The sequence below is a fragment of the Vitis vinifera genome, chromosome 18 (genome assembly GCF_030704535.1).
Source record: "Vitis vinifera cultivar Pinot Noir 40024 chromosome 18, ASM3070453v1".
Lineage (NCBI taxonomy): Eukaryota > Viridiplantae > Streptophyta > Magnoliopsida > Vitales > Vitaceae > Vitis > Vitis vinifera.
In genome coordinates this window covers 31,250,531-31,322,619 of record NC_081822.1, presented here as the reverse complement: position 1 = coordinate 31,322,619, position 72,089 = coordinate 31,250,531, and the positions used below count along the sequence as shown (strand labels likewise).

The following is a 72,089-nucleotide window of genomic DNA, read 5'->3' as shown; positions in this document are numbered from 1 at the left end:
ACAGGTGGTCATGCACATTGATGGTATTAAAGAAGTTTGGCAAGCAAAGAATGGATCGTTTCAACATCAATCCTTTGTTCCTTTCACACTAATTCTTGTATAGATTAATTCATTGGCAATTCCAAAGATGTCACTGACAGTTTGTATGCCAGTTCCCAAAACTTTGCTCTCTTAGGAACCAACCTTTTGGCATAGCCATTTGTAACGTGTCTTCAATCTAAAGCCAAGCACAAGCAGTTGGGTAGATAGATCTCTAAAAGAGTGGCTATTCTAAAGTATGTTTCACATCATCTAGAATCATTCATGGGGCTCTCATAAATCTTTATTTGTATGCTTTTGATAGCAATTTTCTATAGGTCGGTGTGGGGTTGAATTTGGATTTGAGGATTTGTATGTCATCCCCAAATGTCAACCCTAAAATTCAAATTCCTTGACAATTATTTTTATGGTTGATATAGTTTGAGAAAAAAAAAATGTGGGAGAGGAAATGAGAAGGAATTCTTTAACAACTATTTTTGTGGCCGATGTAGTTTGGAGAAAAAAAAAAATGAGAGGAAATGTGAAGAGAACGAGAAAGGAAAGAAATTCAGACAGAATAAGATAGGTAAAAGTAAGATATTAACGATCAATGTTTATCCTAAAATTATGTTTATCATAACTCTATTTACTTGAATTAAGAAACATTTATCCCATGGTGTCAATAAATCGGAGATGATTTGAATGAGTGACGAGCATTTCTTAATACTTAAAAACATTTTTTTCCAAAGTATTTTCCTTATAATAATTATTCATTGAAACATGTAGAAAATTCTAACTTCATTATTACTTTGTCAAAGCATTCAAATGAAATGTAGATGTCATTATATATTTAAAGAAATTGTAATATTAAAAAATAAGAATATTTAAAGTAATGTAATGTTGTAAGATGTGAATATTCTATTTGGGTTTTATTTGAAAACCATTTCCATATAATTGAGAAAACAACCAAAAAGTCAAAGTCTTGTCTAGGAGATTGCTCCATTTTCAATTGGTTGTTCATGGAAAAAGACAAAAAAAACTAGTTGAAGCTTTCATAATCACTAAATTAAACAACTTTCCCATGCAAAAGATCAAAATTCAAATACTCACGCTTTCTCACCTGTCTTATATGTTTCCATTGAGAATGCCAAGGTGCCATGAATTTTGGCAATCTAAAAACTTAAATACATAGTTGGGTAGGTAGCAAGAAGAACATTCTAAAGTCGTGGTTGATTGATATCCCTTGGGAGTAAGCAAATTGGTATGTGGTTCCTAATGAATTTGAGGTTGAATTAGGGTTGGGAAAGTTGGGAGAATTGAAATTGCATACAAGGTTCTTAACAAATCATATCATAAATGTACATGGTCTATAAAGCAAATCGAAGATTCCTACCCTAATGAAATCATTTAATTTGGAAAAGGATTTAGAATGATAAGTCTTAATTGCTCACCACAATGGAAAAGGTACTTTAAAAGACCTTGTATAAGAAATTTTGAGCTTTATTAACTCAAAAACTCAAGAAGTCTTGTCCAAAATTTTAAATTCTTGGTGCCAAATATTAGGTTTTTTTTAACTAATATTTTAATAATACTTTTGAAAGGAAAATAATAGCATAAAAAAATAGGCATTGATCGTGTTTGTCATACAATTAGGTGAATCATACCCTAACTAATTTAAATTAATGAATCACGATTCCTATCACAAATAGGGATGATAAAAGGACAGGTTACCGTCATCCTAACTCGTCTCGTTTATTCAAAATAACTTTCATCTTTATCTCACTTAAAAAATTAAATGAGATAGGGTGGATGAGATAGATATGCAAATTTCTCATACCCCCTTTCAAGGGTATCAATACCATCACATGAATTGCAAATACATGAATGTGATGTACCAAAAAATTTGTTGTTCCTAATCGAATAGGCAATAAAACTACTTTGCCTAATCAATTTATTTAAATTTCAAACTTATCACATTAAAAATAGGGTAGAATGGATACCCAAAAAAACTCATCAAATTACCATCTCTAATCACAAAGTCAAATTAAGAAATTAATCCCTATATTATAACATACTTTGAAATTGGATGCAAATCATATCTACCTATTACTAAATTACATCATGCATGGTGTTATTGTTTTTTTAATCTTAATTGGCCTATCAATGAATATATGTTGATGACCCAATGTTATGCCAAACAATCATTAAGGAAAAAAATTACTAGAACTACCAAATCTAAATTTTATTTTTCATAATTATGTGTTTGGGGAAGTGATTAGCATATGTTGTTGTTAAAGAAAAAAAATTAAATATATATTTTTTTAATTTTCTTATAAACTTTATTAATGGAGGCATTAGAATGAAGATATAAAGCCATGGCATTTATAAAATAATAAAATACTATTTTGTATAGATTGGACTTTGGCATGCGCAAAGCCAAAAGTGGGCAGACCAATTTTCCCATAAAAGAAAGAATCACTAAGTCAAATATTGTGCCTTGGTCTTTCTTGGTAATGAGTAATTAATCAACCTTAATAGAGAAATTTCCCTGTCAAAAGAACAAAGCTTCACGTGGATCAATTCAACAATCATGCTTTCTCACTTTTTTTGGTACGTCTCCTTTGACAATTTTGCCCTACGGGGTTCCATTGATTCTACACCAACTTCTGCAAATTAAGTCATTTTCCACACATATTTTGAATCAAAGCCAACCACATGCCTCACATTATTTAGAATCCTTCATCTATAGATGTTTGGTAGAAAAAAGAAGAAAATAAATTCAAATTCAGTATTTTTTTTCTTTTATTATTATTATTTTTTTCCTCTTTTATTTTATATAAACTTAAAAAATAATTTAAAATATTTTTATGATAAATCAAATAAAAAATGGTAACTATCAATTGAACAAACTTTGGAAGAGACTGATTTTGGAAATCAACAAAAAAGCAATGGTAACTATCAATTGGCAAGAAACTAAGTTAAAAGAATTATCAGACAACCAAACAAGTAAGGATATGTTGATATTACAACATTTGCCTTGATAGCAAACGATGTATCATGAACATTATTAATATTTAATTACTCTTGATTTATGGAAATATTGACTAGAGCATATCCTAATTTATGTATCTCCTATGATTCTTTGTCCTATCATTGTGTATCTTATCATTTTGTGTGTCATGTGTCTTCATTTTTATTTATTTTTCTCCTTAATAGATTTTGCCCATTAAGTAACAATATTTTATTTATTTATGGATAACTTCATAGGTTAACATGATATTTTAATGTCACCCTATGATAGGTTTTAGATTTTCATTACATGCTTAATATATATTTTTAATGAATATCTAATAATCAGTTAAGTCTAAATTATTTTCATTTATAACAATTTGTTATCAAGAAATTCAATAATTAGCTCATAAAATTATATATCATTACAAGGTATGTATATATATCTATATATATATATATATCATATATATAGATAAATACTTTTGGGCTACATTTGGTTGACGGGATAAGATAAGATAAAATATGTATATTTTAGGATATCATATCCCATTGGATAAGATATGCATATCCTACGATATAATTTCCAATGAGATATGATATCTTTGGATATATATATCTTATGAACATAATATTTTAAGGTATCATATCCAATGAGATATGTTATATCATATTTATATTTAATTTGTGAAATGAATAAGAAAATAATATGAAATGCATACAATTTTCAATGTTTAAAATAAAAATTATATCACATTCAAATATTTTCTATTTAAAAAAAATGAAAATTTTGTTATGTTTAACAATATTCATAATTAAAATATTTAAACTTTACAAATAAATTTTTTTTATATTATGTTATTTAATATATAAAAACTATATATATATATATATATATATATTATATTAATATTATTTTATAGACAATTTTTTAGTTTTTCTTTTTTAATCATAAAATTAATTTATAATAAAAAAATTATTTTGTAAAATGAGTATATTAAAAAATAAAAAATTGATAAAAAAAATGAATTATTGATACATGGGATATATATATCCCATATTTTACCATGAGATTAACATTGTTGAGATATTAAGAATGTTTTCCTTATATCATTCTTTCCTTATATCATTCAGTGTTGAGATATTATGAATGTTGAGATATTAGGACATTAGTTGTTCTTTCCTTATATCATTCTTTTCTTGTATCATTCTTTCTCATTCTTAGAATGTTGATTACCCTCTATATATACTCTGTACATGAACGAATGAAAGAATGAATGAAAAAACTATCATTTATCAATTTGAAGATGGTATCAGAGCCATGGAACTGAAATCCTAGATATTTTGTTGCTATGGTAGTCTGACAGCGATCAACCATCCTAAGACAAGCCCTAATATTGATAAGTCAACCTTCAAATGCACTCACTACAATAAGACTGATCCCACTAGTCTGGATATCCCACAATTTCAACGCAACGACTCTTGGTATGACTAGGAAAACAATGAGGAACCGATGGTTTGAACCATGGACCTTTAGATCATTTTTAGGCTATCACCACTTTGTTATTAATGATAATAATCGTGATCAACGGAAAAAGGATTCTAAGAAAACCTCGACTGCAACTGTTGCCGAAATAAAAAAATAGGCTAATGTTGCGAGAAATCCTCTGCATTGGTAGCCACTACAGATTATGGTGGTAAGTTTTTAAATACTTCTACACCTATTATTAATAGTGCATGGATAATTGATTCTGGTGCTATAGATCATATGACTTTTGATTCTAGACAGGTTTTACCCCTTAGACATTCCTCACAAAAAATTGTTTCCACAGCCAACGGTAACACAACCCCAGTCATTGGGGAAGGATCCTTAACTCTGACTGATACTTTGAATTTGGATTCTGTTTTAGTTGTTCCATCTTTAGATTACAATCTTTTTTCAGTTTCTCAAATCATTGCAGCCTTATCTTGTATTATCATTTTTTGGCCTGAATTTTGTGTGATTAAGGACATCCAAACAAGATAGACGATTGGTTGTGGTATTAAGAGGGGAAAACTCTATTACTTGGACTTGCAGTCAAAGGATTCAAATAAGTTGAAACAAGCCTTGATGGTAGATGGATCCGAGGGGGAGAAGAAAAAATCTGAAATTTGGTTATGACATCAACGTTTGAGACATACTTCCTTTGGTTATTTAAAAAAAATTGTTTCCTAGTTTGTTTGCAAAGAGTGATATTTCTGGTTTTCGTTGTGATATTTGTGAATTGGCTAAAAGCCATCGTGCTTCGTTTCCGTTAATTTTGAATAAAAGTTCGCTTCCTTTTATGGTTATACATTCTGATGTTTGGGGCCCATCCAAAGTCCCAACTTTAAGTGACTCACGTTGGTTTGTTACTTTTATCGATGATTGTACCAGAATAACCTGATTATGCTTTATGAATTCCAAAGATGAAGTGAACTTGTTGTTTCAAAATTTTCATAAAATGATTGAAACTCAATACAATGCAAAGGTTCGGGTTCTGCGTAGTGATAATGGTGGAGAATATCAGAGTTCTGATCTTCAAAAGTATTTGGAAGGACATGACATCATTCATCAGACTACTTGTTCCAATACACCCCAACAAAATGGAGTCGCTGAACGGAAAAATTAGCACTTGTTAGAGGTTGTTCGTGCTTCCTTGATAGTAGCAAAAATACCGATATCTTATTGGGGAGAAGCAATCACATCTGCCGCATACTTGATCAATCGGGTACCTTCCAACTCAATTGACTTCCAAACACCTCTCCAAGCTCTTGCTAATGTCGTAGTTGCCCCAACCATCACAAATCTACCTCGTGTTTTTGGTTGCGTGGCATTTGTGCATCTACACAAACACCAACACACCAAGTTAACTTCCCGTGCATTGCAATGTGTGTTTGTTGGATATGTATTGAACAAAAAGGGATATCGATGTTACCATCCTCCAACTCGATGAATGTTTATTACAATGGATGTGGTGTTTCATGAAGATTCGATGTATTTTTCATCTGAGTCTGAACTTCAGGGGGAGTACCATAAGGAAATTCAAACTCTCGATTATGATTATCATATCTCTAAGGAGGATGAATTTGGCCAATCTGAACTAATGAACCAGGAAGCGGGTGAATTGGATATGAATGGTACAACTCTAGAACCAAGTTGTAATGACCACCCAAAAACTGAAGAAGTGATAGAAAAGGGAAGAGACAGTACAATTGAACCATCTGAACAATTTGGGTCTGAAGATGCCTTCATTGAAATACCAAACCAATCGTCGTCTGCTAAGGGTGTTCTTAATTTAGAACCTGATCCATTCATGAAACGGTTACCACACCGTCATAATAGAGGTATTCATAAACCCACATATGAATCTGAATTGTCTACCAAAGTCAAATATCCTATGAGCAACTATGTGTCTAACCATCGTTTGTCTGAATCAAATAAGTCATTTGTAAATCAATTATCTACTGTAGCTATTCCTAACAATGTGCAGGAAGCCTTAGCTGATCCAAGGTGGAAAGCAACCATGAATGAAGAGATGAAATCATTATAGAAGAATGAAACATGGGAACTCGTAGAATGTCCACCAGGAAAGAAGCCAGTTGGGTGTCGTTGGATCTATACTGTGAAGTACAAGGCAGATGGTAGTATTGAACGATTTAAAGCAAGACTGGTAGTAAAAGGGTACACTCAAACTTATGGAATTGACTACACAGAGACATTTGCACCTATAGCTAAGATCAACACAGTTCAAGTATTACTGTCTTTAGCCGCAAACCTAGATTAGTCATTACAACAATTCGATGTGAAAAATGTCTTTTTACATGGCGAGTTATCTAAAGAAGTATATATGAATCTTCCACCAAGATGCATGGTGTTAGAAAAGCAATGTCAAAAGGTGTGTAAATTGAAGAAGTCATTATATGGGTTGAAGCAATCCCTGAGAGCATGGTTTGGAAGGTTCACAAAGTCAATGAGAGCTTTTGGCTATCGTCAAAGTAACTCAGATCGCACTTTGTTTCTGAAAAAACAACATGGTAAGATTACGACGCTCATCGTATATGTGGATGACATGGTAGTTACAGGAAATGATCCTGAAGAAAGAAAAGCTCTGCAGAATTATCTATCTAGAGAATTCGAAATGAAAAATCTAGGTCCTCTGAAATACTTTCTTGGGATTGAAGTTTCTCGATCAAGTGGGAATTTTTCTGTCTCAAAGAAAGTATGTCTTAGATCTTTTACAAGAGACTGGAATGTCAGGATGTCAACCTGTTAATACACTAGTAGAAGAAGGTCTAAAATTATGTGTTGAGCCTAATCAAGTATCAACCGATAAGGGAAGATACTAGAGACTTGTGGGAAGATTAATGTACTTAGCTCATACAAGACCAGATCTTGCTTATGCATTGAGTGTAGTGAGTCAATACATGCATAATCCTAGAGAGCAACATATGAATGCAGTCATGCGTATTTTGAGGTATTTGAAGAATGCTCCTAGGAAGAGAATTTTGTTCGCTAAAAATGTTGATCATTAGAGTATAGAAGTTTATACTGATGTTGATTGGGCCGGTGAAGTGGATGATAGGCGATCTACATCTGGTTACTTTACCTTTGTAGGTGGCAATCTTGTGACATGGAAAAGTAAGAAGCAGAACGTTGTCGCTTGTTCAAGTGCAAAAACAGAATTTAGAGGTATGACTCTAGGACTTTGTGAGGCATTATGGCTAAGACTCCTCTTATAGGATTTAGGTTACCTATCTAGACAACCAATCCGATTGTTTTGTGACAATAAAGTCGCATGTAACATTGCTCATAATCCAGTACAACATGATTGTACAAAGCATGTCGAGGTGGATAGATTCTTCATTAAGGAAAAGTTGGATGATAAGATTGTGGAATTGCCTAAGATTCGATCAGAAGATCAATTGGCCGATATTCTCACCAAAGTTGTCTCAAGTCAAGTGTTCTCAAAATTTTTAGACAAGTTGGGCATGTGTGACATCTATGCACCAACTTGAGGGGGAATGTTGAGATATTAGGAATGCTTTCCTTATATCATTATTTCTTTATATGATTCAATGTTGAGATATTAAGAATGTTTAGATATTAAGAATGTTGAGATATTAGGAAAGTTGAAATATTAGGATATTAGTTGTTCTTTCCTTATATCATTCTTTCCTTGTATCATTCTTTTCCATTCTTAGAATGGTGATTACCCTCTATATATACTCTGTACATGAACGAATGAAAGAATGAATGAAAAAACTATCATTTATCAATTTGAAAAAACATATCCCATGTGAAAATGATGAAAAAAAAAGGGTGGATGATATATCCCACCACTTATTATATCCTATGTTTGGTTGAACATAAAATAGGATAAGTGATGAAAATATCAGTTTTTAGGAATGTATCAGTTATTTGATTTTAAAAATATATCGGGATATATCGAAAAATATCGGTGAGATAAATATTGATCAAAATTTATGAAAACACTAGAAAAAAACTTGAAAAATGATATAAGAAATAATAACAGACATATTAAGGTTGTTTTGTTGAAGAAATTGATATATACATAATATAATTTATAATATTCAACAATAATATTTATAACTTGAAGATATATTTTATACATATCTATTTAATTTATATATATACAATGACATTATAAACGTTTTTTATTAAAATATTGATAATATTATTATTAATTTATATTTATTTTGTATTTAGTTATTATAGAAAATACATGATAATTAAAATTAATTTATTTATAATAATTTGATTCTAATTAATTTGTGATATTTATATACAGAAAAAACATATATTAATTTATAAAAGTATTAAGACATTAAAATTTTGAAGGTGAAAATTGAAATGCAATCCCACATCGGAATCAAATAGCACCCAAAACAGTGACAAGCGGCAAGCAGCGCTCATGCGACCAGCGCGTGCAGCGTGCTGGGCCAGACGGCGGTGGTCAAATCTGCCTGTGACCAGGGCCCACCAACCAAATTTAAGCAACACTCATGTGACCAGCGCGTGCGACGTGTAAAAGGAGACTGTGACTGGGCCCCGCAAACCAAATTTCTGAAAATCAGAAGGTAAAAATCGGTGACGTGGCGCCGACATGCCTTATAATAAATTATTTTTTTATGACTTGTTCTAAAAGGTGTTCCCACTTAGAAAGTATCAAATTATGATATTGACCATATGATTGTATAAAGTTGAAAATGACTTTTCCATATGCTTTATATTTTATATATACATTTTATGTGTGAACCAATTTAAATCAAACTAAATAAATTGACTTTTGTCTTATGAGAAACATTAATCAATATGTGTCATTAACATTTCCCAATGCATGTTTCTCTACTTTTGAGGAATCCTCTTTCCCACATCTAATTAAATGTGGGTTATTTTATTATTATTATTGAAAAAGGATTAGTAAGATGACAAAATATTTGAATTATTTTCTTTTCTATTTTTCTTTTTCTTTGTTAATATAATATTTTATGTGATCATCCAAAGCATTTTTATACATCTTTTAGGCTATGTTTGTTCTCAAAAAATTCGAAGCAAAATATGAGGAAAAAAAATAGAGAGGAAAAGTGTAAGGAAAAAAAATTAATTCAATAATTTTTTTTTTTTTTATGTTTCTTCAAAGTAATTTTACTTATTTCATTTTATTATATAAAGATTAAATAATTTTAAAATATATAAATTTTAATTATATTTGATTTTCTTTTGTATTTTTAATAGTAAAAGCAACCATGAAAAAATCATTTTTCTTAATACTTTTTTTTTTGTTTTTACTTTCCAAGGACGAAACAAAGTCTTTAGATTTATAATAAGATCTTATTTCTTTCTCTTTAATTTTGGTAGTTTACAATCTTCTAACCAAAATGCATGGCTAAAAAACAACATTTCCTCAAAGCATTTTGTATTTTTTATGTACTTTTTTTTTATTAATTTATTCTATATGAAATTTTAAACACTAGAACCTCCAACCATCTGAAAAAGTTTATTCGAGAAAAATTAAATTTGATTAATTCAACTTATAATACTTTGAAATAACTAGAAAATTATAAAAATGAAACCACTTATTTTGAACAACAAAGAGCGATTAATTAAGTTTGGCACCAAACTTTGCAACAGGCCTTATAAGGAGTTTTAGCAATTATCAATAGTTGTTTGAATAAAGAATTATATTTACGTATCATTGCTGCTAATATTGATATGCTTATGTCAATGAAAAAAATAAGAAATAATTGATTAGTCTTTATTAGTGTAGGCATTATTTTTTTTCTTTTCAAAAAATAATTAATAAATATTCATGGAAACTATTAGAGCCAATGAAATTAATATTATTATCCGTGAACGCATTAAATAATATATAATAGAAAAGTAAAGATTGTAAATATTAGTACTGTACATCAAATAGGTTATGTAATAGATACAGGTGAATGATATATATACACGTATATGTATATGTATATATGTATACATATATGTATATGTATATGTACATGTATATGGGGTTGTTGAGGTGAAAGACAGGTGGCCATGTACATTGATAGTCATTAAAGAAGTTTGGCAAGCAAAGAATGGATCATTTCAACATCAATCCTTTGTTCCTTTCACACTAATTCTTGTATATATTAAGATGTCACTGGCATTTTGCATGCCAGTTCCCAAAACTTTGCTCTCTTAGGAACCAACCTTTTGGCATAGCCATTTGTACCATGTCTTCAATCTAAAGCCAGGCACATGCAGTTGGGTAGATAGATCTATAAAAGAGTGGCAATTCTAAAGTATGTTTCACATCATCTAGAATCATTCATGGGGCTCCCATAATTCTTTATTTGTATGCTTATGATAGCAATTTTCAATAGGTCGGTGTGGGCCGGGGTTGAATTTGAGGATTTGAATTTCAACCCTTGAATTCAAATTCTTTGACAACTATTTTTATGGCTGATATAGTTCGAGAAAAAAAGTGGGAGAGGAAAGGAGAAGCAAACAAGGAAACAAATTCACGATAAAATAAGACATTAACTACCAATATTTACCCTTAAATTATGTGTATCATAATTCTATTTACTTGAATTCAAAAACATTTATCTCGTAAAATCAATAAATTGGAGATGATTTGAAAGAGTTATAAACATTTCTTAATACTTCAAAATGTTTTTTTTAGTACCGAAAACACTTTCCTTATAATAATTATTCATTGAAAAATGTAGAAAATTCTAAATCATAATTACTTTGTGAAAGCATTCAAATGAAATGTAAATGTCATTGTATATTTAAAGAAATTATAATATTGAAAAATAAGAATATTTAAAGTAACGTAATGTTCTAAGGTGTGAGTGTTCTACTTGGATTCTATTTGAAAACCATTTCCATATAATTGAAAAGACAACCAAAAAGTCAAAGTTTTGTCTAGGAGATTGTTCCATTTTCAATTGGTTGTTCATGGGAAAAGACAAAAATGCTAGTTGAAGCTTTCATCATCATTAAACAACTTTCCCATGCAAAAGATCAAATTTCAAATGAATCAAAATTTAAATACTCATGCTTTCTCACCCTTCTTATATGTTTCCATTGAGAATGCCTAAGGTGCCATGAATTTTATGGCAATCTAGAAACTTAAATGCATAGTTGGGTAGGTAGCAAGAAGAACATTCTAAAGTCATGGTCGTTTCGTATTCTTTGGGAGCAAGCAAATTAGGGTTGGGAAAGTTGGGGGAATTGAAATTGCATAGAAGGTTCTTAACAAATCATATGGTAATGGTACATGGTCTATAAACCAAATAGAAGATTCCTACCCTAATGAAATCATTTAATTTGGAAAAGGATTTAGAATAATAAGTTTTAATTGCTCATTACAATGGAAACAGTACTTTAGAAAACCTTGTTTAAGAGATTTTGAGCTTTATTATTAACTTAGAAACTTGAGAAATCTTGTCCAAATTTTTAAATTTTTGGTGCAAAATATTGGGTTTTTTTCAACTAATATTTTAACAATACTTTTAAAAGGAAAATGATAGCATTAAAAAAAAATTAGGAATTGATAATGTTTGTCATACAATTAGTTGAATCATATATTAATTAATTTAAATTAATGAATAATGATTCCTACCAGAAATAGGGATTACAACGGGGCAAGTCACCCCCATCCCAACTTATTTTATTTATTTAAAATAATTTTCATCTCTGTCTCATTTAAAAAATTAAACGAGATGAGGTAGGTGGAATAAGTATGCGAATTTTTTTACTACCAGAAATAGGGATGGCAACGGGGCGAGTCACCCCCATCCCAACTTATTTTATTTATTCAAAATAATTTTCATCTCTGTCTCATTTAAAAAATAAAACAAGATGAGGTAGGTGGGATAAGTATGCGTAATTTTTATTTTTATTATTATTAGTATTATTAATTTTATTTATTCAAAATAATTTTCATCTCTATCTCATTTAAAAAATTAAACGAGATGAGGTAGGTGGGATAAGTATGCGAATTTTTTATTATTATTATTATTATATTATTATTATTATTATTATTATTATTATTATGATCAAAAATAGGAAAATAAAAATTAAATTTAATTAATTTTATATATAATCAAGACAAACTCGAACCCACCAAGAATCTGTTCCAAACTTGTCTTATGTTTTTTAAAAAATCCAAAATCAATTTATTTAAATTTAAAATTTGTCCCATTAGAAGTCAGGTAGGACAAGTACTTGAAAAAACTTGTTCCAATAACATCCCTAATCACAAAGTCAAATTAAGAAATTAATCCCTATATTATAACATACTTTGAAATTGGATGCAAATCATATATGTTAGAAAAATTGGGCTAATCCAACCTAAAGTAATCACCTGAGAGAGGGGGGGGGGGGGGGGTGAATAGGGTGATGGTCTTTTTTTGCAAATTTAAATTATATGAATGCAATAGACAACTATATGCAAATATATAATAAACCAATATAAAAATAATTACTTATAATGTAAAAGAGTAAGAAAGGGAGAATGCAAACACAAGATTTTTATGGTGGTTCAGCGCAACCCGACCCACATCCACTCTTCTCTACCTTCAATCCCAAGCTTAAATTTCCACTATTTCAAGGCTTCCAAACCAAGCTTTCAAGTTATACAATTGGATTATGGTTCTATTCCACTTTCTTGGACTTTTAACTCCAAACACCATTTTCAAACCTCAAGAGATACGTCACTCTTGAATAACCCCTCAAGTGATACCCCACACTTAAGAATCCTTAAATGATACCTCACACTTAGATTCTTCCTCTCAAATATTTACAAATGAATATAATAAATGATCTCACAAAATTCCAGTACAAAACTTTAAGGCTCAAATGATATAAGAAAACTAGGATTGAAAGGTGCACTAATGATATGCAAGTTTTAGAACAATGGTGTACTAAAAAATACTCTCCCAAAGCTTAAATATATTTAAGAAAAGTTTAGGAAGGTTAAGCACATGAAAAAATAAAGATTAAAGCCTTTTTATAGAAGAAAACGACCAAACTAGCCGTTGGGGGTTAGACCGGTCGAGCTGGAGGTCAACCAGTTGACTAGTTGTTAGCATTTAATGTTTGGTAGGTAACCGTTGGACCTCGACTGCCCCTTGATCAGACCTCGATCGGCTGAAGCTCAACTTCGACCGGTTGAGGTTCAACTTTAACTGGTTGAGTTTCAACCTTAACTAGTTAAACAATCACTCTGGAAGATAGATAAAGTTTTTTGTAACCCCTCGATTGGTTGAGGTGGGGGTCAACCGGTTCCTCATCCAATTCAATCGGTTGAGCCATTTTTGGCCCGAATATTCTCCTATGGTTATGGTAGTAGTTAGGGCCAAAATAGGTGAACTAAAAGTTTGAATTGGCTTATTCCATACCAGTTTAGGGCTGTGTATTCAATTTCGGGTATCGTTTTCTCGATGATCGTTGATAGTTCCTTAAAAAGGATTTTAAAACCATATTTACATCGATCATATATCGCATGCCATATAAAAAACTTTTCGCATCTTTTTTTCTCGCATGTAAACTAGTTGACATGAAACTCGCTAGCGTGGATCCCACAATGGGGAACCATCCTTTTCAATTTAAAACCTTTTAAACAAAATTAGAAAGCATTTGACACAAGGTTTTAGTTGAAAACATGAAATCATTCAATTTTAAAAAATTTAAAACAAAATAACTATTGGATGATTTTGATACATAAATAAAGGATGTAATGCATAAAAAACCTAGTGTACCAATAACCTTACAAAAAGATCCTATAAAGCTTAGGTCTTGAAAATAACTTCTCTTTAAGGCCTTTTTCTTCATATTGATTTCTCTTTTGCTTGATTTTATCTTTGTGATTGCCACATTGAAAATCTTCTTGTCTAATCACACTTAAAATATAATCATTAGTTTCAAACCTTATTTTGTTATCATCAAAATCGAGATTAACCAAACCTTGGTTTCACAATATCTACCTATTACTAAATTACATCATGCATGATGCAATTGTTTTTCTAATCTTAATTGGCCTATCAATAAATTATATGTTGATGACCCAATGTTATGTTAAACAATCATAAAGGAAAAAAATTACTAGAACTACCAAATCTAAATTTTATTTTTCATAATTATGTGTTTGGGGAAGTGATTAGCATATGTTGTTGTTAAAGAAAAAAAATTCAAAATTTTTTTTTTAATTTTCTTATAAACCTTATTAATGGAGGCATTAGAATGAAGATATAAAGCCATGGCATTTATAAAATAATAAAATACTATTTTGTATAGATTGGACTTTGGCAAAGCCAAAAGTGGGCGGACCAATTTTCCTATAAAAGAAAGAAGCACTAAGTCAAATATTATGTCTTGGTCTTTCTTGGTAATGAGTAATTAATCAACCTTAATATAGAAATTTACCATGCAAAAGAACAAAGTTTCACATGGACCAATTCAACAATCATGCTTTCTTACCTTTTTGGTACGTCTCCTTTGACAATTTTGCCTGTGGGTTCCATTGATTCTACACCAACTTGTGCAAATAAAGCTCATTTGCCACACAAATTTTGAATCAAAGCCTACCACATGCCTCGTATCATTTAGAATAATTCATTTATAGATGTTTGGTAGAAAAAAAATAAGAAAAAAAATTCAAATTCAATATTTATTTTTTCTTTTATTATTTTATAGTTTTTCCTCTTTTATTTTGTATGAACTTAAAAATTAATTTTTAATATTTTTATAATAAATCAAATAACAAATGGAAAATAAAAACTAACCCAATAAAATCCTTTTATTTGGAAACAAATAAAAACTCTTAAATCCACATTAATATATAGAGAAAAGAGGAAAAAATTCCCACAAATTTCAATCTAAAATGCTTTAAAAAAAATGTATTAATTTTAAAAATGAATCTTCTAGAAGAGTGTATATTTATTTAAAAGAAAATAATCACATAAAAAAGTAAGACCTTGGTGACCTTTGTTTGCATTCCAATTAGGTGTACCATAATCTAATGACTCAAATTAAGAAAATCTCTCCCAAGTCATGAAACTACTTATATTAAAATGTTACATATTTGAAACTAGGTGCACATCCCATCTCTCTCTCTCTCTCTCTCTCTCTCTCTCTCTCTCTCTCTCTATATATATATATATATATATATATATATATATATATATATATATATATATATATATTATTGTTTTGGCTTAATATGTTGTGATTATTGAGAACATGTGAGGACAAGTAAATATGGATAGATTTTTTCAATATGAAAAAGGACCACCATGTTGGTTTTTGTCTTCTACTAAGCTTGGTTCCCTTTGGACTTGGTCTGGGAATCAATTGATTATTCATAGATGAAAGAGACAAGGGAATACAATAAGGTTTCAAAACAATTTCCAGTCCCATTTTTTTTTTCTAAGAATAAAAATGATGGGCATTGTTTAATTTGTTGGACAGTGAAATGAGTATGAGTTTTTTACTTTTAAAGATATAAAAGTGAAAATAATCCAAAAATAAAAAAGTACAAAAAAGCATTTTTAAAAATGAGTTTTCCATAAAAATTAAAACCTTATTACTACACATTTATTAAAGTAGGATCATAATTTAATTATGGCATGTTTGGGAATGATTATGGTAAAAATGTTTCTTTTAGTAGTGCTTTTATCAATAGCCGTAGGGTAGTGTTTTTTTTTTTTTTTTTTACTTAATTTCAAATAGGACTTAAAACTAAATAGTAATTAATAATGCTAAATATTAAGTTATTTTTTTCTAATATTTTATTTATATTAAGTATTAAAAAATAAAAAAAAACCAATATGTTATTTTTAACATTCAGAATAAATCAATTTAATATTTTTTATTCCGTTAAAAAATTTAAGAAATAAGTAATAAGTCAACAAAGAGTGAAAAAACAAACTATTTAAAATATGAAAATAAATTATTTTTAATAAAAAAAAATTTTTTAAAAAAAACATCAGCTAAATTTATGAAAAAAAAAAAATAACAGATATAACAAAGTGATTTTTGAAAGAGTACACATCAATAGTTAATCCAAGAATCATTTAATTTTCTACCTATTAAAAAATAATTTTTAAAACTTTTTTTAGCCTAATTTTTTTGGGAGTGTATATACTTTTAAATATTATAAACTATTTCTAACATTTTCATAATCACTAAAAAATAAGAAACTTTAAGAAATTAAAGTCCTAAGCCTCACATTAAAGCTTAAATATATTTGAAAATTTTGAAGTAAAAAATAAAATCATATTTTTAAAATATTTATAAAAAATTTATTGAATATTAAATAACTTCCCACAAAAGCCAAAATAAAGTTTTTACTATAAGTAACTTTTTTTTTTACTTTTATATTAATTGTTTTTTAAATCATAATTTTTTTAAATACCAATTAAAACCGTTTTCTATATTACTCAAAATGCAAAAATAAAAAATTTGAACAATAATGGAAAGCGAAGAAAGATTGCATTTGAGGTGGGTCATTATTGACTATGTCAAGCTAAATCTTTTGTTAATATTGGAAAAGGTTTTTTTTTTTTAAAAAAAAAAAAATCATAAAATGGATTAAAGATTTAAGTTTTTTTGGTGAAAAAGAATAAATTAAAATTTCAACGAATTAGGGATGGAAGAAATTGATGTTTGATGAAGCAACCCAGTCAAATGAGCTATGACTCTTTGTTCCACTCTAAGGTTTGACTCAAGTTACAAATACCAATTCAACACTAATATAATAGCCGAAATTTGAATTTCATTTGGGCTCATTTGGCTACAATCCCATCTATCAGCTTAGAATCAAGATTTGTAAGGTAGATGGTGATATTCAATTTTTGAAAAACACAGAAAAAAAAAAATCAAAAACATTGATTCGACCCTTAGACCGAGATAACTTATCTTATCGCACCTTAATTATATTATACTATCATATAAGTATAAATTTTTTAAAAAACACCCAAAAATTAAATAAATATAAAATAAAATAAAAATGTCAAGTGCGGGCGTGTGATTGTGATTAAGCCGATGGTTGAAGTTGGACCCGGCGTTTGTTTACCTCTCCTCTTGACCACACGTTCTAATGTTCGACCTGAGATGCTATAACCTCTTCAAATCCGACTTGGTCTTGGTCATCAAAAAATAGCTGTTTCCCCCAAACCGCGTTTCCTCTTTTGATTCTTCCTTTCCCCAAAAGCCCCACACCCCTTAAAAATCCCCCAGAACCCACATTAGATTCAATCAAACCAGCAGTACTGCCATCATCTTCTCTCTTCTTCTCTCTTCTCCCACCATGAGATTATCACTTCCACTGCTCAACAACACGGGTATCTTCTATGGCTTCTCCCTCTAAGTTCTTGCTTCTCCTCACCCTCTCTTGCCTCACTTGTCTTCCATTCATTTCTTCCCTCTCCTCTGTCTCAATATCTGAGACCTCTAACCAGACACTCATCTGTGCGTTACTGGAGTCCTCTCGTCTCAACTGTACTAGCTTTCCCACCGGAATTCAGATTCCCAGTGTTAATAGATCATTTTCCGGGATTGTGGCTGGAGACGGTTTCCAATGTGTTTTAAGTTTCCCCTCCGCTACAATCATGCTCTGCTATAGGTTCTCTGCTAATGGTACTAATATGCACTCTAAACGACTCTACTACAACGACTCAGCTCTCACTGAAGTTGCTGCAGGAAACACCCATGTTTGCGGCCTTGTCAATGGTACTAATATCCTTCACTGCTGGCAATGGCGAGGTTTCAATACCAGCGTACAGTCAGACTTTTCGGGTATTGCCGTGGGAGAGGGTTTCGTATGTGGGTTATCCAGCAGCGGAAGGATTACATGCATAGGAACTAATTCCAGTTCTAGTTCTACCATCCGCGATCGTGTGCCTAGTGGGAGCTTTCAGAAGGTTGCGGCAGGGTTCCGCCACGCTTGTGCCATCTATAGGAATCAAAGTTTGGTTTGTTGGGGAGAGACGGTTGGTGAGGAACCACAGGGTGAGTTCGTGTCACTGGCCTTGGGAGAGAATCGGAGCTGTGCTATGAGGGGGAATGGAACAGTTGTTTGTTGGGGGGAGAATGGTTTCAGTTTGCCGGAGAGTTTGCGAGAGACGGTTTTTATGACGATTGAAGCAAAGCGCAGTGTTTTCTGTGGAGTGGACCAATATAACTTTTCATTGCTGTGTTGGGGGAATGAGATCTTTGACTCAAATTCTATGGTTTTCCCGAAGGTATTGCCAGGCTCATGTACAAGCAGTGAATGTCCGAATGGTGTAGTGCCAGGTTCCGGCAGCATGTGTGGACGAGGACATATCTGCAACGCTTACCAGAACCGAACCTTGGTAGAAGGTCCATCACAACCTCCATCACCGCCTCCAGAAGTGCGGAACAGAAGTGGTTGGAATGATAAAATGGTCGCCTTTCTGGTGGTGGGGTGTGTTGGGTCGGCCTCGTTTTTGGCTGTCATTTGTTTCTTTCTATTCCGGTATTGCAAGGGTAGGGGATGCAGCAAGGTCCATGATTCGGGTCGTTTGGATGAGGCCGGGATGCCACCAGAGCACGGTCTAAGCCAACGACAGACAGTACAAGCTCAGCGGGCAGCACCTGTCTTAGAGAAGCGGCTGAGCCAGTTGGTTAGCTTAGGAAATGGGGGTCGCTTGGAGGAATTCTCTCTGCAAGAGCTACGCCAAGCTACAAATGATTTCTCACAGGAACACAGAATCGGAACAGGTAGCTTTGGCTGTGTCTACCGTGCCACCCTGGAGGATGGGAAAGAAGTTGCCATCAAGCGAGCTGAAGTATCAACTACTTCATCAAATGCAGTTGGCACCAGACGCCAGGAAGACAAGGACACTGCCTTCGTTAGTGAGCTAGATTCTCTGTCCCGACTCAATCATCGAAACCTTGTCCGACTATTAGGATATTGCGAAGACTACAATGAGAAGATACCAGCCTACGAGCGCATCCTAGTCTATGAGTACATGAACAATGGCACCCTCCATGACCATCTTCACAAGCTCCACAGCTCGCCTCTAATGTCATGGACCAACAGGCTCAGAGTGGCACTAGATGCGGCTAGGGGGATCGAGTACCTACACATGTATGCAGTCCCCCAAATCATACACCGTGATATCAAGTCATCAAACATATTGCTTGATGCGTCATTGACAGCCAAGGTTTCTGATTTTGGACTATCTCTGATGGGCCCTGAGGATGAGGATTCACACCTTTCTCTCCATGCCGCTGGCACAGTTGGCTACATGGATCCCGAGTACTATAGGCTTCAACAGTTGACCCCTAAGAGTGATGTGTATAGCTTTGGAGTACTACTGCTCGAGTTATTGTCAGGGCACAAAGCGATACATAAGAACGAGAATGGGGTGCCTAGAAATGTAGTGGATCTTGTTGTTCCCTACATTGTTCAAGATGAAATACACAGGGTGTTGGACCCCAATGTGCCTCCCCCAACCCCATATGAGATAGAGGCAGTTACATACATAGGGTACATAGCAGCAGATTGTGTAACGCTAGAAGGTAGGGACCGGCCATCAATGACTGATATTGTACATAGCCTGGAAAGAGCCCTGGCTGCATGTTTCACACCACCATCTCCAATACCCTCGCCGCCAATTTCGCGGTCCACAACTGGGTCTTTGACGTAGCCGTGCAGCCAAACGCTCAGCTGCCCCGTCCTCACCTAGAAAGCATACAATTTTGTTTATACATTCTCTTTTTCTTCTCCATTTGTTAATTGAAATTCATGGCAAAAGTGTAATGATATTGTACCTACCACAAAGAAAAAGAAACAAAATATGCTTCACAGCTCATGATTTTGACCCTCTCTGTCTTTCTATCAAATTCAGTTTTGTTTTTGTTCCTCAAGTGGGGTTGCCTCCCTATAACAGCAACCACCCAATTCATTTCCAAGATTTGACCTTTATTTGGCATTTGAACGTGCAGGTCTAAGCATCAAAATTTCCCAGGGTTGACCGCTACACCAATACTTGATGATTTAGCTCTAACCATGCAAATCTCTAAGGGGAATTTTAACTTGCACTAATCCATAAGCATTAATAAGAAGAGAGAAAAGTAGCATCTAATGTTTTAATCATAAGACAAAATGCATTATACATGTGCACTATGCCTTGTAAAAAGAACCCCAGCAAAGAATTCAATCAGAAATAACAACATTACTTTTCTAAACAAAATGGAAGTTGCTTCGAAAAGGATGAAAAATAAGTAATCAAAAAACAAAAAATTCCCAAAAAGATATGCAATTTAAATCAATATCTTAAATTCCTTAGTCGATGTTTGTGGTATGTTCTTGACAATATAAATAAATCTAATTCTAATATATTCATGTGTGATTGGGTGTGTGCATATTGTTTTAAACCTAAAACAGCATATATCATCAAACTTTGTCTTAGTATTTTCCCAAATTGCTAGCAATAGTGCATGAAAGAAGGTAAATGTAAGGTACTGGGAACTAATGTTAGGCTTAAGACAGATCTCAAGATCACGTGTATTAATTCTAACAATGAAGGATTAACTACCTAATTTTTGTGTCAAATTAGATAATAATGATAACAAGCATAATACCAAGAAGAAGAAGAAAAAGAAAAAGAAGAAATAGATGAGTCAGTCAAAATGTTAGGTGTTATGAAGGGGACGCAAGCGGATAAGTCAAGCAATTTGCAAGGCAAGAAACGTGTAATTAGTTCCAATTATTGAATGGTCCTGGTCTAGCCAGAGAAACAAAATGATTCAAAATGTAAAGCCAGAAGCTTCCAGAATTGGGGAAGATTGGTGGAAAATTCTTGAGCGAGACTAGGCAACTAGACTGGAGATCGGTGTTATCAGTATTTTCTCATTTCACTTCTGGTATTTTCCATTACAAAAATCTCCCTTATTTATAAATATATTGAGGCTATTGCACTGATTTTATAAAGTAGATTCACAAAAATGACCCAAAGCTAAAGGAGATAATGGTACCTGGCCTACCTGAAGAATATGGAAATATGGGCTGTAATCAACTGCTTCACACACTTCCTTTTTCAGTGCTTTCTCCATGCTGGGTTTTTGATAGCCGTTTGTCAATGGGCCCATGATCGATGACATCCAGTTGCTAATTATTGATTCTGTTCTGTCTCTAGATCTGCATCTGGTTTTTGAGCCCATCCATGATATATACTAGGTTAGTAAGCAGAGTATAAATGTAAGAAAACTTTAAGTGTACAGTATACCTTTGAGATCTTTACATAACAATTTTATTAGGAATATAGAGTTCTAATAACAATCAGGGATACAGGACATTTGAAATCAATTCAGCAGCAGATGGGAAAAGTAATTTTTGCTTGAAATTGCTTCATAAAATACCCTTACTGACTAAGGAGGGAAAATGATGTGACGACAGAAGTAACAAAAGGATTTCTAAGAAGAAAAAGATGACACTGAATAGAAAGGCCATTTATTACACAATCCCATTAATACACCAACATCCAAATGTAAGTAAAATAATCATGCCAGTTGCAGCAAATCCCTGAAGCAGCAACTTTCTACTTCATTGTTCTTTTACATCTTCTATATTGCTACAGGTCCTGCAGTAGCCTTCTTTTGCTTGACAAGTTTTTCCAGAGCACTGTCAATTTGGGCAAACACTTCTTCTTTTGAAACACCTCCATTGACCTGCAGCAAAAGATAATGGTCCTCAACTCAGATGTCATAGAAGAAAAATATATTTGGAATCAGTATGATTATGTCAAGCCAAGAAACTAGCAGAACAAGCTTTAGACTCATGGATGCAATTGCCTGTATGAAACCAAGTTCAGTCAGGGCATGAGCAACATGTATAGGATGTTGATTAATAATGAATAAGTTTAAAGTATAAAAAAATAGCTGTGGTCATAAATAAACAAAAAGTGCCTTTTTTTTTTTTTTTTTTGAGGTGGTTTTGCTTATTGTTTTGGCACTCTTTGCATACCTCCTGTGTACTTAAGAGTGCGCCCCCTGCTATTTGATTGGCGTCTATCAAAAAAATAATCAACATAAGTCTTTCATCCTTAGATAGGTATTGAAGCTTCCACATGGGAAGCCTTTTGTGGAACCTACCACATCCTAAACTGCTGATAACTTATAAGAGGCTCCCAATGGAATCCAAGGTTAAACCATCAATTGAAGAACAGAATTGAATAATGAGTGTTCCTTTGCGTGTGTGTGTGTGTCAGTGTAACTCATGAATATTCTTGATGTACATCTTTTTTAAAAAAGTGTGAGTGCATTTTTTGGTCTTGCACAACTAGTGCTTCCTTAAGCTTTCTCCATTTGGAAGAGAGGTGGATTAAAAATGAAAGTTAATGGATATGGACAAGCCAATGTTTAATGCAGTTGGGAGCAAAGGAAGAGGAAAATCTGGAACCCCTAATTCAATTTCAGTTGAAAGACACAATCAACTTTAGGTTGCTATTCCAAGCAAAAGAAGAGTTTTTAAAAGAACTTAAAAGGCAAAGGCAAATTTCCTTGATCATCGAAAGTACCTTCTAATGCTTTCATAACTCTATTTATAAGAACGAAAAACCCTTGCACCTACATACATATCATCTTGGTGCTTACAAATCTTGTTCAAGTACATTCATAACACACAGAAAAGACAACAAAGGACAAAGAACCTTATTAGACCTAGATGAGCAGCATAAACAGCATTCGACAGTATCATGCCACAAGAAATGGCACAGTATTTTATGATCACTGCTAAAACAGTAACCTTAACAACAACTGCTCTTGCATCAGATTTACCAGTTTGGTAAAATCTCATGTTCAAGTTTGGATCTAGCTCTTCAAATAATCAAGAGATCACATATTAGCCTTAACTCACCCATAAGGAACTCATACTCATTACTTGGTCCTAGTTAATTAGATACATACAAAAAATGTTTTAGAAACATATATCTGCTAAAAGCTTTGTCAAGTTCAATCCTATTTTTATCCGCTTATCCATCTTCAAATTGATTCACGTACCACGCCTTCCCAGATATGATCAAGTTCCACCTCCTCCCCATTGGAATAAAAAAGAAATATTCCATGATTTGAATGTTTACCAATTAATGGACTACCTTTATTATCCAAGAAGCCACCATGCATAAAAGGAAAACAAATTCTGGCTGAAACCACTATTCAGATATTCATCAAACATTAGTGGACCTCTAAATCTTTTTTTTTTTTTTTTTTGATAAGAGAGAAAAACTGTATTAAAAAACCCGCCAAGACAGTGGCTGAAAGTATACAAAGAAGAAGAAAACACCCCCCGCTCCCCAGCTGGAACAAATCAGCTACCAAGAACGGAGGTGCAAAAGGAACCCCACCCTCAACGAGTTCCCACCCAATCAATAAAATCAACTAAAGTTGAAGGACCATCTTTTATGAACAATTTCGTCTCTGACCAAAGGAAATAAACAAAAGAACTCTCAAGTCTTTGGATTGACAGAACTTCTTCCTCAAACGCTATTTTGTTCCTTGTCTTCCAAACCGTCCAAAAAATACACAAAGGGCCTACTCTCCAAACTTCCTTTATCTTTTTTCCCACAAAAGACCCGTCCCAGCCCAGAAGCGTCACCTTGACAGTGGCTGGCAACACCCACTGCACCCCAAAAAGAGATAAAAACATCGCCCAAAGAGTCCTTATCTTGGCACAATGGAGCAAAATGTGGTCTATAGATTCTTCATGCATTTGGCAAAGGTAGCATCTATTCGCTAAAGGCTAATGGACCTCTAAATCATTAAAGATGGTTTGATCATCAATATCCAAACAGTGGCTCATAAGACATTTTTGCCAAAAAATACATGAGCATCTAGATATTTAATCATTCAATTCTCAAGAAGAGATAAAGTGTCCCACATCATTATCACTTAGCATTGTCAAAATTTTGGTTGACATGGGATGGCATGCGGCTTCGGTAGAAAATTTTCATTGATCATAAAAATTTCCTTGCAATGCCCATATATCTTCTACATACAAACCATATCTTAGCCCTTATTAAACTAATCCCTTTTTTTATGGACAAATAAGGAGTATACAAATGTTCCAAAACAAAAATAAGTAGAAGAGTAACAAAAGGCACCTCCCTCCTATCAAAAAGTGCTCAACCAATCAACAAAATCTAAAATAGATATAATAGATCCTACATCTGAAAACTTCCTTACTCAAAGCCAAAGATATAGACAGCCTATGAAAGAGATTTTGAGAGCTTGACTCATCTGTTCCACATTGACAAATGTTCTATAGTTCCTCCCTCCCCAAATGGTCCAAAATAAGTATGAAGGGGCAACCCTTCATACTTTCTCACACTTGTTCCCCACAAAGGTACCCTACTGACTTGATAAAGTTTCTCCAACCATAGAAGGCAACACCCACTTGACTTCAAACAGTGAGAATAAAATGTGCCACAAAATCCTCATTTTAGCATATTGAAGGAAATGGTCAGTTGATTCCTCCCCAATTTTATGAAGATTACATTTATTCATCAAAATCCATCCCTTTTCTTTTAACTCATCCAACATCAAATTCTCCCTCAAATTGCTTCCCAAGCAACAAAATCCTACTTTCGCTGACAACCAAGGATTCCAAACTACAATTACAAGAAAAGTTCTATATTCATTGTAAAAATAGATTTACTTAACTTCCAACATGACCTTTGACAACAAGAATGTACCTTTTCATATAGAATTATTTTACCTCTCTCTCCCTTTTATAATCAATTTATAACCTTATCATACATTTTAAATAATTAATATAATAATTCTTTTAAGAAAAAATATGTTTGAATTTGATTTTTCTTAATGAAAAATAGTTCGAAGTGTATGTATCATTGCATCATTATAGCTCATATCATATTGTACATGATATATGATACACTGTCTTATTAAAATAGATATGTATTGCAATTCGTATCATCTCTTAAGTGTATCACAATTCATAACAAGCTGCAATACAATGATGGAAGGAAGAGTACTTTTATAAAAGCTAGATGAAGATTACTTATGCTTTTCTTATCATAGTTTTAAAAGGCTCAAGGCGCACCAAGGCGCAAAGTAGTCCTAGAGCCTGAGGCGCAAGGCGCATCTAAGGCGCGGGCTTTAGTAAAGTGAGGTGCACCCTAATTTACATATATATTTTTATATAATATAATCAAATTTAACAATCATTTATTTGTCCTAAACACATAAATCATCAAATATCATCCAAAACTTCGATTTAATAAACAAAAAACATAAAAATAAAGAACTCCAAGCATAAAAACAAATCCAAATCCATATTGCTAATTGCCTAATACATATCCAAATCCAAAGTTTCCAAACCTAAAGGTCCAAAACATGAAATTTGTCCACAATTCAAAAACATCATTAAAAAACACTTAAATCACAAATTTGTCCACAACAAGCAATCATCACTCCTCCTCTAAATCAACAAAATCATCATCATCATCATTTCCATCACCACATTTGTAGCCTTCCCCATCTTCTTCATCTGCTGAATCAACCATGTCTCCATCTTCATCTTCATCTATTAGTGAATAAGAAGGCAAAGTTCTAGAACTTGAAGCTATCCCCCTTGTTGGTGGTATTATGCTTGAGCTTGCTCTAGCTCTAGCTCTAGTATCAAACCTGGCCTCCTCAGCTCCAACAGCTCTAGCAACATCACCCCATGTCAAATTGTCATCATCAAATACAAAATCACCTATTTAGTGAAACAATTCACCTATTTTAGCAAAAATACAATCTAATCATTTAAATAAACAAAACTAAATAACTAACCTGGTGCTCTAGTCTTTCTTGTCCTAACAGCTAACTCATTCCCGAATAGTCCTTGGGCATTTGTGAACAAACTCACTTTGGCCACAACTTTTTCTTGCTTAGCAGGGTCTCTTGTTAGCCTTAAGATGCATTTATACAAATCACTCATAATGTCGGCATCATGCTCTATTTCTGGCTTATCATAGAAGAATTCCGGGTTCAAAAAGTACCCTGCTGCATGCAAAGGCCGATGAAGCTGAATCTCCCACCTCTTATCAATGATGTTGAAGATTTCTTTGTACTTCTCTTCATTTCCATTAAAACTTCTCACAATTGCATCCTTAGCTCTATTCATGGCCTCATAGATGTATCCCATAGGAGCTTTTTTTTCACCATCAACCAAACGAAGCACACGAACTAGGGGACCCGAAACCTTTAAGCAAAACACAATAGTGTTCCAAAATGAAGGCATTAGAACTATGTTGGCTATAGTTTTCCCCTTCTACTCTTTTGCCCATTTACTATCTAACCAATCTGAGCTTGTAAACATCTTCCTCAAATTGTTTTTTTGTTCATGCAATCGCGATAATGTGATGAAAACAGTTGCAAACCGAGTCTTAGCAGGCCTAAGCAATTCCCTTTGTCCAGTAAACCGCCTCATCATGTTGAGTAGCCCTGAGCGATTATAAATATACCCATTTAGTGATATAGCCCTCTCCAATGTCCTCTTGATGTTTGGTAGCTTTCCAATATCTTCCAACATCAAGTCAAGGCAATGTGCAGCACATGGTGTCCAATACAAATGTGGACGCTTTAATTCTAACAACCTCCCTATATGAAATTGTAGATAATAAATTTACATAAGTTCTCAAGATAAATAATTCAAATTTTAAAAGTAAATAAAAATTCAAGAAATAGTATTTATTACCTGCCATCACATAACTTGAGTGATTATCTGTTATAACTTGAATAACATTCTCTTCACCAACTTGCTCTACCCATTTGTCAAGTAACTCAAACATCTTTTCTCCCGTCTTAATCATTGAAGAAGCATCAATGGATTGCATGAACATGGTTCCCTTTGAACAATTAACCAAAAAGTTCACCAAAGTTCTCTCTTTCCTATCGGTCCATCCATCCGACATAATTGAACATCATCCATTTTTCCCCCATTCCACCATATGATCTTTCATCAAATCTTTTGTGAGAGTCAATTCTTTCTTAAGGTTGGTAACTCTTACCTCATGAAAAGTTGGTCCCTTCATACCCACACCATATTGGCCAATAGCCTCAATCATTGGTTGGAAACTTGGATATGTGACTGCATTAAATGGAATAGCAGCCTCATACATCCATCTTGTGATAAGCGTGCAAGCTCTTTCTCTTGCTTCCTTTTTGTAGGCATCATTGATGGTAGTTTGATTCATCTTTCCACTCCTTTGATTTTGAACAACCATCTCTGCATTAGGAGTGAAAAAATGATCCATAGGACCTTTTTGTCTTGGTTTTTTTGAAGAAAACGTCCTACCACCACTTCCTCCTCGGTTACTACCTCCACTAGAAATGTTGGTGACATTCGTTCTACTATTAATCTCCTCACCAATATCTTCATCTTCCAAACCAAACAAATCTTCATTAACATATTCGCTCCCCATATTCATTTGCTCTTTTTGATTTTTCTTGGAACTCATATACTCTTCCATTTCTTCTCTAACATGTTCCGGACATTTTCTACACTTTTTAGCATTTCTATATCCACCAACAAGATGTTGTTTGTGTCTATAGATGCCTCCTTTGGTTACTTTCTCACAAAAAATGCATATGATGGTGTTCAAATCTTTTTCATTAACCAAACGACCATATTTCCACCCCGGATCTCTTCTTCCACTTGCACTAGAGTCCACTTGAGTTTCACTCTCATTATCCATCTTGCAAACAAATTATCTATACTCCACAATAAAATAATTATAATTAAATTAAGAAAAAAAATTGAAAAAAAAATGCATATCACATTATCAAATATCACATTAACAACAAATATGCATGAGTGCTTTTTATTTATTTATTTATTTTTATTTTGTAAAATTTTCATGTCAAAAACTCAAAATATAATATTTATTTTTTAAAAAAAAAATTACCAATGAGAGTTATGAGGTAAGAATGGAAAAAAATGCAGAAAAGTGAAGAAAAAAGAAAAATACCGAGGTCCAGAAGGTACGTGACTATTTCCCCTTTATTTTTCTCCTATTTTCCCCCTATTTTTCTTCTTCTTTTTCTTCTTCTTCTTCACTTCTCCAGCACGGAAGAGGCTAGGGCAAAAAATGGCAGTGGTCTCGGGTTGAGAAAGACCAGAAAAGGGGGCTGGATGGAAGGAACAGGTCAAAACGGCGTCGTTTTGGCCTGTTTTTTTTTTTTAAAAGAACAGGGTCCAAAACGACGTCGTTTTGGTCCCTGTTCACTTAAATGAACAGGCTCCAAAACGACGTCGTTTTGGGCCCAGAAATTAAAAAAAAAAAAGCTAGGGCGAAGGAGATCGTACCTGGTCGGGCCGTCGGAGGCGACTCGGGCGACCGCCTCGCGCCTTGCTGGAGGCGAGCGCCTTGCGCGCCTAAGCGGCACCTTTGTGAAGGGGCGTCGCCTCTCTTCAGGCGAGGCGCCGGAGGGTGGCGTCGCGCCGCCCCAAGCCTAGGCGCGCCTTTTAGAACTATGTTTCTTATTATTAGTTTTTTACTAATTCTCATCAAATACTACAAAATCTAGAATTCGAAGCCTTCCTTCCTTATTCGAAATTGTTCTCCAAATCCTGCACTCAATGCTACATCAATGATCTAGGATTTCTCCCAAAAGCAAAGTTAAAAACTTAGGGCCAGTTCGGGAACATTTTGCAAAAAACAGTTTTTTAAAATAATTATTGAAAACAATTCACTTGAATTGTTTTTAAGAACAAAATTCTATTGAGGAACTTAAATATGAAAAACAGTTTTCTAAGCTTATTCTACATAACGGTACTCTACACTTCCAATGTAAAAGTTCCCAAAGTATTCTCCATATTTTCAATTGTTTCTCAATACATTGTACATTAATATTAAAAAAAAAAAAAAAAAAAACAATTTGAGATTCAAACCAAATTTTCAAAAAACTTTTTTCTATCATAAGTTTGCTAAATGTGTTTTTTAGGTTAGAAAACTATTTTCAAGAATAGTTTTCAAATAAGGCCTTAGTCATTGAAAACACACATATATGCAAACATTGAGGATGGCAGTTAAGAGGACAAATCAAAGACAACAAAAATGAAAAATAATAGTCTGCATAATGGCATCATTAATTGCAGCCATTTTTTACAATTTTAAAAAGATTTCTTTTAAACTTACAAGCATTGCATATGCACTTAGCACTCAGTCAAAATTCATAACGTATACAGTGTGTGCTCATGTGTGTCTGAGAGAGAGAGCATGCCTTGATTGTTATGTCTTTGTACAATGAAAGTACTGCCTCCACATTTTGATGATGAGTACGCAATCGTAACTTTACCTAAACATGATCAGAAGAGAAAGTGAATGAAGGCTATCAATTAAAGACCAAAATGGCTGAAAACAAGCACAAAATAAGATCAAGATGCAGGACAAGAAACAATAAGAAAGCAGCATATAATAACCAAGGACCACAAGGCAATGAATTTAAAGCAATCACAATGATTTAGAACATGCCTTTTCCTCAGTATCATCAAAGCGTTGAGTAAGCCTAGCAGCAATTTCTTCATTCTCAGGGGGAGAATACTTCAAGTGGTATATCCTCCCAGTGACAGGATCTAGCCTCCTTCCAACCACTCTTTCGACCAGAATTTCTTCAGGGACCTGCAGACATAAGTTGGCCTACATAAGAAGAGTTCTGGATAGCTGACTTCTATTAGTTACTGACTGTCTATTCAATAAACAGAAATTCAAAAACAAAACAAAAATCAATGATAATATAAAGAATTACTGCTCACTGCTACAACAACACAACACTAAAGTTTTTACTAGTATGGATTTTCATAGTCTACAAAAATATCAGAAATTCAATCACGAGAGACTTAGGTGGCAGCATGTAGTTCAACTTGTCCTCTTCCCAATCTGGTGCCTCAATGTAATTGAATAGCTATAAAATACCAATAACAAACAGCAACAAAAGAAGAAATCCTTACTTCTAGGAGAATGAAAAGGTCAGGCTCAAACCCAAATTCCTTGAGAGCAGTAGCTTGAGATTGGCTCCTAGGGTATCCATCTAAAAGCCATCCCTTTTCTTGAGAATCAGGCTGCAATAGACGGTCCCTAACCATCTACATGAACGTACCACACAATTAAATTTAAATCACCAACAACAGAGTGATCATGTGCCATAAAATGAAATAAATTGAACCCACCATGACAACTATTTCATTTGGCACTAGCTTCCCTTTTTCCATGAACTCCTTCGCTCGCCTCCCATTTTCACTACCAGCTGCAACTTCTGCCCTCAATAAATCTCCAGCAGCAATATGCACCAAATCATGCTGCATATACGAGGATGACTTGATTCAATCTGTTTTTCTTCACGAGGCAATTCCAAATGAGAAATTTATGCAGTAATGCCAGTAACTTATGCAAGTAATACCATAAAGCCATTGGGGAAAAATAAGTAATAAACAGGAAGAATATCCAACAAATGAATGGCTGATCATCTGGTTAAAAATCCTATAGATGCAATAATAGCCACTGTTCTTCTTTCTTTTTGAATCCTATACTTTATGTGTGTATCCTTGGTGGTGAAAGGACAAAAGGGTATTATTTGTAAATGCAATGGAACACCAAAGCCTTACAAACAGAGATCTCCCCCATAGAATTACAATAAGACCTTAAGACAGATTGGATAGTCATTACTATCAGGGGCAGACCATTTAATCTTCCAACCAAGATTGCTTTGAATGCCAATAACCTAAAGATCTAAAAAATGGGTCAATTCAAACAATCCTGAAAAATATTTCTTTCGCACCCACAGTTTTATTTGTTTCTGACCTAGAACCCTTTTTTAACTCTAACTCTTGTCCCAACTTCAAGCTTTTTGTGGACACTGGAAGGCCTAGATTAGTTGCTAACCACAAAAAAATCAGCAAGGTGTTTCTTCCCTACCTATAAACCATACATACAGTTGATGAGCTTTCAACTGATAAAACCATCCATAAACTCTACAAACACTTTCTGAACTTTACAAACCTTGATCCTGTTAACTATAGGAACCATAACTGACAGGATTAGGGATTTCTTTACCCCACAAGGTAGTAATGGTCACATTTCAGGATAAACCAACTAGCAGTGAATTTTTTGAATGGGGATTGGCAATGGAATAGACTAGTTGGGTAAACATGCCACTCTTAATGGAACTGTGACTAGGGATAGGGGTATGGAAATAAGGTGTTTTTGAAAATTATCAAGAAATCAACTTTTTTCTTTGGTTGTTGTCAATGTTGTGAAAATGAAGCCAAGCACTGTATTGGTTGTGGAATTTTGGATTGCTCATCATCATCTTATTGAGTGGATCATTTTATGTAAAATTAACTTCCCATTCTTTCTAACCCAAAACTAAGCATCCAGTGCCCACCCCCCACAGAAAACACACCAAAACAAGTAAATAAATAAACAAAACAAACAAACCACAACAACATCAAATTGGACATTGCCTATAAAAAAATTGAATATCATATAAGGTCATAAGGGAGATATAGGCAATTCAATACAATTTAATCAAAGTTTTAAAACTACAGAAAATGAAAGGTTGGATTAGTCAAGCCTCTTTCTGGATTGGTTGAAACATGATTTTTAGATCAATGAGCAGTAGAAACTTGAATTGATTGAGCAATACAAATTGCATTAATTGAACTCTTAACTTAATCAATCAAAGGTATAAATATTTGCAGGTCCTTACTTCAACCTGGCTTCTAATTTTGGTCAACTAGGGTTTCTACATCCTTTATTAAAAGCATTTTCTGGTGAGATTGAGTATATCTAAGTGGAAACTAACACTACGAAAACTTTCTTTTTGTTTTCTTAAACAACATGTGGAAAGAATGTTGATAACAACTCACTCTTAGATTGAAGATACTAGATTCTTTGTGAAGGTTTTTTTCTTTTCTGGAAAAATTAAATCATGCCTTGTCTATTAATTCAAGTACACCCATCGATTGAGCATCAGTAATTCAATCTCCAAATTGCCATCTGGTGTGAGTCTAAATTTGTGATCAAGTTGATTACAAATCATGGTTCCCTGTGGATTCAAGAGTTTGATTCAATGCAATTAGAGTCATGATCAGGTCCAGTCTAAATAGGTTCATGAACACTATGGATAGTGGATTTGGTAAAGAGATGAATGCAGATTCCGTAACATTGGACATCAGTATCAACTTTTGAATTCTAACTCTCATATGGCAATTTTTGCACCTGAACCTAAGCTATTGGTTTTTTTCCAAAGAGTATTCCATGCTAAAAGATGTAGTATGTCATATTTTGATCAATTGTCTTTGGATTTGATTTTAGGGTTTGACTAAATAGTCAGCCTGAATATATCCTTTGTTTTTTATGTATTCACCTATGTTGGTTAGTCTAGTACCATCTATTTGTTTTCAATTAAAATTTTCCATTATTGATCATTGACCTTTGTTATTCGACTGCTTTTAGAATAGTTTCAAATTGAAATTTAGCAACTATTTTGAGTTAGACCTATTCATGCTACTCAAGCTCTAATGAGCAGTAACCTCAGAATCTAAATAGTCATCACCAATATCAATTTGTAGTACAAGAAACTAGTACCACAATTAAAATTGAGATTTAAAAGTTAAAAACATGTCATCAATTCTATCATCATATGCATTGTTTACATCAGTTATTATCAATGAGATAGCAATTGGAAAGGGAAGAAGCTCTCAGATAATAAAAAAAACTTACCTTTTTAGTGATGAGCTCGCATTGTGTCCCTTTACCAGAAGCAGGAGCACCGGATATCATAATCTTCAGAGAATTGGGATTAGCAGATGCCACTACCTGTACAATTGCTCAGTAATCCAAAACAAGGGTACCTCCCATATCATACATGTCCAGCATAACATATTTAAATCATCAGCAATATATAAAACATGCAAAACCAGAGACTCTATATGATTAAGATAACTATTTGGTCTCCTAGAAAGCCAAGCAAGAAAAATGTTGAATTCTTATGTCTCTGCAATTTGGTTCCCAATAAAATCAAATGATCAATCCAATTCAACCAAATAACAGTACAGGACCAAAAAGATATTCAATTTGTTTGCTTTAAAATCAAAAGGGGAAAAAGAAGAAAAAAGAAGAAGAAGAAGAAGAAGAATCATCCCTCCAATTAGTTTCTGAGAAATCTACGTACAAGAAATTAAATAAAAAATGAATCTTAAATTTTTAAGACAAACTAGCGGCATTATGAAATCGAATTAATTTCATTATTTACTTCAAAAATCAAAACTATACGTATACTCTCTGTGTGTGAACCGTTTGGTTCCCGAGAACAAGGGGAAAAGGGAAAAAAGAAAATGAAATATTCATCTCATGCTTTTATATTGTTTAACATAAGCACTGAAATTTTCTGAGCATATAAACAGATGAGTAAAGGTCAGAAATTTTCTCCAAACTTTCCCAACGTCGAAACAAAAGTAGAAAAAGGAAGGAATCGAGACAAATCAAAATTGACAAAGTGGAATACAGCCACACATACCACGAGAGTTGGAGATACGCTGGGAGCGCGGCCTCCGAAACGACGTAGTATTAGGGTTTGATTGCAGCGAAGCGAGAGGGGAGAAGGGGAGAGAGATGAGAATTGTGAAGAAAAATGAAGCTTGGTGGAGATTGATGATTGAGAGAGAGAAGCAGAGGCTTTAAGATTAGGATTAGGGTTGGGGTTTGGGCTTGAAATCATTGGTAGATTTGCAAAGCAAGCCATTTGCTCTCTCCCTCTCTCTCTCTCTCTCTCTCTTGTGCTCCTCTACAGTGAAGATGATAATAGCCCCTGCAGCTAAGATTTGCGGCACTGAAGCTATTAGGCTTCTTAGAAACGGCGTCGTTTACTTCGTTTTTAATTTCTGTATTTAGAGTATTGCCGCACATTTTTGGTGTTTTCATTTAAAACGGTGTCATTTAAATTTTTTCCTTAATATTTTTAGCAAATTCGTCTTTTTCTATTCCATATTTGTTTTAAGAAAATTATGGAAAAATATTACAATAATAATAATAATTCCTAAAAAAAGATAATAAAATATCCATCTCTTAAAAATGTCTACAATACTTTTCTTCTTTTTCATATTTTCACTTATTTCTAAGAGTAGGAAGAGTTGGAAGATAAATGGTTAATTAATTTAAATGATATTTAAAAAAAAAATTTAAATGGACTTGAATTTAACTTAAATATTAATATAGACCTCAATTTAACTTAAATCTTAATGGAACGTTGTTCATGTTTTTTTAAATGGTTTACTTTTATTAATATTGAAATATTATTAAGTAAAATCTATTTATTTTTATGCATTTTTATAATTATACAAAATATATTTTTAAATATCCTAAAATATCATAATAAAAAATTTTATAATAATTAATTATATAATTAGCATTAATTGACATTTGGATAGTAAATAACACTCTAATTATACTTAGTTGTTAAGGAAATATCAAAAGTTTTTTTAAGTTAATACTTGTTTTTATGTAGTATATTTTTTCCTTATAAATTGTAAATGAAATTGAAATTAATTCATTAATTTTTGCATTTATTGATTTAATGGTCACTATAAAGGGTCAACTACACATTAGCATCTTATGATATTACAACAAGACAAAACTCGGATGTGTGATCTACAATCCATTGCATATAGTCTCCCAATGAGTGAATATTTGTAATTTAACAAGCTATATGTTATCATTTTTTCAAGATTACATATCCAATTTTTGAGTTATAAATCCTTTTATTATGTGATCAACTCGCATACAGTAGCTCACAAAAAGGAAATGTCAAATTCTAGTTATGAATTACTAAAACTATAGTTTATTTGATCACAAGTCCTTATGATCACCCAAGGAAACATATTGTCTTATCACCTGAGATACAATGAAGACTTTATCGAGGACACCTGTTGTCATCAATCTTCATCAATAGTGACTCAATTAATAGAGAATATATGACCAGCTAAAGGTTTCACCCATATGTCAAAACTTCACATTGATTTCAAGAAAACTTAATATACTCTCAAGGTTGAGAGTCTATGTAGTATAGTAGTTTGTTGAATCATGGCTACCCTATAGGCTATAGTTAATGTTATGATTCACCATAGGTTTTCTTTAGTATGTAACTACATATACTAATACACTTACCATGGGAAAACTATTCTAATTACTAAGGTAAATTATCCTTCAAATTAAGAGATAATGCATTATAGCCTTTAATGGATTACCTAAATCCATGAACCGATCGTAAATAACTTATCATCTTTCAAGGAACTCATGGCTTGAATTTTCTATATAAATTTTAATACATCTATGTCAGTACAATGCAAGTGATAAGAGTATGAATGCTATAAATATAATTCATGCTAACAAGGATAATAAAGGCAACCAAAATCATAATAAATAAATCTATTAATGAAACTAAAATCCATTACATCATATCATGTTTTCTAGGGCTCTATTGTTACACTTTTACTCAATCAGTCTTTTCATGGATCTCTTGTAAAAGAGAAAGGTGGTATTCTCTAGAGGGAAACTAGGGTTTTCTTTTCTTTAATCTAGAAGACAATAGTCAAAAGTGAAGCTCTAAGCCCTTAAGTTGGTTTATATAGGTTTCCATGTGGGTTTATGTGACTTGAGTCTAAATTGAGCTTTGGTAACTTAATCTAACCCATGATTATAAATCTTTGTTGAATTTAAATAGTAAAGCCTAAATACCTTATAACTCTAACTAAGAAAAACCAAATATAAAGTTACCACAATTTTATAATATTCTAAGTTGTCGTCCTCTAGGATTAACTCTAAGTATTTATTTGTTTTTAGATTAAAAGGATTAATTATTTGCTAAAGATAATGAAATTTTAAATTAAATAGATATGAATAAAATATAAATAAAGATTTCCTAAAATATTTAATTAAATAAATCAAATAAAAGAAAAATTGTTTGAAAGAGTTTTACAATTCAGTGTCAAATCTTTAGAAAAAAAGAAAACATTATAAAATTTAAGATTTAGGGTCAAAGCAATTCGAGACAAAATTGAACTTAAGACTAATATTGCATCGAAAACTTTTTTCCTTTTTTAAAAAAATTCTTAAAACTATTAAGTGAATGAAATTAATTACTAGTTAAAGGCAACTTTTTAACCTTTTTTTTTTCTTTTGATAGGTAAAGAAAATTCTCACATACAAAAGAGACGCTAAAAAAATGACTCAAGGTATACAATACCTATATACCTATACACCCACCATCAAAACGACCAAAAAGGAAAAAAAAAACACCCAGTTGGCCCCACAAACAACCTTAGGTAGAGTCCAACCAATCAATAAAACTAACTATAGTTAGAGCGCAATCAACTATAAACAACTTGGCCTCTGACCAAAGATAAAAAACAAAAGAGTATTTGAGTCTCTAGATTGACAACACATCATCCTTAAATGCCAATTTATTTCTCGCCTTCCAAACTGTCCAAAAAATGTATAGAGGAGCAACTCTCCACACCTTCTTATGCTTTTTGCCCACAAAAGAACCATGCCAACTAAGGAGAGTCTTTCTAACTGAAGAAGGCAGCACCCATGGCACCCCAAAGAAATTAAAGAGTAAATCCCATAAGACCCTTGTTTTAGAACAATATAGAAGAAGATGGTCTATGGTCTTCTCTTTCTCAAGGCACATAAAACATCTATTTGTCAAGGTCCATCCTCTTTTCTAAACAAGATCCAGGGTTAAGGCTTTGCCCCACGTAGCCTCCCACGCAAAGAAACTAATCTTAGGTTGCACCCACACCTTCCAAATGCAGCTAGAAGGAAACAAAGAAGGGCAACCTGCTTCTAGAGCAAGGTACAGAGACTTGACCGAGAACTTTTCACTCTTTGTTTCGGTCCAAAACCTCCATACATTCTCTTCCCATGAAGCCGCTCCAAGAATCTTTCTACCTCCTCCACCTCCCAAGCATTGCAAGCTCTTGAAAAACGGGGATTCCAACCCCCTCAACCCCTCTCAGCCAAGGGATCTCAAATATTCGCCACACACACTACATTATCAACAGTTAAAGCAAACAATGATGGAAATGACACACATAAAAGGGAATCCCTGCACCATCTATCCCTCCAAAATCTCACCATCCGTCCATTACCTACAAGGAATAAAATCCTAGGGCCCACCAAATTCCAGTCTATCCTTATTCTTTTCCAAAGCCCCACACCATACGCCTCTCTCACTTCCTTAGAGCACCATTCCCCTCTATCTTCCTCATACTTCCCTCTAATCACTTGATTCCACAAGGCCTCTCTCTTATTTGTGAAACGCCAATTCCATTTACAAAGAAGAGCCTTATTGAGATTGGATAGACATTTGACCCCCAAACCCTCTTTCTCCTTACTTAAGCACACCAACTCCCATCTTACTAAATGTGGTTTTCGCTCCAAATTACCACCTTCCCAAAGGAAATCCCTTTGAATTTGCTCTAGTCTCCATCTAACTAAGCTTGACAAGCACAATAAGGACATAAAATAAATGGGTAAATTCGACAAAGTGCTTCGGATTATAGTCGTCCTTCCTCTTTTGGATAAATATTGTCTCTTCCATATGACCAACTTTCTATAGAAACGCTCTTCCACTCCATCCCACACTGTCACTAACTTAAACGGAGCACCCAAAGGAAGACCCAAATAAGTGGATGAGAGACTACCCACTCTACAACCAAAATCCAAAGTCAGATCATCAATATTCTCTACCCTCCCTACTAGAATTAGTTCACTCTTTTCCAAGTTTATTCTCAACCTCAACACGGTCTTAAACCACATAAGAAACCAACTAAGATAGGTCAGTTGGTCTTGAGAAGCTTGGCAGAACACTAATGTATCATCATCAAACAACAAATGGGAAATCTGAATCCCTTCTTCACTCCTACCCTACACCATATAACCTAAAATAAAATCTCCATCCACAACCCTTTTAATAAAAAAGCTAAAAACCTCCATGACAATCACAAATAAATAAGGCGATAGTGGATCGTCTTGCCTCAATCCCCTTGAGCTTTGAAAGAAACCCGTAAAGGTGCCATTAACCAACACAGAGAAGCTTACAGTGGATATGCACTACTTGATCCACCCAATCCATTTCTTCCCAAAACCCATTTTCTGCATAACTGTGAGAAGAAAAGACCAATCCACATTGTCGTATGCCTTCTCTATGTCAAGTTTGCACAAAATACCATTCTCATTATTCTTCAGGACCAAATCAATGGCTTCATTAGCTACCAACATTGCATCTAGGATTTGTCCACCTTCCACAAAAGCTCATTGAGCCTTAAAGACCACCTTTCCAACCACATTTTTTAGTCTATTGGCTAAAACCTTGGCCAACTACTTATACAAACTTCTCAACAAACTTATAGGCCTAAAATCCCTTAAATCTTCAACCCTCGCTTTTTTTGGGATTAAGACTAGAAAAGTTGCATTTAGATTTTTAACAAATTTACCGTGTTCATAGAATTCTCTGAAGAAACTTATCACATCATCCTTCACAAAGTCCCAAACAAACTGCCAGAAAGCCATAGAGAAACCATCGGGCCCCAGAGCTTTATCCCCATTACATCCCAACAACACACCAAACACCTCATCTTCCGTGAATGACACCTCTAAAGCACAAGCATCCATATACTCCAAAGTCTCACACTACAGCCCGAATAAAGAAGGACGCCAGTCTCCCGGGTTGGACAACAAAAACCTAAAAGCACTGACTATCCCTTCCTTGATTTCATTCTCTTCCGAAAACCAAACACCATTAATCCTAATTCTGTTCACATTATTCCTTCTTTTGTGAGCATTGACCATCTTGTGAAAAAAAAACCTGTATTTCTGTCACCCTCTTTCAACCACACTTCCCTAAATTTTTGCTTCCAAGCAATCTCTTCTAGCAAAACCCATTTTTTATATTCTTCCCTCGCTTCTTTTCTAGCTTCCAATTCTTCCAAAGACAGTTTGCTAATCTTCTCCTTAGCATCCTAAAATTCCACATGATCCAAGGCCAAATCCTTCCTATACTCAACCCTGTAAAAAATATCTCTATTCCACTATTTCAATTTAGATTTCAAAACCTTTAGTTTTTCCGCCAAAATAAAACTTGACGAGCCACTAAAGCTGTCCTGCTCCCACCAAGTCTTCAAAAGATCCTTGAAACCCTCCATTTTTAGGCACATATTCTCAAATCTAAAAAGGGAGGGGCCTTTTCTCAGACCCCCTCCATCTAATAGAATTGGGAAATGGTCAAACATAGGTCTCGGGGAGACACACTGCTTTGATCCACTAAAACGGCAGTCCCACTCCTCATTAACCAAAAATTGATCTAACCTTGATAGTGACTTATTGTTCACCCCTCCACTCCAAGTAAAAGGACTCCCAAGAAGTGACAAGTCCTTTAACTCTACGTCTTCTATTACTTCTGAGAACTTTCTCATATCTGAATTCAAACTCCCTCTCTTATTGCGCTCTTCAAGGCTTAAAATGGCATTAAAATCCCCAGCAACACACCAAGGCCCATTCCAAAGAACCTTTATGCCCCCTAACTCACCCCAAAAACACTCCCTATCCCTCTTCAGGGTCGGGCCATAAACCCCTATAAAGGTCCAAATGAAGCCATCCTCACAATTCTTAAAGTGGCAAGAGATTGAGAACACTCCATTTTCTAAGTCGACCAATTCCAACACCCTATTATCCCATAACACCACTATACCTCCAGTAGCATCCCTTGAATCCACAACTCCCCAATCTAGAAATCTTCCCACTCCTAAACTACGAACAAGACTCTTTGACATTTCTTAGATCTTGGTCTTTTGTAAATAAACCAAATCCACTCTATTATTCTTTATCAAAGTTTTGATCACTTTTCTCTTGTCACAATTATTAACCCATCTTACATTCCAGGAAAGCAACCGAATCTTCATCTAGACCTGCAAAAACTACCCCCCCCCCCCCCTCCACTTCTCCTCCTCCTCCCCCTCCAAGATAATTCATAGTACATTCTAGCTTTCTCAACTCCCTTTCAAACTATGACGACTCCAATTTTTTCTTTTTCCTACCATCCAATTTCCTTTTCTGATGTTTCATCTCTTTCATCATTTTTAACAAAATCAAAATATCCCATTCGAAACCTTTTGTTAGCATTCCTAAGCAGCGGCTAAACTTAGCCAAGCAACTAGAATACCAACACGGCTCACCCGCTTTGACCATCTCCTCCACAACCTCTTGTATAGCCCTTTCCGAAACATCCTCTCTTACCTTATCAACAACTCCAATAACCTTACCCGAATAACCAGAAACCTCCGTCTCCCTCCCATTCGCCAAAATCACCCTTAAAGGGCCCAAACCTACTACCCCAACTTCTTCTGAAACACAACCCTGTTCGAAACCCCCATCAATGAACACGATTGCCCCATCCCGCCTAGAAGAAGTAGAAGAAGAAGAAAAATCCCGCTTTTCCAAAGAGAACAGAGAACAAGGATGATAGTCTGTGTATTTGAAGGCCTCTTCCATTAAAGCTTTGTTGGTAATCTCTGTAAGATTTGGAACCAGTGGAGATGACCCCATTTGGATGCCAAAAACATCCCCGTATAGCCTCCCACAGTCAACGTCTCTAAGGCCCTCGCGAGCCCTAGCCCTATTCAAGGCTACAAAAGAGGGTTGGCTCACCAACACTGGACCTTTTAAAGACTCAGACATGGGTCGACCCACTTCCAGGGGGTCTTTTAAAGTGCTGCTGGCTTGGCCCTCCTCAGACTAGATGGGTCTCCTCTCTACATCCAACTTCAAAACCCAACCCAAAGATCTACTACCTTGGGCAACAGGCTCGTCAACTGAGACCTTCTCTTTATCATATTCCACAATTCCTTTTATCCCTTTGTCATTCGCCCTCTTGTTGACACAGTCAGAGGAAGCAACCTTCCTATCTTTTCTGCAACAAACTTCTCCAATTTTGCACGTCATAGCCACCTTTGCAGACTGCCAATGAGTCTGTACTTACTCCACATTACAAATGGCGTGTGAACCATCCCTCCATCATCCCTAACCTCCTACTCATTTCTCATCCCACTTCTAATCACTGGAAGAACTTTTGACACAGTTAAATAGAAAAACAAGAAGAGCCAACTACCACCTGCAAAGAGCTTGGCCACTTTAACCACTCAGATTTCACTAAAATTCTAGCCCATTGAAGCTCTTTAAAAGCAACAATGTTTTCATCCACTGCAACAAACCCCACACAACCTTCCTTAATCTTTCTAAACACTTCTCGACTCTATAAATGCAACGGTAAACCTACTACTCTCATCCAAGCTTCCTTAACTTGCTCACAATTTTTAGAACACCCTACTTTTGGGTCCTACCTTACCAAGTGTAGAAACGATTCCTTAAAACAACGAAGCCCTTTTAGTAACACTTTTTTTTGCCTCTGCTTTATTCTCAAACTCGATCAATATGAAGGGGGCCCCTAGCCTCGCAAACTTCACCCCTCCTTTAAGGTTCCAATGAGATCTTCCCCAGGTGCCTAAAGTAAACAAGTCTGGAGCTGACACTAGAGACACTCCCCATTTTCCAACTTGACACCGGTCCAACAACTCCCTTAAGCTTAGCACATCTTTTTCCCCCAACTATAGCCACACTACTTCTCCTAATCTTCTAGCTCTTGATTTCACTGCATCAACATAGGAATTTTTTGTCTTTCCCTCAAAAACCCCAACTCTACTCTTTCTCCTAAAGAAATCAAAGACTCCTCTTGGCTCATCACTTGTTAATATTCTAAAAGAGTGGAGCTTTTAAGCCAATAAGGCCCAATCTCCCAAAATGTCTTTCTCCTCCGGGAATAGTAAACAATACTTCTTTGCTTCCGAGTCAACCACAAAACACAATAAGAACCTACCTGCTTTATTTGCACGATGTTCCAGTTTAAACTTCCTACATCCATCCTCCTAGCTTTTAACAAACCTCCACTCTTTCCAACAGACAACACAAACCGAGACTCCCAAGCCTGATCCACAATGTAAAACCTCTACTTCTTTCCACAATGGTCCCCTTGAGTTTCTCCCCAAACACATCCACATAAATTTCAAAGGACTTGGAGTCTACTGCAAACCAACTTTTGCCTCATCTCATCTCATTTCCATTTTTTGACATTGTTGAAATATTTGAGAGGATTGGGTCACAGGTCCTCTTTAATTATTTAAAACTTTTTAACCTTTTATACTAATTGTAACTTTGTTTTGGTAAAGATAAGGATAGAGAAAATTAGGATAATAATAATCAAAAGTTACCAAGAATCATTAGTATTGGATAATAATCTATTGTATTATTCCCCGATAAAACTCAGAAGGGTAGGACTAAAGATTCATGATTTATAACTCAAACCAATTAGATATGACGGTTAATTTTTATTTTAAATTTTATTTAATTAAAAGTACATATATATCTTTGTAAATTTGATCATTAGATTTGTTAATCAAGTTATAATAACTGGTAATCAAGATCTTCTTAAGAATCACTTATATCTTGATAATAATCCTCTATAATTTATTTTAGGAGATTTAACATAGAGGATTTATTCTTACCAATTAAAAGTTGAAAACATAATCAGATCATTCAACACATCGCCGTTTCTTTGTACTCTTTTTTGGATCCTTCACTTTCATGTTAGCATTTTCAGATCAATCCAGTTAACTAAACATGGTGGATGATTTCTTCTTACAACCCATGTTTAGTTTACCAAGAAAATAAAATGGAAAGATTGAAAAGGAAAATAAAATAAAACCTAAAACTTTATTAAAGAATTTTAAGAAAATAAATCAATCTTCTTACCTATGTTCCTTCTCTTCTCCCATTTTCTCTCATAAACCTAGAATGAAAAGAGTTTATATAGTGAATTTAATAACCTCACATGTGGCACACTTCCACTGGCCACTTATTAGAAAGAAAAGTCATAGATAACGTAGAAGACTTAAAATATTACGAGTTCTAAGTGAGTATCATGCATTTTGAGTTAAATGAAGCCATTTGGAACTTGTTTCGACATATTTCAAAGCTTCAAACTTGATCACCAGTGGCTAAATTTGAAATTGAGAGGAGTTCCAAATCAATTTTGAACTCATAAGTGGAAGAAAGATGACCAATTCGAAATCACCATGGTGAGTTCAAAATTCACTATGAATTTCAAACTCACTCACTACTCATTCATGTTTACCATATTTTCAAGTTTGAAATGCATATCTCTTGCTCGAAGTAAGTAAGAGGGTTTGAACTCAAGCTCAGCCAAAAGTTTCATTGCATTTTTTTGAGTTCTAAATGATCAAAAACCATTGTGAATTCAAGTTAACAATTTTGAACTTAGCATTATTCTCTGTCCAATTCGCTTCAAATATGCATAACTTCTTTGTTTTAGCTTCGATTCGCACATCGTTTGATGACTCCTTGATCTTTGAAACAATATATAACATAACCTAAAATGACATTAGAAAGTACTCAAAATTTCACCTCAAATTCAAAGAACATGTTGTTGCCAGATTTCGAGTTCCAAATTTCCATGTGAACTTGATTGCATTTACTTTAAACCTCCTCCATTATGGCTACTGCACTCTATCTCACTCCATGATATCTGTTGCTAATATTTCATGCCTATGACTCGCTCATTATACCCTTGCTTAGACTTTTCATGGTTCATAAGGCCCTAATCTCTCGATTATGCATGTTTAACCTCTTTTACTTCCTTCATTGATAATGAGTTTGACACTTATCATTTTTTCATCTCTTAAACCTATAATTAGGCTTAAAATAGAATTTAAATTCATAACTAACATCTTATAATCAATTTAATTTAAGTTGGATGATTTGAACCTTTTATATTGCATAAATCATGTCATATATGTGTCATTGAAGCATATATTTTGGCTCCAATCATCCAACTTAGGTCCTAATCAATTAATTAATTAGTTCTATTGGGTTTTAATTAATTAACTAGCTTAACTCAAAAATATCATTCATAAAATCTAGTGCTACCTTGTATTTTTATCAAAACACCTTTATGCACACTTATAAATTACAAATCAATACTTTCCTCAAATAAATGTGCCACTATAAATTAGAAGCCCAAACAGGGATCACTAGGACCTATAGAAAAATACTAGCTTCCTCAAAATCTAATTTTGAAGTTGACCCAACATGCCACTACACAAAGTAAACTTCATTATCATATGATATTACAACGACACAAAGCTTGAGTTTGTGACCTACTATCTACTACATGTAAGCTCCCTAGGAATTGGTATTTGTAATCTAATGAGGGATGTACTATCATCCTCTCAAGATTGTCTTTCCATTCCTTAAGTTACAAATCCTCTTATTATGTGATCAACTCACATATGTTAGCTCACAAAGAGAATATGTCAAATTCCACACAACCATAATTTTCCTAAGCACATGTTATTTGGATGATACCAAGATGACACACTATCTCAATCTCATTAGTTATCATGGTGCCTTTATCATGAATACTTATAGCTATTGGTTTTTATCAACAATAACCCAGTTTATAAAGAATATATAACCACCTTAAGATCTTACCCATAGGCTAAAACCTTTTATTAATTTGAGCATAGACTTAATATACTTTCAAAGTTAAAAATCTATATAGTGTAGAAGCTTGGTGAATCATGATTACCCTATAACCAATGTCATGATTCACTACAAATAATGTCTAATGTGTAATTATAAATACTAGTGTATTCAACATAGGAAAACCATCTTGATGATCAAGACAAATCATCTTTTTAATTAAGAGGTAATGCACTATTGTCTCTGATGGATTACCCTAATCCATAAATTGATTTTGAACAAATTATCTTGCAAGAGACTCAGGACTTGAATCTTCTATACAACTCTTAATGCATCTAAGTAATGTATAATGCAAGTAATAAGGGCGTGAATGCTCAAAAGATAATTAATGTCAATAAGGATAAATAAAGGCAATCAAAGTCATAATAAATAAAAGGGTTAAATACACTTTACACCTCAACCTATCCCATGTTTTGCACATTGCCCTCTTAGGTTTAAAATTGAATACATGTATCCCAAGATTCTTAAATTGTAGCACTTGCCTTTTTCATTGGATGGTGTTATTTTAAGTGGACAAATATATCACATGTTGTACACGTGATTGACTAATGAAGGGTAGATTTGTAAATTCCCAAACCCAAAAAGCCCCAAACAACTCTCCCTCCCTATGAACCTTTAGATCTAAGTTTTTAATATGCTCTTGCTTCTACTTGTTAGATCTAAAGGTCCCCAAAAAAAGTTTTGTCATGCACTTTAATGATCCAAAGCTAGGAATGGAGATATCCAGGTATTCCCAACAACTTTTCAATAGTATACTCTTTGGCATTGATCCCCCTTTCTATATCTAACTCATACCATGTAGAAAAGTTTCAAGAATAACATCTTCAAGTGAAATAAAATTTTCTCCCTTATTGCCCCAAGTGTCTCATCCCTTTTAACACCTAAACCCATAATTGTAACCCAAACTCTTAAACGCGAAGAATGGAAATGCTATGTGTGAAAAGCTTTATGCATGCACTTGTTTTAAATGGTATATGGGAGTTAATTCCTTGTGAAACTCATCAAAATGTCATTAGTTGTAAATAGGTCTTCCATATAAAATGAAATCTCAATGGTAGCATTGCTCAATACATGACTCACCTTTTTGCTAGGGTTTTCATGAATGACCTAACCTAGATTATCATGAGACATTTACTCTTGTAATATAGCCTACAACAATTCAAATTATTCTCTTTATTACTCTTTCTTATAGATGGGGAGTGCATCAATTAGATGTTAATAATGCATCTTTCTATGGGCATCTTCATGAAGAAGTTTTATGTCACATGCAACCTTTTCTTCATCGAACAAACTTGACCTAATCATGTCTATTGCTTTCACAAGTTAGCTTAAAGCTTGAAGTAAGGACCTCAGACTTGGTTCACTTAACTCAAGACCTTTATTTTATCTTTAGGATTTGTGAATTCTTGCTACGACCTTGATCCATATGGGTAACCAGTAAATTTTGGGAACTCTCTATAGTTTATTCGACATGTTAATACCACCCTCTTCAATCAATTCTCAATCAAATATCACATTCATCTTCATTTTTGTCTTGGTGTGGATGTAAGTCCTTCAACATCTAGGCTATTCCTCTCTAAAAAAAAAAATGCCAATGACCTCCTGCTCTTTGCAAGTTGATGCCTCTAAGTACCATAGTCTAATCAGAAGCATGTAATACTTCTCTATATCTAAACTTAATATCACTTATGGCATTAACAAATTGGCACAATACATGCCTGCTCCAAATCAAACCCACCAGACAATGGCTAAATTTCTCCTACGATACCTCATATACACTTTGGACTATGGTCTCCTTCTTCGTTGTATCTAACCACTACACTTGAATGGCTATTCAAATACTGATTAGACAGGCCATCATGATAATTGTACTTCTATTTCAGCATATGTTCTCTTCCTTAGGGGAAATCCAATTTCTTAATGCTCTAAAAGTAACGGATTGTTGCTCACTCCCTACTAAAACCAATTATCATTCTATTGCCTCAGTAGCTATTGAAATCACATGGATCACCAATCTTCTCCATGAGTTAAGTATCCCTCTTTTCCCAAGCCTCCTCACCTTCTTTGTGGTAACATGCATTAACATTACGTACTTGTGTCCAAATGCCATATTTCATTCAAAAAATGAAGCATATTACTTTTGACTATCATTTTATGTGGGACATAGTTACTATTGGTTCTTTCCATGTTACTCACATGTCCACTAACAATCAATTTGTTGATGTGCCTACCAAACTATTGTTGAAGTCCCGTTTTGCCATTCTTGTGTCCATGACTGGTGTTTCGGACAAAAGCACCATCTTGTAAAGGTATTTTAAGAAAGCCTCAATCTCACCCACAAATTAAGAGCAATCAACTATCAAACCTTATGTGTAGGAGTAATCTATGTATTCCTATACTTCTACATTAATATATGCACATCTTTTGCCAATCATTTTCTGTCTCAATGTAGGGGGATAAGAGGATGAAACTTTAGAGTTGCAATTTATCTTTCATATTATTGTATTTTATTACTCTATCATTTTACCATTTTTTGTAAATTATAAATTGTCATAAAGTAGTGGGGAGACCAAACGTCTTGTTGGCTTTATAAAGCGCACGTTCAAAAAGTTAGAAAGATATATTTGATGTGAAATATGAGAAGACACTATGGAGAGCACTTGAAAATCTAGGGTTGTGGGAATTTGACCTGAGTGGAAATTTGTAGTGATTGCAGAGAGGTGGCTTTGAAGAGATTTAAACCTTGTACTTAGGGTTTTGATGGGTTTTCATTCATCTAAAGGCTTCACTGGTATCAGTTTTATTTGGAGCTTGACTCCATCATGTTTTGGATCATTTCAAGGATGGCTAATTGTGTTTCATTTTTCTTTTAAGGGTTGCAATATATCCCCTTCTTTTATTTTTATTTTTTTATATTTTTTTATATTTATATTTTTTTCTTTGCCTTTATGAAAAGTAGGTCATCAAAAAGACCATGGCAATTTATTAAAAAAATTAAGAAATAAATAGATTGACTGATGGAAAGAAACATATTGTTTCATCTTTAGTACAATTCTCTCTGCTTTCCATAAAATCTGGTTAAAATTGAGTAGAAAATGAAGTACAAACCTAGTCATTATTTCTAAGTGTGGGGCATTGTACACTATGGAATTTATGAAGGTCAGAGAGTTAATTATTAGAAGGTGAATGCCTGCGAATAATGGTTTAGCTTTGTACATATATATGTATATATATTGGCCAATGAGGCAACCGAAGAAGAACAAGCTCCATTATTTGTCTAGAGCTAGAGAGTAGGATTTCATTTTGTGCTTCATATCCTTGATCTTTTAGTGATTAAGAAGTTATAATATTTGAAGTTTTTGCTTAGATGGACGACGATGGACGGGCAAGAACAGGTATTTTTCATTTCATTATCGTTTTTTTTCTTGGAAATTACTTTGAGCCAATTATAAATATTCTTGCAATTTCATAGTTTAATGCTTTCATGGTGTGCTTCATACAATTCATTCATTCCATTTTTTTCATAGCATCTAAAGAACCGGAGAAAATGATCTTGTCTTTCTATCATTCTGTTTTGTTTTTTCTTTTCCTCGTCTTATTATTAGCTAAGGGATATGCATTTGGCAAATGTTTGTGTGTGATTGGGAATTAAACATGATTTTTCATTATAATTATTCATTCCAAGGGTGTAGTTTGATGTTAGTAATCCTTGAGATTCATTTCTTGCTGTTACTATTTTTATTTATTTGTTCATTTTTTTTTAGAATTTGAATTTTAGGATCTTTTAGGCAAGTGTTTTCGAAAACGATTTTCTATTTTTTAAAACAAAAAAAAGGGAAAATGTATTTAATAATTAGAAAATTATTTTTTATTTTTTGTTTTAAGTACAAATAATCGGATGTTTTCAGAAAATATCTTTTAATTGTTTTAACTTATTTTCTAAGGATTGTTTTAGAAAATAATTATATAAGTATATAAAATGATTAAAAATAAAGTAGTATGTATAAAAATTATTTTAAAAATGTTAAAAACAGGTTAAAGATATTTCAGATTCACTTTTTGTTTTATAAAATATTAGAGAACAATTTTTAAAAATAATTATAAAACAAGTCTTAATCTCTTTTCTAACTTGTGAAATTAAACTTTTTTTAAAAAAAAATAATAAATAAATCTTCATAATAGCATAAACAGATCTTCAATGTGGTTGTTTTAATATCTTTTGATCACACCATCTATAGCTTTTACATATCAGGATCTTTGAAAAAGAAGCTTGTTGAACCACACCATATATTTTCAATCATTTGTATATATATCTATATATATATATATATATATATTTTTTTTTTTTTCGAACACTTCCACGACAAGCCTGGGAACAAAGCTTAAACAATTATTGTACTGAAAAGTGAAGTCGAATGCTCAATGTCACAATAATGAAGCTCATGACTTGGTCCACTATATATGTACAAAGAAAAAGAAATTTGTCATTTCCATGGCCAAAACCTTCTCTCTCTCTCTCTCTCTTTTAAAAGTATTTTTTAGTTTGAAAAGGAAAAACATACAAAAGTACCTAGTTTTGAATCACATTCAATTACTAAAGCATGATTAAAAAAATTATTTTAGCATTAAAAATTATTTGTTTAAAAAAACATTAGATTTTGTTTGATTTCGTTGAGTATTAAAGAAAGATACAAAATGCTAAAAAAAAATGAACTTTTAAAGAAAATCAAATATAATTCAAATTGGTTAGAAATTTATTTATTTTTCTATTATTTAATTTTTATATAAAAAATTTAAAATAAGTAAGATAATCTGAAATAGTATATAAAAACAATTTATTAATTTTAAATTGATTTTTTATTTTTATATATATTTTTTCTATTTTTCTTCTTTGTTTTCTCTTTTTTCGTGTTTTCCTTCAAGATTTTCAAGAACGAAGCCTTAATGAAACAATTTTGAACATGTTAACAAATATATATATATATATATATATATATATATATATATATATATATATTGCGCTATTTTAAATGTGAGACTATGTCCAATAATTTTTAATTATTTGAAAAAGTGCATATTACTAAATATGTTTTACATTTTTTTTAAAAAAAAAATAGCTATCATATAAAATAGAAGATAATATCCAACAACTTTAGTATTATTTATTATTTTTTTTTTTTTGCATAAATCGAAGACAGGTAAAGTTGGGATGAAGAAAGAATCATTGAACCCTAAAGTGGAATGGATTGGTCCATGTGACAATTAATAAAGTAGATAATGATTTGGTCCATTATAAATTGCCCAATAACTTTGGAGTCTAAATGGTGATCATGTCCCACCCACTTGGACCAAACAGCACATGTTAGTACTTGCCCACAACACCTAACAAATTATCTCATAAAATATGAAAAAAAATAAAAATAAAAATCACCTTCTTCTTTCATATATTGTAATCTTTTTGCAACTTCTTCCTCTCAAAATATGGTAGAATTTAAATTTTAATTAAAAATAAATACTAAGAAAAGAAATCTAAGGATTATTTATTTAAAATATTAGGAAGCTTATCACTAAAAATTTCTATAATTTCAATATTGAGATTCTACCACCATTGGCAACTAAATTGGTAGATATTTCAAAACAGAGGCAACAAGAAAAATGACTTGGGTAGACTTCAATAGACCAAAAAAAAAGAGAAAAGAAAAAAAAGACACCTTTAGTCTATAGAACATTTTAAAAGAAAACATAACAAGAAAAATAACTTTAGCTTGAATAGACATTTGAAAGAAAAAGAAAAAGGAAAACAGGAAGGCGACTTTAATCAAACATTTCGTAAGAAACATACTAACAAAAATGTCTTTTAAGTGGAGGAGACATTTGAAAGAAAAGAGAATAACACAATGACTTTATTAATTAGTGGAAAACATCATCCCTCAAAGTAAAACTTTAATCAGTAATCCTTTATAAGAAAAGATAAGAAGAAAGAGGACTTTTAACTTGAGTAGACATGTAAAAGATCAAAAACAAACAAGGAAGATGACCTCAATCGATAAGTGGAATGCACCACCCCAAAGCACATAATACTGTTAAAATCATTAAGTTTTAAATTATTTTTAAACATTATTTTACTTGTCGACTTCATTTAGTAACTTTCATATGTCACAACTTGTTAATACACAAGTATAAGTTGCTTTAATATATATATATATATATAGAAAAGTAACTTAGAGTATGCTTATTTTTAGTATTTTTTGTATTTGAAATATAAAAATTTTCAAGTATTAGAAATGTTAAAAACGCTTCTTAAAATAACTATCAAATGGAGTTTTAGTTGACATTTTGAATAGAAATTTAGGTTTTGTTTGATTCGAAAAACACTAAAGAAAAGAAAGAAATATTAGCAAAATGATTTTTCTTCTATTTGGTTCTACTATAAAAAATATAAAAAAAAGTTAAATATAATTAAAATCAGTGAGAAACTTTTATATTTTTAAATTATTTAATTTTTATATAAAAGAAAATAAGTCAAATATGTTTGAAATTTGATATAAAAATAAATTTTTTATTTTTTATTTTTATTTATTTTTTCCTACTTTTCTTTTCTATTATCTTTCTCTTACGTTTCTTCTCAAATTTTTTGAAAATTAGACATAAAATGTGTTTGAAGGTGTTTCTACTAAAAGTATTTTTAGGATAATTACCTATAAAGTGTTTCTCTAAAAAACATTACAAGTAATTTTCTAATAGTAGAAGCAATTTTTCATGTTTTTAAAAGTATTTCTTAAATTTTGTCAAACATTTAATTTTTTCTCAAAGACATTTTAAAGCTAAAAACGTTCCTAAAATACTGCCAAATGAACTTGTAGTGTTTAGGAAAAAGTTGCACCATCATGAAAAACATATAGACTAATCCCTAAAACCTTAACTACCTGCGCTCAAAATAGTTAATTAATAAACAAATATCCTTTAACTTCACATAAAATTCTAATGATTTATGGTTAAATTAAATTACAAATAAATAAATTTTTTCCAAGAACAATCAATCATCATTGGACCAACGCATGCATAAATTAAGCAGTGTCCTAGTTTAAAATCACTGATTCCTTATCTTTGTAAATGGTGTGTTTTACAGGGACAGTGTGGACAGCTGCAGCTCATGCAGTGGCAGCAGTGATAGGATCAGGAGTGTTGGCTGTGCCGTGGAGTGTGGCTCAGATGGGATGGCTTTTTGGCCCCCTTGCCCTCTTCACCTTTGCTGTTGTTACTTACTACACTGCTCGTATGCTTGCGGATTGTTATAGAACTCCTGACCCTGTTCATGGCTCACGGAACTACACCTACAGTGATGCTGTAAGAGCATGCTTAGGTATTTATGTCACCATGCATATGCATTAATTCATGTACGGGTTAAAACCAAATTTTCGGTTATTTACCAACGCTTGAAATCCCAAATTTGCATGACAACATGTTATATACACTTGTTGGGATGTAATATAATCGTTTTTAAGTTTAGAGATGAGTCAACCAAATGATAACTTTTGGAACAAATATATGAATGACAATGAGACGGATCTTTTCGGATATCTACCCTTAATGGGACGGGGTTTAATTTTAATAAACGGGTTTAAGAATTTTTTTAAAAACCCGGGATGGGTTCGGGTATTACCCCGCCCCACCCCAATTATATATCAAATTAAATTTAAAATTTAATTTAATTTTTATTTTACTATTTTTAATATATAGATAATAATAAAATATTTTTAATAAAATAAGTTATGAAAATATATAATAATTTAATTATTTATAAAATATATTTATTTTAATATAATTAAAAATTTTAAAAGTAATTTAAAAAAAATAAAATTAAAAAAAAAGTTAAACGGAACAAGTATAAGAATTTATCATACTCGCTCGTCCCGCCCCGTCCCATTTAATTTTTTAAATGGGATGGGATGAGAATTGTTTCAAATAAATGAGGCGGGATTGGGATGAGGGTGATCCGCCCCGTTGACATCCCTAAACAAGTCCATGTGATGTGATGAAATGGATCATCCAAATGATAACTTTTTTAAAACAACTCACGTGACGTGATGTTGAATGTCATAAAAAAAAATTGACTTCCCTTCATTAAACACCAATTAGTTTTAATATAAGATGCTCCAAACGTGATTCAATAACATTTTTCTTGATAGTTTAATGTATATAAAAGACTTTTCCCCTTTTTATTTTTATTTTTATTGATTCTTTTATATAATTAATTTTTGTACGTCTTTTTCTTCATCAGGAACAAGATATGTCTACATTTGTGGCATTATTCAATACATCCTTCTTTGGGGTACCATGGTTGGATATGTGATAACTGCTGCTACAAGCATGGCGTGAGTTTCTTCTCTTCGAATTACTACCTGCAAAAGTCCGAGGCCATGGCTTCTATATCATTACATTTCATACTACATACTGTTGATTTTTTAAAATCCCATAAATGATCATACAAAATTCTTCAGATTGAGAGTCATAGCATTGCAGGATACTGGGCTTTTGTTTGATTTTTGAAAAGTTTGAGGGAAAATACAATGGAAAATAAAAATAAAAATGTATGTATATAAACACTAAAGATTATTTTAGTTTTGCATTTGAATTAATTTATTATAAAAAATATAAAAACATAATTTCCCCCTTTTTTTTTGTATATTATATATATATATATATATATATATATATATATTTATCAAATATAAAAAATATACATGTTTTATTATTTATTTAATATAATTGAATACATTTAAATTAAAATAGGTCCTAATTTTACTATTAAATATATTTTAAAATTAAACACATTATCATATTATTGTTGTAAAATAATATTATGCAACTTAATAATAAATGTATACTTATAAAATTTATAATTTTAAAAAAATATTTTTAAAATATCTATTTTTACTTCTTATATAATTTTTAGAGTATTTTTTATTGAGTCTAGAAAAAATTAAACAAAAGTCTATATCATTGAATACATTTAAATTAAAATGGATCCTAATTTTAATATTAAAAATATTTTAAAATTAAATATGTTATCATATTATTATTTTAAAATAATATTATATAACTTAATAATAAATGTACACTCATAAAATTTATATTTTTTATCGATGCATATAATATTATTATCAAATATGATAAATTATATCATACATATATCAATTTTTTGAATAAAACAAATTTGAAATGTCGATTGTACTTCTAATTACATTTTGATGAGGTTTTACTTATATTTTCATGAGTTTTGATCAATTTTGGACCTATAAATATTTTTATCCAAAATATCCACTGATATATCTTCGATATATTCACAAAATCGAAATGCCGATATTTTCATCATTGCTCTTAACTATGTAAATGTGTTTTATAGTTGTGAGGGACTCATTAGGTTAAGAGTAGACAATGCTAACAGGGTTGGATGCGGGTCATTATAAATGATATCAAAGCCGATCTCCAACCTTAATATGTAGGTTTGTTTAACCTTGTAAGGGGTGTATGTCCATTTGGTCCTACAATCTTGTGGGACATAATGAGAACGTTATGTCTGTATTGGGGGTTGATTGTAATATCTCACATCGGCTAGGAGAGAGAGTTTTTAACAACATATAAATGTGGATTCCTTTTAATTATATAAACGTGTTTTTAAGCCAGGAGAACTCAATTAGACTCAAAGTGACCAATATTTACAAGATTGGGTGTAGGTTTTACATACACATATATATTTCTCATGCAAAAGAAATATTTTTTTTATTGATTATTGTTCAATAATTAATATATTTTCACTGGCTCTATGTTTGTTTGTTGTATTAGTTCTATCAAAAGAACGAATTGTTTCCACCAGAAGGAGCCAAATGCCGATTGCAAAGCCAAAGTGTCGGGGAATTTGTTTATGCTAATTTATGGGGGAGTAGAAATTTTATTGTCTCAATTTCCAAGCCTTGAGAAAATAACAATACTTTCAGTTGTTGCAGCTACAATGTCATTTGGCTACTCATTCATCGCCTTGTATTTATGCATTGAGAAATTTGCTTCACACCATGACTTGAAAGCCAGCAATTTAACTGGAGTGGATGTGGGAAAAAATGACATATCTCAATCCACTAAAGTTTGGCAATCTTTCCAAGCTCTGGGAAACATTGCCTTTGCTTACACCTTTGCCAATATCTTGATTGAAATTCAGGTACATTTGGGAAATGGGGACTATGATTTATACTGAGAAATGTATTTTACTTGCGCTTTGTTTGGATCTTGAAGTGAAAATGAAGGAGTCTTAGGGCTTATTTGGTAGTAAAATGCATGTTGATTTTTTGCAAGTGAAAACAATGAGCATATTCATTTGTGAATTTCTTTCAAATTTTTTTATGTTTTTGAAGTATTTGTTGGATTATGAAACCTAAATTAGTTTTATTGTGCTTTACTTGAGATGCTAGGGGTTGAGCTAGTAGGGATAGAGCCATTCGATCAACTCACAGGGATTGAAGACCATTTTATGTTTTAGAGTTGTTTTTTTCGAGTATGAGGTCACAGTTGAAAGGTGTTTTCAAGAGTTTCATCATTTTAACTCTTCTCATTTCTTTTAATTAGTGTATTCTTGAGTGTTTATGCACTTTATGGATGTAAGGATTATAAGGATCACATTGATTGTCAAACCACATTCAAAATCTTGTTATCTCTTTATTTTCTACTTGTGTGGGTTCGTTGTTTGATTAATAGTATTACCCATTTTCCTAAAATGTTTCTAAAAACATTTTTTTTTCTTTGTTTTGTTTTTCTCCATGGTTTCCCATATTTAAATGAAGGGTTTGTATATAGTAATCGGCATAATTGCTAACACCTTGTTTTTTGATATCTATATGAAGGATACATTGAAATCACCTCCAGCAGAAAACAAAACAATGAAGAGAGCAACACTATATGGCATTGGAGTGACAACAGCATTTTATCTGTCCATTGGGGTCATGGGTTATATGGCCTTTGGAAATGATGCTCCTGGAAATGTTCTTACTGGATTCCATGAACCCTTTTGGCTTGTTGATCTTGCTAATTTTGCTGTCATTATACATTTAAGTGGATCTTTTCAGGTACTACTCCATTTCACCTTCACCTATCCATAATTTTGAAAATAGAAAACCGTTTTTGAAAAACATTTTTTGAAAACGGTTTTTCAGAAACAACTTTCTTTTGTATCCTAGAACAAAAGTTTGTTTTAAGAACTTTGAATATTTGCAATTTATTTTTTGTGCCTAGTTTATTTCCTAAGGATGTTCATCATCTAACTATTTTTCAGGTATTTGCACAACCAATCTTTACAGTATATGAGAAGTGGATAGCATCAAGATGGCCACCTACAAGCTTCTTTCTCCATGTCTATACAATAAAGCTTCCATTCCCCAGACCATGTCTCTTCCAATTCACCCTCTGCAAGCTTCTTCTCCGCACCCTTTTCATCATCCTGACCACAACCATTGCTATGATGCTTCCATTCTTCAATGCAGTTCTGGGTTTTCTAGGAGCCATTTCATTTTGGCCATTGACGGTGTATTTCCCAGTGACCATGCATCTGTCCCACTCAAAGGTGAAGAGAAGAAGCCGTGAATGGATGATGTTGCAGAGCTTGAGCATGGTTTCACTACTAGTTTCAGCCATCGCTACTGTTGGTTCAATTATTGATATCGTCCACAGACTTGAGCATACTAAACTATTTAGTGCAAAATTGTAGGCACGCAAGCTTCCATTTTCATCACACTGGTTTTTGCTTATATTTGTTCATAAGTTGTCGAGCTGTATGTTATGCTGGCAGCAAGTGCCTATGGATCCACCAAAACTCTGAAATTGTTATCCCTCGTTGTAATAAGTTCTATATTCTTATTTCAATTAAGAATTTGATAAGAGAATTTAGAGATTAATGCTAGATTGTGAAGAATGAATCAATCTTGTTAAGCCATCAAATTTGTAGAGAAACCAGTCAAATAGTTGATTATTTAGTTAAGAAAGAAATATGCAACTCAAAGCAATGTTTCTTCGGACCCCTTCCATATTGGAGGGTCTGTGCAAATCCTGAAAGGATCGAATCAGGGAGGGCTCGACCTCTCAAATTTCATGTTAGAGGGCATATTCCTGTGCCTGGTTCTCTGTGATACCTGCTAAATTCCTTTTAACTACCAACCGATTCAGTCTAGCTCCAAGCAAGATTTCTTGTATGATATTCAAAAATTAACCCTTGAACAAGGTTACAACTACTTGAACAACAGCGTTCCAGAGTTTTCCTGCCACTGGGTGTGGACAAAGCTGGAGTTCCTATGAAGAATAAATCACCCATACAGCATGAGCGGCCCATAGATTCCTCAAAAATGAAACTCTCCTTTAAGTCTCTATTTCTGGGCCTTTTGATGCTGTGAATTACATAATCTAAGACACCCACAACATACTCGATTAGTTGCAGAAGGGCACAACAACCTAAACAGAAGGCAAAGGCAACCCTCATGATCAAGTACCCAGCTTATTATGACTATGGACCTATCAGTTTAGATTAGCTTAGCCTGAAAGGATTCCTGCATCAGAGCCAACACTCTGTAGAAAAGATGTAGCTGCATTTGATTTTTTGATTTCATCATAATCTCTGAGAGTTGCAACTGCTTCTTTTTATTGATGATCATCATATACCCTACCCAACTCCCTATTTCTACAAGAATTTTAGTCATCTTAATTTTTCATCTCTTTCCCACCCAAGATATATACTTGAACCTCAGCCATGACAAACTTCCCTCACCCTCTGTTGAAATTGGAACAAGAGAAACCTCATGCAGTTTTCCTCAGACAACTGACGGAACCTACTGCTACAAACAATATGTTGGAGACCAACTTTCATAACCAAATTTATACCAACAAATATATCCAAAACCAATTTGCAAAATTCTGAATCTAATCTATCTATGTTCCCTCTTTTATAAATAAAGTTTTTTCCCTGATTTTCCATTTGTCATCTCCACCTGTGGGGCATACTCAACACAATTCAAACCAGTTTCCTGAACCATCCTACTTCATATAAGACACATTCTATACCTAGACCAGAGGACACATTAATAGCAATAGCATGAACAGAACTCCTCATCTCCGTCATTTAAACCGTCTAGCACATTATGTATGTGACGATCATAACGGAACCTTACCTACATTTTCAAATAAGTAATTCCAAACCATATTTATAATCTAAATCCTCCTACGTTTGGGAAAATTTCTTTTATTTCTCTCCTTTCTTTCCTTTTTTCCGAATTTGAGACTAAGCAGAAACTCTACTATCAATGACACCATTCTTGTCTAAAGAGCTGAAAGAGCAATACTGAAGAACTAGACTTTCATCAAACACAAACTGAACATATACCAACTTCAAAATTTCAAAAATGATTGAATCTGTCGAATTTTCTCTGCAGACTCCATTTGGTTCTCAGGAAAGAAAAGAAAATGCTTGGAACTATGCAACAATAATATGTTTCTCAACCATTTTCAGCCCATTTTCATTCCTTCCTTCATTATTTTCAACATTCAACATTCAATGGAAATGACCAAACCTACATAGAATTCAATCATACGAAAAGAGAAAACATAGAATTTTTAACTTGGAGAACTTCAAAATTTCACCTTAATTGAAATAAAAAGAACCTAATGCACAGAAAACAGCTTCAAAAAGAACCTCAAGAGTATTTCAATGTGAAAAACCAAACACCATGTAACACTCCAATCATACACCCCACATCTTCCTCATAGAATATCTAAATGAAACCCAAAATTTCAGAAAACAGTTCATGAAAGCAATCCATTTTAAAGCAAATTTCACAATTTACCCTCCTTTTTCCACACTCTTTCCTGAGACCCAAACAGAGCCCTACCAAAACTTATCTGTGCGTACAGATAGAATCCAATTCAACCCTAGTCCCCTCAATTGGAGTTTAAGCCTCGATTTGAACAACAATAAGAACACAAAATGCCCACAAACATTTAAGCAATAAATCCAATTTTAATCAATATTGACCGTTTTCCCTCTCGAGACCACACGGAACCCTAAAACCTTACCCACATTGACATACTGGATATAGACACCTAAATTAAATCAGAAAACTTTAAAGTTTCCCCTCAATCAAAGGCATAAGGCTCCACCATTTGGATCTCACAAAAAAAAAAAAAAAAAAATCCCAAATTCTGATAATCCAGGAAAGCAATTTCATTTCAATCCATACTCCCACTTTCCCTCCGTTTTCCGAGGTCCAAACGGAGCTCTAAAATCTCCAACAGACTGGGAAGAGAAAATTTTCCCTCGATCAAAGACTGAGGGCCCATTTGGATCTCAAAACCCCCCCAAAAAAATCTGAAAAGCTAAAAGAACCAATTTATTTTGAATCAATAATTCCCACTTTTCCTACCTTGCCGGAAACCTAAAAATCTTACCTCGTCACATCCAAAACACAATCTGTTTACAAATATAAGAAGAAGTATTCGATTTTTACACTTATAACAAAACCAAAACCAAATTAATAAAGAAATCAAAGACCACCGCACCCACTGGAGCCAGCCTCACCAGATTGATTTCCGGCGTCGGATTTGCGACAGCCATGATCATGATGGTGATGATGGTGGTCGTCATCATCGCTATCGTCCTCGTCAAAGGGCTTCTCTTTGTGGAAGATGCAGCACTTCTTGGAGCTCTTCCTCTGGAGGAATTCGTTGTCGACAGTGCCCTCCTTCCATGTCACCTTCTTCTTGGGATTCAGCCGCAGCACCAGCGTCGTTTGCTGCTGCTGCTGTTGGGGTTGTTGAGGTTGCGATGGAGATGGGTTTTCTAGGGTTAGGGTCGTGGTGATGGTGGAGGAGGAGGATGGTGGCCTTGGCCTTGTCCTTGTCCTTGTGGGTCGAGCCATGGTTGTGGTGGTTAGGGTATCAACGGCGGAAACAGAGACATATAGCGGCCAATGATGAAGAATGTGCCGCGAATCTTCTTTGCACCTTCAAGAATGGCTTTGTTTATTTATTTATTTATTTAAGTAAATAATTATATTTTTAAAACTTTATTAAAATTGTGTTTTTAAAATACAATTTTTTAACCACCATTTTTCTAAAAATATATATATTTGTGGACATCGTATTTCGGCTCAATGCGTTTCCCACTCGATGGCGAACTCGATTTTTATTTAAAAAAATGATTTTTATTGATTAAGAAAAATGATTTTATTTTTAAAGGGTAAACAAAATAAGAAAGAAAAACCCTACGTGTGACTCCTTATTTTGGAAAAGGACGGTCTGCGAAAAACTGGATCAGGTTCGGGGGTCAGGTTACTTATCGGGAAGGTACGGTAAAAACCGTAGCACCCCTCGAAGTGCCTAAAAACGGGTCTCTACTAATAAAATGAAGCTGACATGACAATTGATGAGGAAATCAATGAATACCTGGAACTATCATGCACATATGAAAATCAAAACATGCATAGAAAATTACCAAAGTGGATGGGGATGCGTACCTGAGCAGCGATCCAATAAAGCGCTATCAAGAAGCAAGGTTAGTGAACAATGAATAGATATAATTACGCGCATATCAAGGAACAGAATAAATCAATCATACATGGTAAATGAATCAGTCAAACAATCAATCAGTCGTGAAGTCATGTATGTAGGGCCCCCACCAAAGCCTAGTTCATTTTTGCATGGACCAAATCCATAAATTCCATTTATTCAGAATTACAAAATTTGATTCTTTGCTTATTTCAAAACATTTTCTTTTTAAAACAGAGGAGGTGTGAAAAATTGCTTGCCAGAAATGAAAGTGGCAGCAAAGCTTTATTAAAAATGTGATTTTGGAACCTAAAGAAAATGCTCTAAGGATGAAGAAAAAGGTGGAACGTCGGCTGGATAGAATTCCGGGTGTGAGACATCTGGATGGAATGGCGACGGAGAGGAATTCCGGGAGTGAGACACCTGGGGGAATGGCGGCGGAGAGGAATTCCGGGAGTGAGACACTCGGATGGAATGGCGGCGGAGAGGAATTCCGGGAGTGAGACACCCGGATGGAATGGCGGCGGAGAGGAGTTCCAGGAGTGAGACACCCGGAGGGAATGACGGTGGAGAGGAATTCCGAGTGTGAGACATCCGGATAAGGTAGAACGTTGTTATGAGTAGCACAAAGGATAGGTATGGGTTGTATGGATATGGGGGCTTTGATGAGTGGTTTTAATGGGTATGTGAAGGAGTGAAGGATGGCATGCACCCGAGAGACTCCATGTAAGCGAGGGAGTGGGATGAAGAATGAATGAGAGGAAGATGGGTGTGGTGGGGGATGCTTGATTCCCGCAAGCTGGAGTGAGGAAATGGGTATGACGACCTAGAGAGAGAGGTGGATAGATGAACGATGGGAACGTAAGCATATTGGATAAAACGATGAATAATAAATGAAAATGGGTATGGGGATGCTGATGAGGTGAGCTTTGCTGCCATGACAACTACTCCAGATTTTCTAGGATCTCTTTCGAGCAGGGATGAGAAAATGGATGCGTACCATGAACGGATATCAAAAAACAGAGGAAGATAACAAAACAGAGCATGGAAGAAAACGAATAAATAAAGAAAATCTCAGTAAATCCACTTCATGAATCATCAGTGAACTTTCTGAGCCAGTGAGTAAACCACATCAAATGCAACCACATGCATGATTCCTGGGCATTTCATAATCACAATAGGGGCAGAGTAAATTAAGATCAACAAATGGCAAACACAAATGCAGGATTATCTCTCAACAAACAAACCAGTGGCCTTCAATATCCACCCCAAACAGCGTAATGTTAAGGAAAGGCAGTGAATAATGAGAGATGAGGGAAAGTTGTATACATACCTGGATCCTCAAGCAAAGAGAAACAAGTTTTCCGTTCTCTCAATGAATTTCTCTCCCTACTTGCCCTCCTTGCTAAAACTCTGCTCCCTTCCTTTCTCCCCGAAAACCTCTACCCTCTCCTCTCCAAAACTCCACTCTCCTCATTTTTTTCTTTTTTTTTTCTTTTTTTTCTCCTCTCTTGCCCCCTTTTTCTTTTTTGGACTTGTCCCTCTCAACGATCTCTACTACAACCACCTTTTCTCTGCTTCACTCTTTCTGCAGCCACCTTTTCTGTCCTTCATTCTTTCTGCAGCCACCTTTTCTCTGCTTCACTCTTTCTGCAGCCACCTTTTCTGTCCCACTCCTTCTGTAGCTTCAAAAAGTGAGGTTGATTCCTTATGACCACTAAGGATGTGACACGTGGCCCGTTGGGATAGTGACACTTGTCAAGCATCAGCTGTAAGAATGACTCCCAAAATGGGGGTCTACAATATTTTAATCATAAAAATTATATTTTTAAATAACTATTTTAGTACAAATTTCTAATTTCTAGTCCAAGTAAAATAGTTTGTTTAAAAAATTAATTTAGGTGAAATAATCACCAATTTTTTTAATATAATCCATCTCATTTTTTTTATTTGAAAAATAACACATTTTGACATAAATATCCTTCCACCATTTTGATTATTTACACTAAGGTTTAACAAAAGATTGTTATTTTTTACGAAAAAAAATAAAAAATAAAAAAAGGTTTTTTTTTTTTTTTTTTTATTTGTCAAAAAGAGATAAAAAAAATAATACATAACCTAATAAAATTAAGGAAGTCCTAGAAACCGATTCTCATACCCATTACTCATTCTATTATCCATCATGCATGCAACAAGTAGAGAAAATAATCTCACTTAAGATTGGATAGGTGAGTATTGACCATTATTATTATCTCAAGAAATATTCAAAATTTTTGACATATTTATAAGAAAAGTTGATAAATATATAAAACCAATGTATGTTGATACATCACAAGAATGAACTTAATAAACTTGTTGTATGCTGATGGGACCCTTTGTTTTTTTTTCTTCTATTGCTAATTAAAATCATTTGTAGTAAATTAAAGGTGGAGTTAATTTTATTAATTCTTTCATTCAAGCTAGAAATGACACAATTTTTGTTCTCAACTAGATATAGGTATTGAACATGTTAGAACTCAAAAACCTCAAAATAACACTATAATGAAAATTATTCTAAACATATTGTAAATCTCATAAATTAAATTTACTTAAAAAGTGGATTTTTTTTTTTTTTTTATAACTATTTTCAACATTTTTCTCTTTCTTGTTATACCTTCTTATATCGATCAACAAAACCTAATTACTATAAGGATGAATATCTCTTCGTGACAGAGTATGATTTTTAATAGAGCATTATGACAGAGCACCTCTTCATGAGGCTAAAATTGAGCATCTCCTCTTATCCCTTTCTTCTTTAAGCCTAATGCTGATTTTGGAATTTTTAACATAATGTTATTATCAATATTAGATAGATTATCAGGTTTTCAAAATAATCTTCTGCCATATGTTGCCTCTTTTCCTTCCATATTCCATAACTCATAATAAGATAAGGGCTAGAAATTATACTTCAATCTATTCCATTGCTTCTCCATTCTCAAGTTATTTTATTTGTGTCACTTGCTTCTCTTTCGTTTCAACCAGTTGGTAAGACTCGAGATCAAAAGACACCATCATTTTCCTCAATTTGTTGGAGTTTCAATTAACGAGCAATAAAATTCCAAGAAGCATTACATTATTTAGTAATAAATTACCAAATACACTAATCTTTTAAAATTATAAATCAAATAGATAAAAACCTAATAGATCTGGGTAGTCTATTTGGTTCAAGCAAGGGTCACTTAGAGAAAGAGACCTCCTTTGATTCTAAGAGTATCAAGGCATAGATAAGAAAAACCTTCTAAATCCATAATCTCTTATTGGAAATATAAGCTACTTTGAGTTGGGATGACAATACACCATTCTCTTAGAAACCATATGACGTAGTAGGAAACCCTAACAATATGCAAGATAATCATTATACATTTGGTTAATGGAAATGTCATACCTGGAAGCCATAATCCTCTACTTGAAACCCTAACAATTCAAAACCATAGAAAACCATGTGGTAGGCGAGAAATAAGAAACCAAAGAATGAAATAAGAAAAAATAAAATAAAATGATATTTGGTTGAAAGAATAATGAGTGAATCAAAAGGAAAGACCAAGCAAGTAGAAATGTAGGACTCTAAATCTCACATTGGCACCAACAATGGGTTTGGCAAACAAATAGAAATGGTTTTACAATGGGGGTGAGCAAATATGGATTTGGTAGTAGGATGAACGAGAGAAAAATGTAGGGAGTATATATAGTGATGTTATGGTAGCAGGTCCACTAAGCCATATATAATAGCGACCACCTTTGTCCCACCCCAAAAGTGGATTTTATAGCTGCTTCTAATTACTCCCGCAGCTAGTTTATGCCATTACCTACAACTCTATTAACCCACAATCATAGACTGGATGAGAAATTCTTTTCATTGCAACTTAATTATTCACGCAACTATAAGACTCATACCACATTTCATTAGTTGCGGCCCAAAAAATATATAAAAACCAAGACTAGTCCTTTTCTTGAAAAGAGAAAAATGTTCGAAGATTAACACAATTTTTAAGATTGTTTGGATACAAATTTTTCTCCTAAGCTCCATATTTTCCAAGTTATTTGTAGTTTTCAAAGGGAAACATATATATTTTCACCTAAACAAGATGTATAAAATAAATTTTATTTAATTAAATTTTTAAATAAAATTATTTTTAAAATAAAAATTCCAAAAATAGAACTTCTATCTCTTATATACATTTGAATCCTATCCCCAAAATACTTATCAATCAAAGAAGGAAAAATATTGTTTTAAAACAATGGGCCCAACTATCATCATAAATGAAAAGGCTGAACCAATCTAACAAGAAAAACAATGGATAAGTTTCATAAGACTATAATTGGGTAGTAATTACCTTTATTTTTATCTCTTATATTTGAATACTATCCCCAAAACACTTACAAATTAAAGAAGGAAAAAAGTATCATTTTAAACAATGTGCACATGTGTCATTACAAATCAAAAGGCAAAACCAATCCGATAAGCCAAACAATGGATAAGTTTCTTAGTTAGACACTCCATCAATGAAATACATAGTGACAACCATAAGGCTCATTACTCTTATAGGGTGTCATGACATATGTTTTATTTGTATCTTGCGGAGGGAAACAAGTTTTTACTTAAACGAGTAGCATAAAATAAATTTTCATTTAATTGAAATTTTCAATAAAAGTATTTTTAAAATACAAATTCCGAAAATAAAATTTAATATTTTAGATAGTAATTAATTTTACTTCTATCTCTTATATTTGAATCTCATCCCTAAAACAATTATAAATCAAAGAAGGAAAACTACCATGTTTAATACAATGGGCTCATGTGTCATTACAAATTAAAAGGAAAAACCAATATGATAAGCAAAACAATGGGCTAATGTTTTTTCAACCTTTCACCAACCCTTATAATCTCTATTGACACACATCAACTTTCTCTCACTTCAGATACACCTTTTCTTCTATAAAAAAAGGAGCAAATATTCTCTTATCAGCACCTTCTACACAAATCAAGAAATTTTCTTTAGACATTACTTTTAATTTAAAGGTGGCTCAGACTTTATCTTCTTTTAGTCTAGCAGTTGTAGTTGTTAGGTGAAGAGAGGAAATTGTTTTTCATCATCTCCAATGGAGGAAGAGAAGATGTCTCTTTTCATCATCTTCAACGGATTTATTGAGAACCATTCCCCAATTTTTGGGGTTTTTCCTAGGTAAGCATTTGAAAGATTTTATCAATTGTAGGAAAAAAAAATTTGATGTAAGAGAAAGTAATTGACATGCCATTCTAACATATTTGATTCCTATTTTATGGCAAATTTTGGCCTCAAATCATGAAATTGATGCTAGTTTGAGGCATTTGCACTACACTCAACACTTCTATTAATGTTAGAATCCCCTTTGTTTATATTTATTATTTAGGTTTTCTTTGGGTTTTAAAAAGCTTGAGGGATTCATTTGCATCTTAAAAAATATGAGAAAATAAAGAGAGAAAGTCAAAATAGATTACCCATTCTTTAATGTCTACTTATGACAAGAAAAAGGTAAGGATGAAAGATATACAATGAGTAGTAGTGCATACATTTTCAAACTCTTGATTTTATATTTAAAGTGAATGATCATGTAGGAAAGGTGGATGAAAACTTTATTGGCTCAAATTTGTTTTCCTCTTTCTTTCTTTTCTTAACTATTTTTTTTTTCATTTTTTATGATCAAATCTGACCATAAAGTTTCTCTATGGTTTTCTTTGCTTTCATCATTTTCTTTTTGGTTTTCCCTTGTTTATTAGGTTTTTCCCAACCATTTGTAAAGTCAAAACAAATGCCACACCTTTTTTTGTTATTTTTTTTTTCCATTTTCATATCATCCGTGGAAAGTATAGAATCACTTAGTTCTTTGTATGTTACAAAATATTTCCTAATATGTTCTGATTCTTGTTTCCTCTTCATTATTATGAGATTTGTTAAATGGTTATTACTATTATTATTATTTTTTTTTCATTTTCCTCTTTTTTTTTTCTCACCTTATTATTTATTTGCATTATATTAATTTCATAATGATACATGCGCAGGAGAGCAGAAAGGGACCCCATTATTTGGTAAGATGGTGTTTGAGCTATTGGTCCTACCTGTTTGATTCCAGGTAGAAATGAAGTTAAATTTACCATCAATGGGAGATCCATTTGGTGCAAAAAGTGTCAAACCAAGGAAGAGTAAGCATGAAGATGAGGATAAATGGTGCAGTCTTGATTGTTGTTGTATATGAGTGGTGTGAACTTATTGTGTGATAGATATCAAATTAAGAGTGTTTGGTAGTGATCCTAGAAAACGCTTTTAATATTTTTAGTACTTAAAATTTTTTATCATTCAAGTGTTAAAAATGTTATAAACATTTTCTAGAATTACTCCTAAACACACTCTAAGTAAGTTGTATATTTCATAATGAGATCATAAACTTCGGTTGTGTGAGATAATAATAATTTGAATTCATATCCATGATTTGGTACCATTTGATATGCAACTATGACATGAAGATTATACACTCCTTCAGTGAGAATGCCATGTAGAAATGCATTTTTACACCCATTCGATGGATTTGCCATCCATGACTTGAAGCAAACTGAAAGCACCATTCTGATTGTTTAGGGCTTAACAAGAAGACTGAAGGTATCATCATGGTGATGGCATCCTTTGGTGACAAGTTAGGTCTTATAGTGCGCGATACTACCATCTGGGTTACACTTAATCTTTAATAGATCCACTTATAACCCATCGCATTTTAATTTGGAGGAGAATGAACTAGTCCTCATGTTTCACCATTAAGAGCATCAAGTTCAATTGACATTGTTGATCAATTCACTTTGGGTCAAGAAAGACAACAAATTAAACCGCAAAACACAATCCGCCACACTGCAACGACAAGGCCAAGTGGACCATGTTCTTCTTCTTTTAACTTCTGCTACATTTGCTTACCCGCAAATTAGGCCAAAACACAATGTTTACAGAACGTTGAGGTTGATCAATGAAGGAAGGTCTAATCACTTGCAGCTGGGCTGCCAAAGTAAGTAAAAGCCTAAGGGAAGAGCATGGTCATAGACCACCTGATCTTAAACCGCCCTACCTTAGTAGTTCTAAAAGATGCTTTCAACCACATCATATTAAAAAGCAATGAAGCGTAGCACACAATGTCAAGTGCTAGCAATATTCTTTACTTGTCCAAAATTTATTAAAATCAAATAACATAATTTCATTATACCTAGAGTTCAATATGGAATATCTTTGCATGCCTAAGATTCTGGGAGATATCAGCAACTGAACCAATAACAGAAACAAGAGAAACAATCAAACACACAAAGCTTAGAACATAAAAGACCATCCAGGTAGGACTTCCCTTCTTGATCTTTGCTTGAATCATATACATGTGCATTGGGAAGTACACTGTTATCGGCCAGAAGGAAATTGAGCCAAGAATTGACAGGATTGCATTGAAGAATGGAAATATCATGGCAACCAAAGTTGTTAAAATGACAAAGACCGTTCGCATGAGAAGCCTGCTGAATGAAAAGTGAAAGGACCTGTTCCTTATGAATGAAAACCTTATGGTGTAAGTTCTATTAAAGAATGATGTTGACAATCTTGATGTGAGCAACCTCTCATTTGTAGCAAAAATTACTTGACCAAACACCTGAAAATGTGTAAGAATTTGACAAAAAGGGTGTATACAGATGTTAGATTCACTAATACAACATCAGAAAAAATAAATAAAAATAAGCTAAAATCTCAACTCATCACCAAATGACAAATATCATGATATGCAAACCACTTCTTAGTAACATGCATTAATTATGACATCAAAAGTTACAACGACCATTCTAAAATGAACTAATTGTAATAGGATGCTTTAATCAATTAGTTAATTTCCATAAAAATGCCCTCTTTTAGTTTAAGTCCTCAAAATTTTATGATGTATCGTAAGATGGTCTCCAATAACCATATTAAGGGTTTGAAATACAAAATTTCACTGATTCTGCCCTCTGACATAGAATATGCAGAGGGCTTTTGTAATTCTTTGCATCAAATCTAAACTTTTGCTGTTGCAAATTCACACCAGAGCAGCATTATCAAATGTCAGACGAGAGCACCGTTATCAAATGTTCATACTAACAGAGAGCTCACAGAGAGAGAGAGAGAGGACCTGATAACCTCCAATCAAATGAATGATCACAGCAATGTTGCCAACATCAACAAGCCAAACTGGTTCATCAAATCCTGTAAGAATATTTCCTGGAGCATCACTTCCAAATGCTGCATAACCTATGAATCCCAAAGAACAATAAAAGATTGCTGTCCCAAGAATGGTATAGAAGGAGACTTTCTTCATCACTTTATTCTCTGGTGGTGGTGACTTTAAGGTATCCTTCACAAAGTTCAAAACCATTCTTAGAATAAAAACTAATGCCATATATGATAGTTAAAATTCCTCAAATTGCTTATTCCAAAACATAAAACAACAAATTAGGTTGATAAAAAATTACCTGAATTTCTAGCAGCAGCCATGCATAAGTGTAAGCAAATGCAACATTTCCAAGAGCTTGAAAAACATGCCAAACTTTGGTTGATGTAGCAATATCCTTTCCCACATGAGCCACCATTATAGTACCTTTGAGCTTATGGGTTGTGGAAAGTTTTGCAATAGATAGACCCAACGCAATAAGTGAATATATAAATGAAGTCACGGTTGCAATCACTGACAGAAATGTAACTTTTTCTAGGTTTGGAAACTGGGACAAAACAATTTCCATTGCTCCAAACGCCATCATATATACATTTCCTTGTACATCACATCTTGACATATGTTGATGGAAACAAATGGATCTCTTCACAGTCCTACGTAGTTCAAAGGAGAAAAAAGGTAAAATAATCGCGAATTTGACTGATCACTAGAGTGTTAAATGTGATTATGATTAAGTTGAATAGGTAAGCAGTTAGATTTTACTACTGATGTGTATAATGTAATGTGAGTTGCTGCCAAAAAATCTGTCAACACAATTGCTTAACAAAAATTAGGGATTCCTTCACTATAAATTTCATTTTCTTGGATGAGTTTTTATAGAAAAAACTCACGCAATACTAATGGTGGTGGTAATCGTGTACCCAATCATCGTGCCCCACAGTGCTGAATATTGCAAGATGCCACAGATAAGTACATTTCTTTCACCTGCACACATGACATTGATGATAATTTTTTTTGGTGTTAGAACACTGCATTGAAGAGGTTTTCATCATCTACATGATGGAAAGGCTATAGGTGGTGGCTACATAACACCACATTCATGATAAACTTGAAACCAAAGTTTCCATTAACATTATACACATAAGAGTATAGTAGGGTTCACATATCATACCTAAAAATACTCTTACAGCATCCATGTATGTGCGGTTTCTTTTTCCTTTTATCTGGTCAGGAGTTCGATAACAGTCACAGAGAAGTGAAGCAAAGTAATATGTGATTGCCGCAAAGAAGACAATAACAAAGGGTCCAACAATCCAACCCAATTGAGCAAGGGTCCATGGCAATGCCAAAATACCAGAGCCAACAATAGAGGTAAAAGCATGAGGCATTGTTCTCCAGAAGGTCCCTGGATGACAGTCACACAGTTAATCCATTACCTTAAAAAAATACTCAACTGAAGACAAGAATTTTATGATGTCTAACAAATTTGTTGTCTTAATATTAATCATTGATCTTGGTGTTTTGGCCCTTACATTATTGATGTTTTCAATAACTATTTTTACAAAAAATGTGGGAAAATCTTCTTAAATATTGATGAGTTCGGAAAATATGTTTTGGTTTTTTTTTCGCTTGAAACTTAGAGAGTATATATATATATATTTTTTAACTTTTAGCGGAAAACAATTTGCTTTCAAACTTTAAATTATTTGTTTTTCTATTTTTTCATTACTTATTATAATTTTTTTGCTAAATAAAAAAATTTAAAATATTTGATTTTTTTCTAAATTAAAAAAGTAATTTGTTGGTTTTTCTTTACTTTTTAATGATTAAAAGAAATAAAATATTATAAAAACAAACAACTTAATACTTAACGACATTAAATATTATTTAATTTTAAAATTTATTTTAAATTAAGTAAAACAAAAAAACCAAACACCACCTTAAAAAGATATTTAAAATGACATAAAGTATCTATATATAGAATGAGGGGAATTGGAGAAAGGAAGAGTTGATGAAGCTGTAAACTTCTATTTCACTTAGTTTGAAAGTTCAAAAAAATTTGAAATAATTGGATGAAAAATTTCATTTACAAAATCTTTTGTCTTCTTTTGGTTTTAGTCCAAAAGCTGCCCTATAAATTAATTCATTATCCTTTTTTCTATTTTCTATGTTTACCTTCCTATATATCATGCTTTCATGAAGGTTATTAACATTTATTAAGTATTAATTATTATTTCACAATGTCCTTTATTATGTATATTATTAATAATTAATTTCACCCCTTATGGTTCTTTTCATATCTATTAATAATTTATAATTAAAAAAACGATCAAATGATATTTGCTATTTTACACTTTTATAAATGTTAACTAACTAGGGATTTTTTTTGTCTAATTCATCCGGACATTACAAAATGGTATGCTTTATAATTTTTTGCAAAATAAAATTTAGATGCATTTGATCTTAGCAAATGTCCAATTCCAAGAATCTAAACAACAAATGGCAATTAATCATCCTAATTTACTCTTCAAATGACTTACCTATTAATGTATAACAATATTTTTAACAAAATGATATTTTATTACAATTACATTTTAATAAAATTAAGAATATTTTTATATTATCTATATATGAACACTTCTAGAAGCAAGGTCCGGTTCTTCTCAAAGAAAAATATTGCATTCATCATTTAATTTACTGAACATGAAAAATTGGTGACATCCAATTTCTTCACTTCTAATCACAACCCCACCTATAAGATATGGCCAAAATTGCAGAAAATATGATTTCATACTACCAAGACCCTTAACCTAGCTAAATCTCCGAATTCATCCTTAGATCCACCTATATAATATTTTTATCAAAGATCTTTTCTTGACATAAACAGGAAAATCAATTGTATCCAACTCTAATAACACAAATATAATGAGAATTACCTGTCCTGGCATGACCATCATCTTCTGTGTCCATTAATTGCTAGCTCTTGTTACGAATCTCCTTTGGTA

The 72,089-nt window shown here is 33.0% G+C and overlaps 6 protein-coding genes and 1 long non-coding RNA gene across 7 annotated transcripts; 3 read left to right on the top strand and 4 right to left on the bottom strand.

Annotated features, from left to right (window-relative positions):
- The first annotated feature begins 17,778 nt into the window (after positions 1–17,778).
- Positions 17,779–20,417, top strand: LOC100246469 (serine/threonine-protein kinase-like protein CCR4). The gene has a single exon (XM_002280028.5). The coding sequence runs from the start codon at positions 17,917–17,919 to the stop codon at positions 20,236–20,238; it is 2,322 nt and encodes a 773-aa protein (XP_002280064.2). The 5' UTR covers positions 17,779–17,916; the 3' UTR covers positions 20,239–20,417.
- A 1,604-nt stretch (positions 20,418–22,021) lies between these two features.
- On the bottom strand, positions 22,022–34,453 carry LOC100853175 (adenylate kinase, chloroplastic). The gene is made up of 7 exons (XM_003634542.4): positions 34,115–34,453; positions 33,319–33,414; positions 30,765–30,893; positions 30,546–30,680; positions 30,070–30,216; positions 29,819–29,893; positions 22,022–22,261 (listed from the first exon to the last, which is right to left on the bottom strand). Exons 1-7 carry the CDS (start codon positions 34,337–34,339, stop codon positions 22,157–22,159), a joined length of 912 nt encoding a protein of 303 aa, XP_003634590.1. The 5' UTR covers positions 34,340–34,453; the 3' UTR covers positions 22,022–22,156.
- On the bottom strand, positions 25,863–26,834 carry LOC104882751 (uncharacterized). Its single transcript, XM_059734357.1, has 2 exons — positions 26,384–26,834; positions 25,863–26,306 (listed from the first exon to the last, which is right to left on the bottom strand). Exons 1-2 carry the CDS (start codon positions 26,832–26,834, stop codon positions 26,017–26,019), a joined length of 741 nt encoding a protein of 246 aa, XP_059590340.1. The 3' UTR covers positions 25,863–26,016.
- Positions 34,454–48,439: 13,986 nt separating the features above from the next.
- Positions 48,440–57,226, top strand: LOC100253326 (amino acid permease 8). The gene is made up of 6 exons (XM_002280092.5): positions 48,440–48,662; positions 52,397–52,630; positions 53,549–53,642; positions 55,114–55,483; positions 56,163–56,384; positions 56,591–57,226. Exons 1-6 carry the CDS (start codon positions 48,635–48,637, stop codon positions 57,020–57,022), a joined length of 1,380 nt encoding a protein of 459 aa, XP_002280128.1. The 5' UTR covers positions 48,440–48,634; the 3' UTR covers positions 57,023–57,226.
- Positions 57,227–59,749: 2,523 nt separating this feature from the next.
- Positions 59,750–60,322, bottom strand: LOC100248189 (protein phosphatase 1 regulatory subunit INH3). The gene has a single exon (XM_003634518.3). It carries the CDS (start codon positions 60,213–60,215, stop codon positions 59,841–59,843), a length of 375 nt encoding a protein of 124 aa, XP_003634566.1. The 5' UTR covers positions 60,216–60,322; the 3' UTR covers positions 59,750–59,840.
- Positions 60,323–65,946: 5,624 nt separating this feature from the next.
- LOC132253240 (uncharacterized) lies at positions 65,947–67,344 on the top strand. Its single transcript, XR_009465084.1, has 2 exons — positions 65,947–66,065; positions 66,923–67,344. It is a non-coding gene; the product is annotated as an uncharacterized LOC132253240 (long non-coding RNA).
- A 762-nt stretch (positions 67,345–68,106) lies between these two features.
- On the bottom strand, positions 68,107–69,502 carry LOC100265370 (amino acid permease 1). The gene is made up of 3 exons (XM_002280125.4): positions 69,386–69,502; positions 69,046–69,267; positions 68,107–68,535 (listed from the first exon to the last, which is right to left on the bottom strand). The coding sequence occupies exons 1-3, from the start codon at positions 69,500–69,502 to the stop codon at positions 68,107–68,109; spliced, it is 768 nt and encodes a 255-aa protein (XP_002280161.2).
- Positions 69,503–72,089: the final 2,587 nt, after the last annotated feature.

Excerpts from the sequence above, each read along its gene's own strand:
- LOC100265370 (XM_002280125.4), bottom strand. The coding sequence starts at position 69,502 with ATGGTGGCTCATGTGGGAAAGGATATTGCTACATCAACCAAAGTTTGG. Across the intron at positions 69,268-69,385 it reads GGCTGCTGCTAGAAATTCAG|GATACCTTAAAGTCACCACC; the intron begins GTAATTTTTTAT and ends AACTTTGTGAAG. Across the intron at positions 68,536-69,045 it reads ATTTGATTGGAGGTTATCAG|GTGTTTGGTCAAGTAATTTT; the intron begins GTCCTCTCTCTC and ends ACACATTTTCAG.
- LOC100246469 (XM_002280028.5), top strand. The coding sequence starts at position 17,917 with ATGGCTTCTCCCTCTAAGTTCTTGCTTCTCCTCACCCTCTCTTGCCTC.
- LOC104882751 (XM_059734357.1), bottom strand. The coding sequence starts at position 26,834 with ATGCCTTCATTTTGGAACACTATTGTGTTTTGCTTAAAGGTTTCGGGT. Across the intron at positions 26,307-26,383 it reads AAGAAAGACTAGAGCACCAG|GTGATTTTGTATTTGATGAT; the intron begins GTTAGTTATTTA and ends TTCACTAAATAG.
- LOC100253326 (XM_002280092.5), top strand. The coding sequence starts at position 48,635 with ATGGACGACGATGGACGGGCAAGAACAG. Across the intron at positions 52,631-53,548 it reads TGCTGTAAGAGCATGCTTAG|GAACAAGATATGTCTACATT; the intron begins GTATTTATGTCA and ends TTTCTTCATCAG. Across the intron at positions 53,643-55,113 it reads ACTGCTGCTACAAGCATGGC|TTCTATCAAAAGAACGAATT; the intron begins GTGAGTTTCTTC and ends TTGTTGTATTAG.
- LOC100853175 (XM_003634542.4), bottom strand. The coding sequence starts at position 34,339 with ATGGCTTGCTTTGCAAATCTACCAATGATTTCAAGCCCAAACCCCAAC. Across the intron at positions 30,894-33,318 it reads GCGAGCTCATCACTAAAAAG|CATGATTTGGTGCATATTGC; the intron begins GTAAGTTTTTTT and ends TCGTATATGCAG. Across the intron at positions 22,262-29,818 it reads ACAAAGACATAACAATCAAG|GTCAATGGAGGTGTTTCAAA; the intron begins GCATGCTCTCTC and ends CTTTTGCTGCAG.
- LOC100248189 (XM_003634518.3), bottom strand. The coding sequence starts at position 60,215 with ATGGCTCGACCCACAAGGACAAGGACAAGGCCAAGGCCACCATCCTCC.